A 72,089-nucleotide genomic window follows, 5' to 3' on the forward strand; every position below is an offset into this window, starting at 1 on the left:
ACCCGAACCCTCTAAGCCGAACCCTCGTACCCTAACCCTAAAACCCTAACCCACTAATCCACTAACCCTAACCCCCAAACCCTAACCCAACCCTAAAACCCTAACCCTAATTCTCTAACCCTAACCCACTAACCATAACCCACCAACCCTAACCCCCCTAACCCTAACCCCTAATGCTACCCTAACCCTCTAACCCTAACCCCCCAAACCCTAACCCTACCCCTACCCTGACCATGACCCTGACCCCTAACCCTCTAACCTTAACCCCTAACCTACTCTATAACCCTAACCCTATCCTAACTGTAACCCTAACCCCTAACCCTCTAACCCTATCCTAACCGTAACCCTAACCCTCGTACCCTAACCCTAAAACCCTAACCCACTAATCCACTAACCCTAACCCCCTAACCCCCTAACCCTAAAACCCTAACCCACTAATCCACTAACCCTAACCCCCTAACCCTAAAACCCTAACCCACTAATCCACTAACCCTAACCCCCCTAACCCTAACCCTACCCTAAAACCCTAACCCACTAACCATAACCCTACCCCTACCGCGACCATGACCCTGACCCCTAACCCTACCCTAACCCACTAACCCTAACCCTAACACCCTAACCCTGTCGTTCAGTTTCAGCCTATGACGATGTCAGCTAATGCCAAAAGAAAAAAGAAAGATTGACTCAAAATTTAATAAGACATGGACTTCTACGTGTTTTTTCACTGAAGTCAGAGGTTAAGAAAAAAACAAAAAACAAAAAAAAACAAAAAAACAACTGAGATATACAAACAAAGCTGGATGCATTTATTGTTTTTCATGTAAAGTTAATGTGGAGCACATTCTGATTTTGTGAGTATTCATTAAATAGTTGTATTCTGTGCGTCACGTTTTCATTGTATCATTGTATTCTTTTATTTCCTGCTTTTATACAAAACATATCGAGCAGTCAAAGTTTCTCATGTGGCCTCATAAGAAAATCCCCCCCACCCCACCCCCATCTCTTTTAAATCCCATGATGCCACGAGTGAGTTAGATTTTACAATCTTTTATTAAATTTAAGCTAGTCTTAGCATTATATGTTCTAAGTTGGCCTCAGTCTCTGTATCGTTGAAGAAAGTTAAAAAAAAAAAAAAAAAGAAAAAATAATTCTGGCCTTTTCCTGATCTGCTGCATAATTTAAAGGGTTCATCCTTACCCACTGCCCTGTGCTTCAAACCAAATTCCATGAAAATTGCTCGGGTTACTACTTCGCAATCCTGCTGAGAGACAAACAAGCAGCAGAGACTACATAACCTTCCTGGCAGAGGTAATTATAAATAAGGGGAATGCTGGCACACTTAAAAAGGGAATTCAAGCGACAACATGCTGATGGTTCATGGATGAGAGACGCTGGAACTTTATTTATTTATTTATTTATTTATTTTTCATTAATCCAGCAAAGCAAAGCTCTTGTCAAAAGGTGACACGGGCGTCCTAAGACGACCTCAGGGCATAGTGGTAGATCGATTAACCGGTTGCTGAGTAAATTTACTGCCGTTTTGAAATATCTGGCATCAGATTACTATCGCAGCGTGAACTGTGATTACTTCACCCAGCTAAAAAATCAAAAACTGAATGCAACATTAAGTATGCATTTTATAACCGCCACTGATCAAACAGTGTAAAAGCCGCTATCGGAGTATACTAAAGTAGTGCTGTCGAAGTAGACGATAATTATATTTGTTAGCACTGACACATAGGGTAGTGTTATAGTGAAATTTACATCATATAAAGAATACATTCACAATCCACACTGTAAAAAATAAAAAAAAAACAGTATTATTTCAGCAGCACGGCTGTCGAAGAAATACTGTAAAATAACGGAAAATAACCATTTCATAAAAAATACAATAATTTTCGATAATTAAAACACAGTTTTTTGCCCCAACTTTACATAAAATTTTGCAGATTTTTTGATCTGCAGTGGGCCAAACCAGAAAAATAATAACAAAATAACCTATAAATAATGACAACTCCAAATTTGTATCTTTGTTTTAGTGTAAAAAAAAAACAACAAAACATTAAATTATGAAAATACTTACTTTTATAAACTATCAAAAAAAAAAACAAACAAACTGAAATTTAAATTTTAAAAAATGTAAGAAAATTTAGTGCAATTTTAACAATATTATTCCTCAACTTATAATTTCTACATGTGCATTATGGATCAGATCTGAAGACACTAAACACTGAGGAACAGGCAGAAAATTGTTAAAATTGTGCTGAATTTTCGTTTAGATATTTTAGGTTGTTCATATTTGTTCAGGTTATTCACATTTTATTGTTACAGGATAGTTTGTAAATGTAAATATTTTTATAATTTAATGTTTTTTTTTGCACTAAAATAAATACAAAAATTTGAAGTTGTCATTATTTATTATTATTATTATTATTATTATTATTATTTAGAGGCATAATGTAATATTTTTTCCACATCAAACTGAGAAGAAAATATGGAGTCATTATTTTTTGTAGGTTTTTCTGCTGTTATTAATTTACTGTAGATCATATTGGTTTGTATGTGGAACCTGAATTAAAATGAGTTCCACAACCTTGACTGTGGAATTTTTGTATTTCGTAAATTCATCCCACAGGCCGCATTGGAACCTTTGGCGGGCCGAATTTGGCCCCCGGGCCGTATGTTTGAGACCCCTGATCTACATGACCAGAAAATTAAATACAAGAAAATATTTGATTTTAACTGAAAATTTGCAAAATACAGAGGATAATATTACAATAAATGGTGATAAATTGCTTTAGAAAGGTTAAATACAGAGAAAAATTCATTTGGGACGTGACATAAAAGTCACACTGGGTCTTTATGGGTTAAATTGCAAATCACTGTCTTTGGCCACTATTATGCCTCAGATTATCATTTATATATGTGCATTACAACTTATAAAAACAAAACATTTAATAATAGGTAGAATATTGATAAAATTACACTTCTCTTTAGACATTTTATGTTCACATTTGTTTAGATTATTCACATTTTTGTGTGAAAGGATAGTTTGCAAATGTAGACATTTTCATGTAATTTTACTTTTTTTTTTTTTTTTTTACAGTAAAACAAACAAAAAATTGCAGTTGTCATTATTTATACAGGGTTCCCTTGGGATCTTAAAAAGTCTTAAGTCTTGAATTTCCAAATCTGTACGTAATACCTTAAAAAAAATCTTTATAAGGCATTAAATTTGATATGGTATGAGTATTTAGAGGTCATTATGATGTTATTTTACTGAGCTGACCCACTTTTAGATCAAATTGGGCTGAAAGTGGAACTTCAACTAAAATGATTTTTAAGTGTAAATTCATCCTAGGGGACGGATTAGACCTTTCGGCGGGTCGTTTTTTTGGCCCGCGGGATGTATATTCGACACCCGCGGATCTAAATCATTCACTTCGAGTTCACACAGTTCATTTAAAACCATGTAAAGGGACATTTTATGACTCCTACCCATCATGCATAGCGATCAGGGCAGCAAATCAGACCCACATGATATCTCCCATGGCAGTCATGTACAAGTGAATATTCATTTCATTATCAGATGTATCCGATTTCAATTACTCCTTATAACATAGTGTTGTATAAAAGGGCTACATGCGTTACAGTCATAGCGGTCTTATTTATTTTTACATGGTTATATACAGTCGACTGCTCCTGCGCCACTGATGCCAACTGATTTGATTGATTTGATGTATTTATTTCGAACATGAATGTCAAAACAGAAGAAAATAAATAAACAAAACACTTCAACATAATACGTATTCGAGAAGGAGAAGAAATATAACTTATAAACTCCAACCCCTTCTCCTTATATATAATAACAATAATAACCTTCATAATCTAATCGTATCTATACTATATACCATAATATGACTGATACTTATTATTATATTATTTGGTTTATATCTTTGTATTATTATGAACAAGTATAATATGATTTACATAAACACATAATACAATAACATATGTAAATACATGTCCATATATAGATCTATCTATCTATCTGGACTTTAACTTTTACAATCCATTTATTTTTTGTATGTATTTGTGTGACAAATGCATATTTGCATACATTTATATCCATTTACATTTATTTCAACACAGCTAAAGTATTACTGTATAATGCAATGATATTTTTTGTAATACAAAATTATTTTCCTTCCTGTCAAAATGAAGTTTTTCCTCACCACTATTAATAGTCACAAATGTTTGCTCCGAGAGGATTCGGTTGGGTTTCTGTCAATTGGATCTATCTATCTATCTATCTATCTACAGGGGTTGGACAAAATAATGGAAACACCTTCACCTCAAGATGATAATGCCCCAATCCATACAGCTAGAATTGTTAAAGAATGGCATGAGGAACATTCTAATGAAGTTGAGCATCTCGTATGGCCGGCACAGTCCCCAGACCTCAACATCATTGAGCATTTATGGTCAGTTTTAGAGATTCAAGTAAGACGTCGATTTCCACCGCCATTGTCTCTAAAAGAGTTGGAGGGTATTCTAACTGAAGAATGGCTCAAAATTCCTTTGGAAACAATTCACAAGTTGTATGAATCAATACCTCGGAGAATTGAGGCTATAATTGACGCAAAAGGTGGACCTACACCATATTAAATTATATTTTGTTGATTTTTTAAGGCGTTTCCATTATTTTGTCCAACCCCTGTATACGGATTTGGTTGAAATTTTCAGGAAATGTTGATACTGACACAAGGAAGAAATTATAAAATTTTGGTGGTGATCGGTGGGGGGGGTGCGTATTTGGAATTTGGGAGAAATTTAGAGAATAAAACAAAAATGTTCATTTTACTCAAAGTAAGTTAATAAGTAAGTACATTTTATTTATAGAGCACTTTTCACAGACAGAGTCACAAAGTGCTTTATCAAATCAAAATCAAATCAAATTTACAGAAACCCAACAGAATCCTCCAGCAGCAAAACACTTGTGACTGGTGACAGTGGTGAGGAAAAACTTCCATTTAACAGGTAAAAACCTGGAGCAGACCCAGACTCCTGAAGGATGGCCGTCTGCCTGGACCAGTTGGGGTTAAAAAGCGAGAGTAAAGGAGGAGAAAAGAGAGTGATAGAGATAGAGAGAGACTGGGGGAGAGGTAGGGGGTCACATGGAGTACATGTAACACTGTAAAGTAGCAACTTTGCATTGTGAAAAACAAATAAAATACAATTAGAATACTCGTAAAACACAATTAAATACCATTAAAAACAGTTTAAAAAATATGATGAATACATAAAGTGGTGGCCCTGAGTCAGCTGGGAAATTAAAAAGCCTGTTTGAACAGGAGTGTTTCGTTCAAACACATACCTATAAATGGTAAAATCAGAGAAAGTGATAATTTTGCAGTGGTTTCATTTTTTTTTTTTTTTTCCAGAGCTGTATGTATATGCTTAGTATACTTATTAACCCTCCGGTATCCCGTCTAGCAAGGCCCTTACTAAGCACCAAGTGTGTCTTTTTGGCACACTTGTGGAATAATGTCAAAAACATTTTTCATACAGTTTGTTTTTAATTCTTTTACACTTTTTTCTATTTCATCAACTTGAGCCGTAAATAAAAATACCAAATACTCAATAATTGTCACGTTTTTTAACCCTTTAAATGCCGTGTTTGTAATGTAAACAAACCATTTTTTTGGATGCAAAAAAAAAACACAAAACATTTTTTTTTTTTTTCAATATATTATGTAAAAAGTGGATCACATATTATTTGATTGTTTTTCATCCTGGCATATGTCTATGATTAACTCCAACATCGGTTAATTTGCATTATTAGTTTTGGCGCTAGGTCAAATATTCAAAAATACGAGCATCTGTCACCAAGTGTGCGTAAAATGCACACCTATAAATCAAACTATTAAATATTATATACTGATTTATTTTTCTGCTCTAATTTGATTTTATTTTTGAAAAATAAAGGTCAGCCCTAATCATACATATTAAATGGAAGAAATTGCGTTTTAGGCACACTTGGCAGACAGATGCTAGTCTTGTAATTTTCTTTTGTTTACAATGTGCAAATTTTAGTTGGTGGCCAGAATTTTAAAGATCATGCACAAATGAACAACTTTTGAATTCTAACCTTATTTAAATTGTGAAAAATAATATGAAGTTTTTTAACATGAAGTGCAAAGTGTGCGTAAAAGGCACACCCGGATACCGGAGGGTTAAGTCCCTGCACTTAACCCCCTGAGACCCAGGAAATGTCAGCAAAGTACAAGCTTTTTTGTTTTTTTTAAATAAGTGCCTACACTCAAAAAAATTATTCTTGGCTCTAATAAACATGAAGTAATATTTACCTCCGCCAAGGAGGTTATGTTTTTGCCAGGGTTTGTTTGTTTGTTTGTCTGTCCGTTAGTGTGCAACATAACTCCTAAAGTTATGGACAGATTTGGATGAAATTTTCAGGGTTTGTTGGAAATGGGATAAGGAAGAAATTATTAAATTTTGGTGGTGATCGGGGGTGGGGTCTTCGCTCTCCGAGTGCTTCTAGTTTAAAGTAAAATGTAACTGAAATATATGAAATTTAAAGTTTATTTATCCGAAAAAGTCAAACATAATGTGAATATGCTGAGTATAAAGTGAATCTAAACAAATAAAGTAAACTTTATTTACTAGATCACACTGAGCGTCACAGTCAAACACAGTTTATGTAAAAATTTGCATTAACTAAAGCAAATCGGACTGAAGGTATTTAATTTATTCATATTGACTCAATATGATAGAGAAAACATTGTATTAAATGCAACCCTTTACATTAAACTTAGGTCATAAAATTACATGGAAAATTTACATGTAATTGAAATACATAAAGTCAACATTTTTGGCTTAATTATTTTTTTGAGTGTATATTGGAAACATGATGCAACAGTTTTTTCAGATGCATTTTTTTTTTTTTTTAATTTTTATGGAACGTTCTTTGTGGTGGACAGTTTTCTTTTCTTTCTTTTTTTTGTATAAAGTTGTGAAACTCTTATAATTAATGTTCTAAGTCTGACCAATACAGGTATTAGTTGAATATCTATAGTTTTGACACACTTCTCCAGCTTCTTATCCAGATAGTGAATGGTACAAACAGCCGCTCCGATGTGCCCAAAGTATTTCCAGCCTCGTATTTAATATTTGTCAGCTGATTGTGTCCTCTGTTCCATCGAGCTCTGTCTGTGATGCATATTTTGTTTTGTCTGCTGAAAAAAAAAAAAAAAAAAAAGCACTTCAAACTGTTTTTTTTTTTTTTTTGTATCCAAACTCCTGTTTAGATCTCAACATCTCCATCTAGTTCACTGAATGCTTTTGTAGCTTTCCTGAATTCATTAGTCCTGTCAGCCTCCTCTCAAACAGTCCCCCCTGAACCTGTACAAAGCCTTTGTTGCTTGGCTCGTCATCCTCTTTTGTTTGGTGGAGATGTCCGACGACTACTGTGATGAAAGCCGTTTGATTTTTTTTTTTTTTTTTTTTTTTTACCGTGTTTGTGAATAGTTTTGTCTGGAAAACAAAAATGATGATCAGAAAAACAACATCACACCTTCATGAGTGGTTTTTATCAGTCAAATGTGATGTGTCGGCTATGATCCACCGCTGATTAATTTATTGCGATATTTGGGCAAAAGCTGTCCTGTGATATTTTATATTGGTCTGAATAAGTCAAAAATACTGTATATTTGCTTTAACCCAGAAAACCCAAACATCCACTGTTGATTCAATGCATCTACTGATGTAAAATGTTTAATACCTGTTGATCCATTAATCCTATCAATACATGTAAATAGTTGGTGAAAAATACAGTTTTTCATATTTTTTGTGGTCGTCACATATGACCCATTTGGACGTTCAGAGGCTCTGTAGTTACCATGGAAACACCGTCATTATCCGCAACATTGATTCACGAGTAAAGCCCATGGAGTTTGACAAATAACAGGTGTTATAAACATTTATTTTATATTTATTTAATGGTGTACTTTGCAAAAAAAAAAAAAAAAAAGAAGCTTTTGTTTGGTCCGGTTTTCTGTAGTTTGATATGTTAATCTTTGATTTTCTAAACTTTTATGAACATCTACATTTTCAGTTAATTAAATACAGGAAAATACCTGATTTCCACTGAAAAATGCAAAATTCAGGGGATAATGTTATAATAAAAGGTGATAAATCACTTAGAAAAAGCTCAAAAGTGGAGAAAATTTCATTCAAAAATCACCACAGAATTAGTTTTAGTTCTCACAGGATCAAACTTTTTCCATTCTTAGGCAATGGTATTTGTCATTTATGCATTTACAACAAAAAAACAAAACAAAAAAAAAAAAGAGATATTCATAGGCTAAACTATACAGATGTTGTCTGCTAATATCTACTTTCACTGTCATTTTCAAATGTTTTGTACAGATGTTGATGCAAAGGTATCCATGTTCTTAAATATATCTAAATTATAACCAAATATATAGTAACTTCTGGGAGTTTTGTCAATATGATATGACCCATGTGGACATTTAGAGGCTATTTTTGTCATTTCATTGATATTTGATATTTTCCTGTATCTTAAAAATACAGGAAAAATCTGTAAAATAAACAGTGAAAATTCAGTTAAATTATAGATTTTTTTTTTTTTTTTAAAAAATGTGTGTGTGTGGAATTTTTGCACTTTGCAAATTCATCCCACAGGCCGGATTAGAACCTTTGACCCCGGACCACATGTTTGAAACCCCCGTGTTAAATCTTCAGTCTCAAATCTTTATGTTTGTATATACTTATTAATGGCCGGGCTCCAAATGCACAGCTGAGCGACACTAGTACCTGTTTCCGCAGACAGTTTCACATCAGCTGACTCCATCCACAGCCTCCCTAACCCCCAGAACACACACAGTCTGCTGTGTCCCTGAGCGTCCGGGCGGTGGCTTTTGTTTGCAGCCGGTACAGTCTTTCTCTCTGTCCTTATGATGACAGATAACCGCCGTGACGCTGCCTCAGAGGGACGCACATGGACGCACATGCTAGATTTATCCGTCAGCTCTCCTCCAGTCATGTGATCTGTCAACGCATTTGTGTGTGTTTAACAGAAAAAATCTAAAAATGAAGGTTCTTACATCCGCCAGGAGGTATTGTGATCACTTTGCTTTGTGTGCATGTTTGTTTGTTTGTTAGCAAGATAACTCAAAGTTATGGATGGATTTTCATGAAATTTTCAGCAAGTGTTGATACTGGCACAAGGAAAAAATGATTAAATTTTGGTGGTGATTGGGAGGGGGGGGTTTGGTCCAATCAGAAGGAGGAGTGGACTCACATCATCAGAATGAACACAAATGAAGGAAATAATGAAAAAAATGCACAAACATGAAGAAAATACTGAAATTAAATGAACACAAATGAAGGAAAAAATGAGCAAAATGCACAAAAATGACAAAAATACAGAAATTAAATGAACACAAATGAAGGAAATAATGAACAAAATGCACAAAAATGATGAAAATACCGAAATTAAATGAACACAAATGAAGAAAATAATGAAGAAAATGCACAAAAATGATGAAAATACCGAAATTAAATGAACACAAATGAAGGAAAAAATGACCAAAATGCACAAAAATGACAAAAATACAGAATTAAATGAACACAAATGAAGAAAATAATGAACAAAATGCACAAAAATGAAGAAAATACCAAGATTAAATGAACACAAATGAAGGAAAAAATGAACAAAATGCACAAAAATGACAAAAATACAGAAATTAAATGAGCACAAATGAAGGAAATAATAAACAAAATGCACAAAAATGAAGAAAACATAAATATTGAACAAAATTAAGAAAAATGAATATAAAAACACAACAAAGAAAAATGAAGAAAACAATGAAGAAAATGAAGAAAAATCAAGAAAATATAAAAACAAAATGACCAAAAATGAAGAAAATATTGAACAAAATGAATAAAAATTAATATAAAACAAAATGAAGAAAAATGAAAGAAACCATGAACAAAATGAAGAAAATATAAAAACAAAATGAAGAAAAAATGAAGAAAAAAATGAACAAAATGAAGAAAAATGAAGAAAATATAAAAACAAAATGAAGAAAAACGAAGAAAATAATGAACAAAATGAAAAAATAAAATGAGGAAAATATAAAAACAAAGCGAAGAGAAATGAAGAAAATAATGAACAAAATGAGGGGGGGGGCGGGGGGCAAATCTCTCTTGCGGAGGTCTGCGCTCTCCAAGTGCTTTTCTTTTCTGTATTGACAACGTTTCCTTGGTTCAGTCACTCAAACAAATGCACAAAGATGTCTTCAGTCGAAGCCAAAAAGCCTGTGTTAGACTTAACACCTTTACTCGCTGTGCGGAAACCACTTTGCGTCTGCCGCTTCTGTCACCACGATTACCGTGAAAGCAAACGGCAGAGAAATGTGACGTGTGAGCGGGAGGCTTAAGCTGGGGGGGGGGGATCAGCTGGATGAAGATTTTCTACTTTTCTTTTAAACGGTTGATGTACAGGAAAGTTGAAACAATAGAATAAGAAAAAACAAAGAGGGTGGGTGTATGTTACATATTTCATCTTCCAGCTGGCATGGAAATGTGCGTGGATTCGCCTTCACATGTGTATTTATACACTTAAATCTGTTCGTACATTTAAAATACAGTGTGTTTGCTCTGGATCCAAATCAAAATTCCAGACTTTCTAAACTGCAAGACCTAGACCAGGGGTGTCAAACATACGGCCCGGAGGCCAAAACCGGCCCGCCAAAGGGTCCAATCCGGTCCGTGGGATGAATTAGTGAAATACAAAAATTACACTGACAAGGATGTTAAAATAAATTTAGTTCAATTCCATCTAAAGTGGGTCAGACCAGTAAAATACTATCATAATAAACTATAAATAACAAAAACCACACATTTTTTTCTTTGTTTTAGTGTAAAAAAAGGAAAATTACACCAAAATGCTAACATTTACAGACTAGCCTTTTACAAAAAAATGGGAAAAACCTAAACAAATATGAACAACCTGAAATGTCTTAAGAGATTTAAAAGTAATTTTACCAATATTCTGTCTGTTATTAAATGTTTTGTGTATTTGCAGATCCACTGTCATCTTTACCTTGTAATAAACATGGAAAAATGAGAAGCGGAGGCCAAATAATGGCAAAAATTGTTAAAATTGCACTTTTTTTCTTAATAAATTTTATTTTGGTCATGGTTGTTCATGTTTTTCCCACATTTTTAAAAAGATATAAACATTTTTGATAATATAATCTTACTTTTTTCAGACTAAAACTTAGAAATTAGACATACAAATTTTAGAATTGATATTATTTATATATTATTATGTTATTATTTTAATGATCCAGCCCACTGCAGGTCATATTGGGCTGTATGTGGCCCCTGAACTAACATGAGTTTGACACCCCTGTTCTAAACCATATATTAATGAGTATTTATGTCAGAAATATGCTTTATAAATGATGAATTCAGTATTTGTTAATGCTTAACTAATGTTCTTATTAATGATGAGTGACACATTTATAACAGTGTTTATAAACCATATATTAATGAGTATTTATGTCAGAAATATGCTTTATAAATGATGAATTCAGTATTTGTTAATGCTTAACTAATGTTCTTATTAATGATGAGTGACACATTTATAACTGTGTTTATAAACCATATATTAATGAGTATTTATGTCAGAAATTTGCTTTATAAATGATGAATACATTATTTGTTAATCCATAACTAATGTTGTTATTAATGATGAGTAAAACCATTATAACTGTGTTTATAAACCATATATTAATGAGTATTTATGTCAGAAATATGCTTTATAAATGATTAACTCAGTATTTGTTAATGCTTAACTAATGTTCTTATTAATGATGAGTGAAACATTTATAACTGTGTTTATAAACCATATATTAATGAGTATTTTTGTCAGAAATTTCCTTTATAAATGATGCATACAGTATTTGTTAATGCTTAACTAAGGTTCTTATTAATGATGTGTAAAACATTTATAACTGTGTTTATAAACCATATATTAATGAGTATTTATGTCAGAAATATGCTTTATAAATGATGAATACATTATTTGTTAATCCATAACTAATGTTCTTATTAATGATGAGTAAAACATTTATAACTGTGTTTATAAACCATATATTAATGAGTATTTGTCAGAAATTTGCTTTATAAATGATGAATACAGTATTTGTTAATCCATAACTAATGTTGTTATTAATGATGAGTAAAACCATTATAACTGTGTTTATAAACCATATATTAATGAGTATTTATGTCAGAAATATGCTTTATAAATGATTAACTCAGTATTTGTTAATGCTTTACTAATGTTCTTATTAATGATGACTAAAACATTTATAACTGTTTATAAACCATATATTAATGAGCATTTATGTCAGAATACAGTATTTGTTAATGCTTAACTAATGTTCTTATTAATGATGAGTAAAACCATTATAACTTTGTTTATAAACCATATATTAATGAGTATTTATGTCAGAAATTTGCTTTCTAAATGATGTATACAGTATTTGTTAATGCTTAACTAAGGTTCTTATTAATGATGTGTAAAACATTTATAACTGTGGTTATAAACCACATATTAATAAGTATTTATGTCAGAATTATACTTTATAAATGATGAATTCAGTATTTGTTAATCCATAACTAATGTTCTTATTGATGATGAGTAAAACCATTATAACTGTGTTTATAAACCATATATTAATGAGTATTTATGTCAGAAATATGCTTTCTAAATGATGAATTCAGTATTTGTTAATCCATAACTAATGTTCTTATTAATGATGAGTAAAACATTTATAACTGTTTATAAACCATATATTAATGAGTATTTATGTCAGAAATATGCTTTCTAAATGATGAATTCAGTATTTGTTAATGCTTAACTAATGTTCTTATTAATGATGAGTGAAACATTTATAATTGTGTTCATAAACCATATATTAATGAGTATTTATGTCAGAAATACACTTTATAAATTATTTTACTTTGATAAAAATGAGAGGAAACGAGAAAAAAAACAAAAAAAAAAAACAAAGAGCTGATCTTGTCTTTTGATTTTTTGTCAAAATGTTACAAAAGTCCAACTTTCTGTCCCGGTAGTGTAAAAGCGGCTTCATATTTTATGCCTTTCAGTGTCTCAGTACTGTTACTCCTCATATTTCAGATGAAGCGTGAGTGAAATATCATAGGGTAAGTGTTGTGATCTTCAGCAAAAAGAGCAGAAGAAGCAATAAGTGACTGTGTGTATGCAATGAAACTGGCGCTCTGATCTAACTTGACTAAATACGATCCATGAAAATATGTTGAAAAAAAGATTTATAGTGTAATTATACATTATTCACAGCCCACATATCTGCCCGCGAGTGCATCACCTCCACCTAGGCGTTGTATTTAGTTTTGTCTAAACAGATTTGCTTCGTGCACAGCGATGCAACAAGTTAACAGCCGAAGCACAAGGCAACTACCCTGACCCCAGAGTGATGAAGCAACCTGCTCAGCAGTGCAGCAATGTTTCAACAACAAAAGGCTAAAAGCACAAATGACCTCTGCCACCAAGGTTCACTAAACACATTTCATCAGAAACATACTCAACTGTGTGGATAATTGCACAAATAGCTGTGGGCTGTGGAAATATTCAGTTCTGATATAACAACATGTGAGGAATAATGCTACGTCTGACTGCCGCTTCAGAAGACGGTTGGATCTTCTGTGGTGTGTCCACAAAACAGTGGAGTTGGGTTAGTTTAGCTCAGGGGTGTTAAACATGAGGCTCGGGGGCCAAATGTGGCCCGCCAAAGGGTCCAGTTCGGCCCCTGGGATGTTTTTGCCAAGTGCAAAAATTCCACGGTCTTGAATTGAATTAAGTAAAAAAAAAAAATTGCTTGAATTAAGGAAAAAATCTTGAATTAAGCCAAAAAAAATATATCTTCAATTAAGTAAAAACAATATTGAATTAAGCCAAAAAAATCTTCAATTATGTTGAAAAAAAAAAAAAAAAAAAGTCTTCAATTAAGCCAAAAAAGAAATCTTCAATTAAGTAAAAGAAAATCTTGAATTATGCCAAAAAAATAAATAAATAAATAAATAAATAAATCTTCAATTAAGTAAAATAAATCTTCAATTAAGCCAAAAATAAAATCTTCAATTAAATAAAAAAAATCTTGAATTATGCCAAAAAAAAAAAATTCAATTAAGTAAAAAAAAAAAAATATTAAATTAATCCAAAAAAATAATTCAGTTAAGTTAAAAAAAAAATCTTGAATTACACAAAACAAAAAAAAATCTTCAATTAAGTAAAAAAAATCTTCAGTTAAGCCAAAAAAAAAAAAAAACCCAAAAAACATCAATTAAGTAAAAAAAAAAAATCTTGAATTAAGCCAAAAAAAATCTTCAAGTAAAAAAAAAAAATATCTTGAATTATGCCAAAAAAAAAAAAAAAAAAAAAATCTTCAATGAAGTTTAAAAAAAAATCTTGAATTAAGCCAAAAAAAAAAATCTAGAATTAATTAAATTATTTTTTTCTTTGTTTTAGTGCAAAAAATAACATTAAATTATGAAAATATTTACATTTACAAACTATCCTGTAACACTACAAAGTGAATAACCTGAACAAATACAAACAACGTGAAATGTCTAAAGAAAATTCAGCACAATTTTAACTATTTTCTGTCTGTTCCTCAGTGTTTAGTGTCTTTGTAGATCTGATCCATAATGCACATGGACAAATGAGAAGTGGAGGAATAATATTAAAATTGCACTAAATTTTCTTACGTTTTTTAATTTAAATTTCAGTTTTTTTCAGCTTTTTTTTTTTTTTTGGATAGTTTATAAAAGTAAGTATTTTCAGAATTTAATGGGTTTTTTTTTTTGCACTGAAACAAAGACAAAAATTTGGAGTTGTCATTATTCATAGGTTATTCTGTTATTAGTTGTCTGGTCCGGCTCATTTCAGATCAAATTTAGCTGAACATGGCCCCTGAACTAAAATGACTCTGACACCCCTGGTTCAGCTGTTCAGCCAAATTAACCCATAAATACTCAGATATACACCTGTGACCGAAACCATCGACTGTTTTAAACCCAGAGCGCAAACGGATGTTGAAACAATGTAAAATCAACATTGCATTGTCAGCGTTAGGTCGTTGAATCAATGCAACAATGTACTAGGGATGCACCGATTCCGATACCAGTAACGGGTTCGATACTCAGTGTGTGTACTTGTACTCATACTCATAAAAGTACTGGAAAAACAAGTTTGAACATACATGTGGTGTAATAAGAGAGAGAGGACCAAAAGTTAGCGTGTTGTTTCGGTCACCACTCATTTAATATTGAGCTGTGCATGAGCGGAACACATATCTGCAGTATCCCTCGTGAATCCACAATGGGATTACAGCGCCATCTATTGACGTATTACAGTACTGACCCAATGTCAAAACTGTAATTTGAGTTCGTAGTTAATAGAAATAAGATTGAGGGGGGGTGTCTGTATCAATAATAAAAAAAAAAGAAACATATGTACATGTCGCATTTGCCACCTACTACAGAAGCTTTGCAAGTTTTCCAAGTGGACCTGGTGTCGTCTTTTTAGACCGTTCCTGCCTCAACGCCATGTTGGTTACGTTCCGACCAAAACAACGCATCGTACACGTGGCGTCATCGCGCATGCGCAACGAAGGCGGAGTCGATAAGCAGAATCGTTAAGCAGGCAGGCAAGCGATTCCAAGGAATCGAGCTTCTGGGATCCGGTTCTCAAAAAGAACCGGTTCTCGATTCCGATCCCTAATTTGTTTTCATTAACCCTTTCATGCACGAATTATGAGAACCTTAATCAAAATTTTTTTCTTAAGTGTTTTTATTCCTCTTTAGGCATGAAAAAAACAGTGCAATTAAAAAAAATTTCTTCTGAAAAATAAATAAAAATTACTAAAAAAAAAAAAAAAATACATACAAAAAATAATGAAAAAAAATTATTATGAACCTATTTTTCATGATGTTGCAAAAATATCCACTCAGCTGGACACCACACATTTAATTTTTGACGCACAGAAACATGTATTTACTGATAAATTGTGTGAAAACTATGGAGGGGGCTTGTGATTCTGGGGGTTTATCCTCAGGAGAGATCTACATAATGTGGCCTATTCATGTCAGAAAAGATATGTAGTGTTTTAAAACTTTTAATAAAGATATGTGTAAAAAAAAAAAAAAAAAACAACGAAAAGAACAACAAAATCCATGAATATACAAGACAACAGCTGTAGAAGAGCTGTCCACTGGAGTGACCACTGTGCATGAAAGGGTTAATCTGCACTGTCCCTTTGGAAGTAAAATAAATTTGAAACCAAGTGTCATTTTAACAATATTATATCATTTACACATGAACTTTGCAACTTACAGATCCACAAATATACAAAATATTTAGTAAAAGACAGAATATTGGCAAAATTGCACTTATTTCTCTTAAGACATTTCACGTTGTTCATATTTTTTCAGGTTATTCGCATTTTTTCAAAGGATAGTTTGTAGAAGTAAAATAGAATTGAACTTTTTTTGCACAAAAACAAATAAAAATGGGTCATTATCTGTCAAAGATTTCATTATTTCTAGGTTATTATGATAGTATTTTATGGTCTGATGCACTTGAAATGTTATTCGTCTGAATGTCGAACCTGAGCTGAAGTGATTGTGTATGTATAACGTATTTTTCGCATTTCATAAATTCATCCCACAGGCCAGATTGGACCCTTTATTGGGCCGTATGTCTGACACCCCTGCTTTATAGGGTTCATGAAGTTCATTAGTGTGTTGCACCAAGGCTGCTTTATTGTTTATTTGATTGCATCACTGTTGTTTATTTCATTGCATCACCAGCTGCAGTTGCTCTTTGCAGCAGTATTTCTCATCATCTGGACCAGGCTTTTCTCTTCCACACTCTCTTCGATGTAGCTAATGTTTTATTTATATTGCGAGCCTTTGCCCACTGCCACAGTTTAACTTAAATGTTGGGGTTGTTTATAATTAGTATTTATGTTATTTATCTCGGTTTCCTGCTGAGCTCAAAAGGATTATTATTTCAGTTTAGATATTTTCTCTATTTTAACATTATATAATATGACAAACTATTTTACCATGTTACTAATGATGTAAATTAATGTTGGGATAAAGTTAATAATAAAACACAAGCTCCATTTTATAAGATGAATGCATGTGTGTACAACTCCAATCCAACTTTATTTGTAAAGCACTTTAAAATAACCACAGTGGACCAATGTGCTGTAAAGAAAACTAAATAAAAAACAAAGTAACAGAGTAAAATACAAGACTGGGTTAAAAGATAAATAAATAATATTAAAGAGGAATAGAAAAAATAGATTAAATAGATTGAAAGACATAGAAGTGTAAAAAAAAAAAAAAAATACAGATGAATAGAAAAATCCTAAATAAAAGACTAAAATACAAGAACAGATTAAAAGACATAAAACTATAAAAAAAAAATAAAAAAAATAAAAAATTGAAAACAAAAAACAAAAACAAACAAACAAAAAAAATAAAAATACAGTGGAATAGAAAAAAAACAAAACAAAATAAAACCCAAAAATAGATTAAAAGACAAAACAACTGTAAAAAAAAAAAAAATAAATAAAAATAAAAATTTAAATGAATAAATAAAAATACAGAGGAATAGATAAAACCTGAATAAAAGAATAAAATACAAGAAGAGATTAAAAGACATAGAACAATGGTAAAAATAAAATTAAGAAATGTAAAAAAATAAAACAAATTAAAAAGAACAGAGGAACAGGAAAACAAACAAACAAATAAAAAGATAGAACAACTTTAAAAATAAATAAATAAATAAATAAATAAATAAATAAATACATACATACATACATACATACATACAGAGGACTAGAAAAAAACCAAAACAATAAAATACAAGAATAGATTAAAAGACATAGAACTGTAAAAAAAAAAAAAAAAATCTAATAATAATAATAATAATAATAATAATAATAATAATAATAATAATAATAATACATACATACATACATACATACATACATACAGAGGACTAGAAAAAACCCAAAATAATGAAATACAAGAATAGATTAAAAGACATAGAACTACTGTAAATAAATAATAATAATAATAATAATAATAATAATAATAATAATAATAATAAATACATACATACATACATACATACATACATACATACATACATACAGAGGACTAGAAAAAACCCAAAATAATGAAATACAAGAATAGATTAAAAGACATAGAACTACTGTAAATAAATAATAATAATAATAATAATAATAATAATAATAATAATAATAATAATAATAATAATAATAATAATAATAATAATTAAATAAAAATAAATAAATAAATAAATAAATAAATAAATAAATAAATAAATAAATAAATAAAAATACAGAGGAATAGATAAAACCAAAATAACCAAATAAAATACAAGAATAGATTAAAAGACATAGAACTGTAAAAATTACATTTAAAAAATAAGTAAAAATACAGAGGAATAGAAAAAAAAAAAAAAAAAAAAAAAAAGAGTAAAATACAAGACTAGACTAAAACATAAAAAGCTGTACAATTAAGAGCAATAAACACAAATACAACTGAACCAAACCTAGAACCAGCTGTCTTTAAAACCAGGAGAACTGAACCCAACTCAGAGAGAAGAGTAAAAATGTAAACGGTAAATCAGCCGTAGGTTTACAATAACAGAAACCGGTCCAATCTTAATCCGATTCTGCTCGGATTCTCAGTTTCTCTTCACGTGCACTGTAAGACTGAACCGGTGTAACTCTGAGGAGGAAAATTAACCTTGTACTCAGAGCTCGACAGAGTAAAAAGACAACCTTGACCAAACATAATACATCCATGAGATGAAGTAGAGCTTCAGCACAGAGCCATGAAGGCAAATTTAATTACCATGGTAACAGACACGCTGTGTCTGTCACTGTGCTTGGGTAAAACAATAAATACCTCAATAGTAAAATGCTGTAATTTTACTATGTTGCAATAATAGTGTTTATATATAATTATAATTTATCCATAGTCATTCATTTTCTGAACCTTTTATTCTGGAGAGCGTCGTGGGGGGTGCCTGAGCCTGGTCCAGCTACCTGTGGTGAAATCTGCATAAGACGGAATTTATAGTGTTAGGAAAATAAAGTTATGCAGATATATGTATGTGTGTGTGCGATATTGTTAGCATAATTTAAATGTTTTAATTTTATAAGAAGCATTATTTTTATGTACTCTGCAGACTCAATTCCGCATCTTCTCAATCTTAGAATTGAGAAAATTTCCACTTCCAAATGCCCCCCCCATGCCATTGTCATATTATTATGACAATGCAGAATATATATAGCACAGTTGCCATAGGTTACTGTTGGAGGCCATTTAACCCTTAAAGTCCCAGTGCTACTTTTGTGGTAGTCCCCAAGTAAATGTTTCTCTCTATTTAGTCACTTTTTCTACCACTTTTTTCCAGACATACAAGTACAAGTAATTATATTTGAGTACTCGATCGATACTAGTACTTAATAATTCCATTCTAGTTCTTAGTTCCTTTTGTAAATGTGCTTTATTGTCGTTGTCATTAGTCTGACTGGAACAAAGTGCTGCTACTGACATTTAATGTGTTGGAATGATTGCTTCTCAATCAATCCACCAGGGGGCGCCGCTCTTAATTTAACATACTGGACAAATATCACCAAGAAAAGTTTTTTGAGAAGAAGAAAGTCAGTAATAACAAACATGGAGACAACAGAGGCAACGCTAATGTGGATACTAATGTTGATATTGATATTGAAAGGGAAGGGGTAGTTGTCATAAATGTGTCAGTAGTTTAACTCACACAGTCGCTCTTTGAACAGATTCTCTACCTCCGCAGTTTTCGGTGGTACTTACCGTCTGGGTATGTATCCGCGAGCTCCTGGAAAACGGATGGAATGTACGCAGAGGACGGACAGAACGCTCCATTCGTATCAATGGCAGCTGCTCGTCATTCATTGTCGGCTTACATGAAAAAAAAAAAAAAAAAAAAAAAAAAAAAGGCAAGTTATTTGAACATAAATTCGTCCCTCCGTTCCTTTTTAAGAAAATGGTCAGTGACCTTATCGTACCAAGTAAACAAGAAAACGTTAAAATTATGTTAAATTGAAACAAGGAAGTACAATGAGTGTGATTTATTTACAGCGCAAGAAATGAACAAGTAATTTCGTATTGGTTTCTCTCGCCATTTCATCAGTAGAATGTGTATTAAACTGAACTCTGTGAAGTGAAGGATTAGATCTGAAAATATCGATTCCCATCCCTAAACACAATATGAGCAAATACGCAAGGTTATCGCCAATGTAGTACTTATACTTTGTTACTTCCCACCTCAGCCCATAATATATGCCTCTGCTGAAGAGAAGGTTCCCCAGATAGCAAAATCATTATGGTTTAAATCTGGCCCAAAACTGGCAATGGCATTTTGGCAAAGTTCTGTGCAGATGTCCTAAATGGCCCAAAATAGGCAAGCCAAAATCAAACCAGAAAGAAGGCAAAATTCACCAAAAACTAAGTGCGGACTTCAAAAATATAACCATACTTGTCCCAGAAAAGCCCCAAATCCTCATAATCCATCCTGAAAGTAACCAAAACTGACCCAAAGAGAGGCCAGAAGGAGGCCAAAATTCACCCAAACTAATTGCGGACTTCCAAAATATAGCCTTAATTGTCCCAGAAAAGCCCCAAATCCCCATAATCCAGCCAAAAAATAACCATAACTGACCCAAAGAGAGGCAAGAAGGAAGCCAAAATTCACCCAAACTAATTGCAAACTTCCAAAATATAGCCTTAATTGTCCCAGAAAAGCCCCAAATCCCCATAATCCAGCCTAAAAGTAGCCTAAATTTACCCAAAGAGAGGCCAGAAGGAAGCCAAAATTCACCCTAAACTAATTGCGGACTTCCAAAATGTAGCCATACTTGTCCCAGAAAAGCCCCAAATCCCCATAATCCAGCCTAAAACTAGCCAAAACTGACCCAAAGAGAGGCCAGAGGGAAGCCAAAATTCACCCTAAACTTATTGCGGACTTCCAAAATATAACCATACTTGTCCCAGAAAAGCCCCAAATCTCCATAATCCAGCCAAAAAGTAACCAAAACTGACCCAAAGAGAGGCCAGAAGGAAGCCAAAATTCACCCAAAACTAATTGCGGACTTCCAAAATATAACCATAATTGTCCCAGAAAAGCCCCCAATCCCCATAATCCAACCAAAAAGTAACCATAACTGACCTAAAGAGAGGCCAGAAGGAAGCCAAAATTCACCCAAAACTAATTGCGGACTTCCAAAATATAGCCATACTTGTCCCAGAAAAGCCCCAAATCTCCATAATCCCGCCAAAAAGTAGCCAAAACTGACCCAAAGAGAGGCCAGACGGAAGCCAAAATTCACCCAAAACTAATTGCGGACTTCCAAAATATAGCCATAATTGTCCCAGAAAAGCCCCAAATCCCCATAATCTAGCCAAAAAGTAGCCAAAACTGACCCAAAGAGAGGCCAAAAGTAGGCCGAAATTCACCCAAAATTTGTGTTGAAGTTTGGTTTTCTTCTGGATAGAAATTCCCGCTCTTTTCACAGTGTTTTGGCTTTACAGAAATATGCCAAAACACAACCAAAAAAAAATATCCACATATGGAATAAGATGTCGCTGCTCTTTAGTCAATCTTCTGTCTTGCCATAAACATACCATACTATCCCTATCCTTGATCCTGCTCTTTGCCCAGTCTTTTGGCTCACCACACATATGCCATAACTCAGCCATATATTCCTAGTGCCTCCATATCAATATCACTGGGTTACAAAAAAAATGTTTTTTTGCAAGTTGTCTAGGTTTTTTCAACTGAATTAGGACCATTTTGCACCGCTAAATCCAAAACTGACATCTGTTTTTCTCAATCAGGTCAGGTTTGTTTGTTAATTTGATTTTGAAAAATTTGATCTTCTCACAAAATTGATTACATTTTTGTGACTTTATCAGTTGATTTTTTTATATAGTTCTCACCCAAAATAGGTTTTAAGAGAAAAAAAAAATCATTTGATCACTTGATTCCTTTTAGGTACAATGGTGTATTCTCCGCAGATGTAGCAGAATACGTCAGGCTTATTTTTGCAAGATCTTCTAGTCGAGGCCATTTCATTCACCTGTAATATTAAAAAAAACATTAATCATAAATTGGCAAAATTAAAATCTTCAGAACTCGTTTATTGCAAGAAATATGAAAGAATTTTGTATCATATGATGTGAAAATGCCCATAAATGTAAGCAAAAATGTTAAAAAGCCAATATATTATATAGCCATAGTTCAGAAAGTTGACCTGATTGAGCAAAATTAATGTGATTTTTGGATTCAGCACACCAAAATTATCCTAAATCAGCTCAAAAAACTTAAACAATAAATTTGTTCTTGACCAGTGTTATAGATAACCTTAATCATACTATAGTTAAGCCTAAAGGTTTTCATAATGCCAAAAGAAAGCCAAAAATGTCAAATGTATGCCATAATACCGCCAAAATATTTGCTATCTGGGTCTGGTCCGGCCCACTTGAGGTCATATTGGTCCGTTTGTGGCCCCTGAACTCAAATGAGTTCGACACCCAGACTATAAAGGAACAGGTTGGACCCGGACACACAGATCAGGACACAAAGTAGAAGATGCGACAAAGGCTCACAGATGGCATTCAGAATATTATGCTTAAGGCCAGTGAGCGAGACCTCTGTACGCTCGATTCAAAGAATGTCATTTGCCTAGTTGCCCAACAGAGCACAGCAGTAGCAGAACATGCCGCAGAGCGTGTACGGACCTTTGACCACCCTTGATATTTTCTTCCGTGTCACTCTAAAGCCTGGCAAAGGCAAAAGTCCTTGACCTACAATCCCTCTCCTACATCCTCCAGTACATTCTCTGCGCACTCAAACATTTGGTCGTAAAGGCTCTTATATATATCAGATACGCTCTGATTGTTGCACTTTTTCCCTTTGAACTCCAAAGAGGACGTAATGGGAACTTTGCCTTCGAGCGTCCGTCTGTTGCTCCGGACGCCAAATGTAAGTGTTCCGCGACGCCGAAGCATCAAACAGCAGTTTTTCAACAGCTCATTTATTCCCTCCTAATCGACGTGAAGCCGCTACTTCATCCTGCCAAAGTAATAAGCTAATGCTCCCTGGCAATGGCTGTTCCCTGGATGCTATTGATAGTCCCCAACTCTATGATGGTTGCTCATCGGGGAAATGAATCAAACAAACAAACAAACAAACAAAAAAACAAGCGACTAAAGAAAGAAATGTATACGTGTCATTTACACCAGTCAGTATCTCTGTGTGTATTTGGACTTCTAGAACAAACCATATAAACACTGTTGAGATGCATTCACTTTGGAACTACAGGGTGGGGAAGCAAAATTTACAATGAACATTTAGTTGTTTTTTCTCAGCAGGCACTACGTCAATTGTTTTGAAACCAAACATATATCGATGTCATAATCATACCCAACACTATTATCCATACCTTTTCAGAAACTTTTGCCCATATGAGTAATCAGGAAAGCAAACGTCAAAGAGTGTGTGATTTGCTGAATGTACTCGTCACACCAAAGGAGATTTCAAAAATAGTTGGAGTGTCCATAAAGACTGTTTATAATGGAATGAAGAGAATGACTATGAGCAAAACTATTACGAGAAAGTCTGGAAGATACTGTTAAAGAAGAATGGGAGAAGTTGTCACCTGAATATCTGAGGAACACTTGCGCAAGTTTCAGGAAGCGTGTGAAGGCAGTTATTGAGAAAGAAGGAGGACACATAGAATAAAAACATTTTCTATTATGTCAATTTTCTTGTGGCAAATAAATTCTCATGACTTTCAATAAACTAATTGGTCATACACTGTCTTTCAATCCCTGCCTCAAAATATTGTAAATTTTGCTTCCCCACTCTGAATATTCTTATCATCTGTGAAGTTTTTGTCTTCTTGCTTCAAAATGATGTCCAGAGTGTGAGAAACTTCCATAACAATACCATTGTTTAAAAAAAAAAAAACAAAAAAAAAAACAAAAAAACAAAAATGAGCTACACAAGAATAAAGCAACATATTTCAATTCAATTTCAAATCAATTTCATCAATTCAATGGATTTTCATGAAATTTTCAGGAAATGTTGATACTGGCACAAGGAAGAAATTATTAAATTTTGGTGGTGATCAGGGGTGGGGGGGTCCACGGGGGGGCCCCACCGATCGGCCTTGGTGGAAGTCCGCGCTCTCCGAGTGCTTTTCTAGAAAAGACAGTGCAGACCTCCGCCAAGGCCGATCAGTAGGCCCCCGTGCCCCTCCCCCTAAAATTTAATCATTTCTTCCTTGTGTCAGTATCAACATTTCCTGAAAATTTCATGAAAATCCGTCCTTAATTTTTTGAGTTGTCTTGCTAACAAACAAACAAACACGCACACAAAGCAAAGCGATCACAATTTTTACCTCCACCAGGTAGTAAAAATATCACACCCTGAACATTGTTTTCAATGAGTATTGTTGTGTGTACTGGATCCTCTGTAGTGTTTGCATAGAGTTGTGATACAGTACAGTAGTGTACAGGGTGACCCAAAAAAACGGGAATTTTTGAAGTGCGTATCGGCAGACATGAGCAAGTGGAGGCACTGCGAGACAGTGACCTTGAGCAAGTAAACACACCCCCATTTTAGTAACCATGGATTAGTGGTATGGGCAACAGCGTGCGTTAGCCATAGAAATGTTTTATAAAACGGTGATAGTTTGACAGCTGCGCAGAGGGAGTTCCGACGTTTTTATAACTTAGGACGTCACGGTGCTGTTCCATCAAAACACGCAATAAAATGTTGGAAAGGGATCTGCCCTTTAGAAGAAATCAACAGGACGACCAAGAAGTGCTCGTACTCCTGGCCCCCTAGATCGCCAGATTTGTCTGTTTGTGATTTTTTCTTGCGGGGCTATCTCAAGAGTAAAGTGTACACGACTTGACCAAGAACTCTGGATGAGTTAAAACAGAGAATTCAGGATGAAATTCACAGTATCCCAGCTGAGATGTTGCAGCGGTCAATGAGGAATCTCAACAGCAGATTTCAAGAATGCATTTGTACAGGAGGACGCCATCTACAGAAAGTCATTTTTAAAAAATGAAAATTCCATCATTGTTTCTTAAATGGCATGTTTTAAGGTTTCAATTACTATGAATAAAATATTTTTCTTCCATCACTCTTGGTTTTATTGGATTGTTAAAAAGTTCCTGTTTTTTTGTGTCACCCTGTATTTGATGGGTACACCTCCAGATTGTATTGGAGGCCCCGAATCGGAATGGTTCGGTCCAAACGAGTGCGCCATCACACCCCTAGTTAACACCTATGGCAGGGGTGTCACATTCATTTTAGTTCAGGGGCCACATTCACCCCAATTTGATCTAAAGTGGGCCGGACCAGTAAAATAATAACAGTGAAAAAAAGTAAAATTATATTATGATCAGGTTTACATCTACAAAGTTTCCATAAAAATCTAAATAACATGAACAACTTGACTTGTCATAAGAAAAACAAGTGTAATTTTAACATTTTAACAATTTTCTGCCTCGTTTTATCAGTTTATCATTTACACGTGTGTATTACAATCACACAAATGATTTAGTCACGGGCAGAATATTGGTAAAATTGCATTTACTTTTCTTAAGACATTTCCGTTTGCTCATATTTGTTCAAGCTATTCACATTTTTTTGTAAAAGTATAGTTTGGTAATGTGAATATTTTCATGTAATTTTACATTTCTACAACAAAAAAAAAAAAAAAAGAAAATTTGGGGTTGTCATTATTTATAGGTTTTTATAATCGTATTTTACTGGTCTGACCCACTTGAAATCTAATGGGACTGTATGTGTCGGTATGTGGAACCTGAATTAAAAGGATTTTGACACCATTGATTGTTGATATCTTCAGTGTAATTTTTGCATTTCAGAAATTCATCCTGGACATTGATTGGACCCTTTGGTGGGCCGGATTTGGCCCCCGGGCCACATGTTTGACACCTGTGACCTATGGCAACATACATAACATAACCCCACATATGTTACAATACATGTCTATCTGTTTTTCCCACAAATTCCAACAGCACAGATCAATATTAGATACATTTAACCCATCAATGTCAATTTGTAGCAATCATCCAAATGCATTTACTGATTTAAAAAAAAAAAAAAAAACTTACTTTCAGAGACAGCCTGATCACAATCAAGGTGTACAAGTATATCTGCATCAGTTATTAATAAGTACTGCAAAAAGATACCCCCCGAAACCATTCCCAAAATGTTTCTTCGGCCATTTTATTACTAGATCTTGCATTCCTCTAAATTTGAAGAAAATCGGATAAAAATTGACAAAATGGCGACCCAGTGAGCGTGAAAACGTGCACAATTTGAGTATTATAAGAGAGCAAAATTATTGTACATAATGTTTTGTAACGCAATAAATAATTACTACTCAACTCCTGTGTCCTTTTTATTACAAAATACACACATCACATTGCTTTTCATTTATTGATCATTTTTGTTAATTATCAATTCTTATTTTCAGTAGTAAGACAATCAACCATTTTGTTCTGAAAACCCTTCTTTTACAGCCCTTTAATTGTAATAATAATAATAATAATAATAATAATAATAATAATATGGGAACCTGTTATTTAAGTATTATTATGACTAAATATGCACAACTAGACAGATTTTGGTATACAGAAAATTTGGTAACATTGCGTCAAACGGATGTTTACGTCGAACCGCATGTTTTCAATGGCGCGTTGTTCACCAAAATTCATGTAGTGTCCATTCATCAATATACTTCCATCAATAATATGGCGTACATGCCTTATAGATATATCGTTATAACTTGTTCACAAATGTTTATTTCCTCCTGTACCAGGAAGACTTAGTTCCAGATCTAACACAGATGCGACCATGTGGTAAGCCAGATTTCTATTCCAATCTTGTAGAGTCCGTACACCATATCAAAATATGTGGGTCTAATTTTATCGTTTCTGTCAATATATGGCAGGGGTGTCAAACTCATTTTCTTCCGGGGGCCACATTCAGCCCAATTTCATCTGAAGTGGGCTGGGCTCATAAAATAATAGCATGATAGACAATAAATAATGACAACTCCAAATAGTGTTAGTGCAAAAAATAACATTCAATTATGCCAATATTTACATTTATAAACTATCCAAACAAAAAGGATGTGAATAACCTGAAAAAAATGAAATTTGCTAAGAAACTTAAGTATAATTTTACCAAAATTCTGCCTTGACTTATCATTTATACATGTGCATTACAGATCAGATCTACAAAGGCACAAAACATTTAGTCACAGGTAGAATATTGTTAAAATTGCACTTAATTTACTTCAGACATTTTAGGTTATTTACATTTTATTGTTAAAGGATAGTTTTGTTAATGTAAACATTTTTAGAATTTAATGTTTTTTGCACTAAATCAAAGAGAAAAAAAATGGTGTTATTATTTATAGGTTATTATGATATTATTTTTGAGTTTGACGCCCTAACTTGCACTTTGCAAATTCATCCAGTGGGCCAGTTTTGGCCCCCGAGCCGCATGTTTGACACCTGTGATATATGATTTGGACACGACATCTATGCAATAAACAATACATGATTATCCTGAGAGCTGAAATATTTGTATATCTTTGTAGGCATTAAATATGGAAGCTATTAGGGTGTAATGTCCGTACACCCAATAATTTCTGATTTGACAGGGGTACAAGCCTGTGAAATTTTTAGTAAACACCATAATACAAAAATATTTTGGACTTTAAAAGAGAAATATCAGACAAAAAAAATGGCCTGTCTGATTTTTTTGATAGAATATTATTATTTTTTATCTATATGTGCACCCTTTCTGGTACCCTTGATTGCGATCAGGCGGAGAATTTAATGCAGTACATGAATAAAATCATAGAAGTGCCTCCTAACAATGAGGGGAAAACGTTCAAAGGCCAATTATTCAGTGCTATATGAAAGAAGTACTCAGAAGAATGATGTTATTTTGTTACTTCAGAGAGTTATTTAAATCATTCCATATCATGATGCTTGACTTAAATGGGGCTCTTCAGTCATTACGTCTTTGAACTGCGCCGCTGAAGTACTGTAGAACATTCTACATTTTCTGTTTTTTTTTTTTTTTTTTTTTTTTGATGATGGCTTTGCTGTTTTACACAGATCTGTCTCATGCTTTTTTTTTTTTTTTTCATAACGGCTTACATCACGGAGCTACTCGGAGAGCCGTAAATAGCTTATGAAACCGTTCGTATGCCAGTATTCACTCATTACTTATTTCAAACATTGGTGCTTAACCCTTTCATGCATGAATTATAAGAGCCTCAATCAAGATTTTTTTTTTTTTTTCCTGAGTGTTTTTATTCCTCTAGGCATTTAAACAATAATGCAATTGAAATAGTTTTTATAAACCCATTTTTCATGGAGTTGCAAAAATGTCCACTCAGCTGGACGCCAAGCATTTAATTTCTGAAGCGAAGAAACGTATTTACTAGGCCTGCAACGGTACACGTACCGAACCGTTTCGGTACACACCTGTTCGGTTTGGTACACAGCTGTACCGAAACAGCACAGTATGTTGAGAAAAAGAAAAAGAAACGAAAGACGTAGTTTGATGCGGAACTTTTAATCCGCGCAAGTTCCACACGGACATATTAAAGGACGCGCACATTGACCCGAAATAACAAATAGCAGCTGATGTAAAGTAAAAAAACAAACAAACAAAAAAAAAACATAAAATATGATATGAACCTGGAAGGAAGAGACTGAAGACCCTCCACCATCATTACAATCAAGTTCAGGTTCAGGTGAAAGACAACAACAAGGAAAGAGACGTTAATGAGACGGACGTTGTTTGGCCCCTAGGAACTACGGTAGTTCTACAACACTTACACTAGCGCTCTCTCTCTCGCTCTCACACACACACACACACGCTGTATAACAGAGGAATAGAACCCGGAGTTGGACGTTGACAGAATATAAAGTTTCACTTTCGTTTCACGCCAGCGTTAGTTACTTTAGGAATGGACCTCCCCCCCGGCTCCAAAAAAAAAAAAAAAAAAATCCCCCCGACAAATCACACCCTGCACGCGCACGTACACAAAGTGTCCTAAACAGTTTATCTGTCCTAAAATAAATAATTTGGTTAATTTTTTGTTGTCAAAGTTGCTCTTCATTTTGTTTAAACAGAATACCAGTTTGTCCTCTTGTTAATGTTGCATGTCATGTAGAATTTTTTTGTTATTTTTCTGCAGAATGTGAACTGACAGAACTGTGATTAGATTTTTGTTGTTTGTTCAAAACTACCTGTCAGGAAAAGTGCAATACTAATGTATAAAATACATTTAGTAAAATTAATAATTCATTTTATTTTCTATTTGATTCATGGCAGCAGAATTATATTATTCCTGTTTTTTCTATATTCTATTGTGTCCAAAAATTGGGGAAAAATTTTTCAAAAATTCATAAATGTATTAAAGACATTTCGAGGGGTTTTCTTTCTTCCCGTACCGAACCGAAAAAAAACGAACCATGGCTTTCAAAACCGAAAACATACCGAACCGAAAATTTTGTGTACCGTTACAGGCCTAGTATCTACTGACAAACTGTGTAAAAACTATGAAATAAAAACATTTTTAATGCAGCTAATCTGATGTTTTCTTACATTTTAACATACGCTAATACTAGTCATTACTCATTTAATTGAGAAAATATGCAAAAAAAAAAAAAAAAGTTAATTACAGTTTAATAACAATAACAAGCAACTGATTTACACTCAAACATGTTAGTGCAGATCAGGTTTATCAAGAACAGCAAATTTAGAGTAACGGTATCAATTCCAGTGTGTGGAATGGTGCATGCACTGCAAAAATCTAAATCTCACCAAGTGTATTTTTCTCATTTCTAGTCAAAAAATCTCATCACACTTAAAATGAGACAAAATCACCTAAAGCAGGGGTGTCAAACTCATTTAAGTTCAGAGGACACATTCAGCCTAATATGACCTAAAGTGAGCCGGACCAGTAAAATAGTATAAATAATAGGATAAGAATTTATAAATAATGTCAACTCCAAAGTTTTCTCTATGTTTTTGAGTGAAAAAAGAAAAATTCCGTAATGAAATTGTTTACATCTACGAAATGTACTTGAACAGAACATGATCAAATATGAACAACCTGAAAATTCTTAAGAAGAATAAGTGCAATTTTAACAATTTTATGCCTCATTTTATGATTTATACATGTGAATCACAACTTTCAGATCACAGTGGATCTACAAATACACAAAATATTTGGTAACAGGCAGAATATTGGTAAAATTCTGCAAACGTCTCTTAAGACATTTCATATTTGTTCAGGTTATTCATATTTGTTTTGTAAAAGGATAGTCTGTAAATATAAACATTTTTGTTTAATTTTACTTTTTTACACTAAAACAAAGACAAAAATTTGCATTTTTCATTATTTACAGCTTGTTATGGTAGTATTTTACTGGTCTGACCCACTTTAGATCGAATGACCTAAAATGATTTTCACATCCTTGATTATTAATATTTTTATTATAATATTTGCATTTTACAAATTCATCTGAGGGGCCGGATTGGACCCTTTGGAGGGCCCGTTTTGGCCCCCGGGCCTTATGTTTGATACCTGTGACCTAAAGAGTAAAAATGTTTTGCTTAATTCAAGCAAAAAAAAAAATCTGCCAATGGAACAAGTGGAAATTATCTTAGTCAGATTGGTTGAAATCAGATTTTGCAGAAAAAAATGACTTCTTATATCTCACTGAAAAGTTCCTCTGTAGGTGATTCTGTCTTATTTTAAGTGTGATGAGATATTTGGACTAGAAATGACAAAAATACACTTGGTGAGATTTAGATTTTTGCAGTGTGAGTGTCCGCTGTGTTGGCTGATATGGAACTAAAACAATAAAATCCATGAATATACAAGAAAACAGCTGGAGAATAACTGTCTACTGTGCATGAAAGGGTTAATTTCAACAGCGCTAACAGCCTCCTGAAAAACAAAGAAATAAAACAAGTAATTAACTAAATCTGACACTCCATCTTCTCCTCCCTCTTTGCATCTTTGTGTGTATTTAAGCTCGAGTAGCCATTAACTCTGGTCCACAGATCTTTATGGAATACGCCCGAAGCTGTGGACAGGCCTGTGGTTGTCAGGTCAGCAGGAAAAAATTAAGCAGTTCAGGTTTTGTGGCAGTGTACGTCCCTTTATGAGAGCATACAATGTGTGTCCATGTCTCTGATTGTTGATACGAGACCTATTCATCGGGTTTTTTTATTGCTGAATAGTGTATATTAAGTCAATAATGAACCAAGCTTGTCCCACAAAATTGTTTCAATGCAAAACATTTGCTTCGTGAAGTGTGTTTTCTATTCGCAGACCGGGAAGGAGGATGCTCATTTACTGCATACATTTCATATGGACATGCCGTCTAACATCATGAATTGATTTTCTTGGTTTTAACAAAAACAGTCTTCCTCTTACCTAAGCCAGTTTGTCTGGAATAAAAAGTTAAACCAGCGTAATAGGACGCCAATATTGGTTTACAGAGGTGGGTGGTTTTTTTTTTTTTCATTCTGCTGAGAATATGATGTTTGGGCGATAATCAATCCTTGTAAGATATGGGAGGAAAAGAGTCAAAGCTGCATTTCTTTTGTACAGTCAGTAGTCGCTTTTCCATTGACCCTCAAATTGCGTAACTATAACTTGCGCATAAAAACTTACCAAATGAAAAAAATGAATATTTCGCCCTTGAAATTAGATGAGAACACGTTGAGTTCATTTGCCTTCCTACACTGAAGTAGGCAAATAGAGACATTTTTTGCTTCAATTTTTTGCTTAGGATTAGTTTTGCCGATACCGACTTTTTACAAAGAAATTTTGATTTAAATTTGGAGTCATTATTTATAGGTTATGCTATTTTACTTGAGATCATAATTGAGCTGAATGGGGAACCTGAAAGAAAACAACTATAGTCAACCTTCAAATTGTGCAAAAATTGCGAAAACAACTATAGTCGGCCCCCAAATTGCACAAATATAACATCCGCATAAAAATTTACCTAACAGAAAAATGACAACTCTGCCCTTGAAATTAGATGAGAACACGTTGAGCACATTTGCCTTCCTACACTGAAGTAGGCAAATAGAGACATTTTTTGCTTCAGTTTTTTGCTAGGATTAGTTTTGCCGATCCCGACTTTTTACAAAGAAATTTTGACTTAAATTTGGAGTCATTATTTATAGGTTATGCTATTATTATACTTGAGATCATAATTGAGCTGAATGGGGAACCTGAACGAAAACAACTATAGTCAACCTTCAAATTGTGCAAAAATTGCGAAAACAACTATAGTCGGCCCCCAAATTGCACAAATATAACTTCCGCATAAAAATTTACCTAACAGAAAAATGACAACTTTGCCCTTGAAATTAGATGAGAACACGTTGAGCACATTTGCCTTCCTACACTGAAGTAGGCAAATAGAGACATTTTTTGCTTCAGTTTTTTGCTAGGATTAGTTTTGCCGATCCCGACTTTTTACAAAGAAATTTTGACTTAAATTTGGAGTCATTATTTATAGGTTATGCTATTATTTTACTTGAGATCATAATTGAGCTGAATGTGGAACCTGAATGGAAACAACTATAGTTGCTTTTCCATTGACCCTCAAATTGCGCAAATATAACTTGCGCATAAAAATTTACCTAATGAAAAAAATGACAATTTCGCCCTTGAAATTAGATGAGAACACGTCGAGTTCATTTGCCTTCCTACACTGAAGTAGGCAAATAGAGACATTTTTTGCTTCAATTTTTTGCTTAGGATTAGTTTTGCCGATACCGACTTTTTACAAAGAAATTTTGACTTAAATTTGGAGTCATTATTTATAGGTTATGCTATTTTACTTGAGATCATAATTGAGCTGAATGGGGAACCTGAACGAAAACAACTATAGTCAACCTTCAAATTGTGCAAAAATTGCGAAAACAACTATAGTCGGCCCCCAAATTGCACAAATATAACTTCCGCATAAAAATTTACCTAACAGAAAAATGACAACTTTGCCCTTGAAATTAGATGAGAACACGTTGAGCACATTTGCCTTCCTACACTGAAGTAGGCAAATAGAGACATTTTTTGCTTCAGTTTTTTGCTAGGATTAGTTTTGCCGATCCCGACTTTTTACAAAGAAATTTTGACTTAAATTTGGAGTCATTATTTATAGGTTATGCTATTATTTTACTTGAGATCATAATTGAGCTGAATGTGGAACCTGAATGAAAACAACTATAGTCGCTTTTCCATTGACCCTCAAATTGTGCAAATGTAACTTGCGCATAAAAATTTACCTAATGTAAAAATGGCAATTTCGCCCTTGAAATTAGATGAGAACACGTTGAGTTCATTTGCCTTCCTACATTGAAGTCGGCAAACGGAGGCTTTTTTTCCTTCAATTTTTTGCTTAGGATGAGTTTTGCCGATCCCGACTTTTTACAAAGAAATTTTGACTTAAATTTGGAGTCATTATTTATAGGTTATGCTACTATTTTACTTGAGATCACAAATGAGCTGAATGTGGAACCTGAACGAAAACAACTATAGTTGCTTTTCCATTGACCCTCAAATTGTGCAAATATAACTTGCGCATAAAAATTTACCTAATGGAAAAATGACAATTTCACCAAAAGTCTCATTTTTCAATTAAAAGTTTTTGCGCTGGCGAGAGGTGGTTTTTCGGGTGTAGCGCAAATGCTATATCACGCAAAAGTGCAATGGAAAGACCTTTTTTTGCAACTAGAGTCAGGTGAATTAAAAAAAAATGATGTTGACGTATGTTACAACAAGCGAAGGAGAAGAGTTTTAAAAGAAACATGTGTAGACACACCAGGAAACCCAATCATTTTTTTTAAATTTAGTACGAGATAGAAGGGTAATTTATAATAATAATGAATATATCTGTAAATCAACAGCATATTTACGTTTGTCGCCATGTTTATGGAATGACTTCTCGTGTCATCTCGCGATAATAAATAAGCAAATCGTCGCATTCGTGGTTTAATGGAAAAACTGACATTACTCACTTCTGTTTTTTCAACATTTAGTAAATATCAGTAAAGTTTTGCGCAGATGTCCAATGGAAAGCGACTTGTGCTGGAACGGCTAAACCAGTGTTTTTCAACCTTGGGGTCACCTGAAATTTCTAGTAATTGTTAAAAAAAATATATATAAAAAAATATATATATATATGGTGAGTTGAGAGAGACAATCCCAATCCATAAAAGACATGACAAACTCTGAAGCTGAAATGGAAGCGCTGTGGTTCTGTTTATCTGTCACATGTTCATTGTGGTCAGTTTCAGATGCTGCAGCTCTTTCATAATTCATAGTTTAAGTTCTTGTTTGTTCAGTATGAATTTGCAGCAATTCTCACTTTGTGCAGTAATCTACACCTGGCTTTTCTGCCTCTGTCCATAATAATATACGTTATATAGGGTGTATCAGAAAAATAAACTATACATTTTGAAAAATTCCCCCCAGTTCTGCATTTGATAATTTTTGGAATTTTCTTTTATGGACGTCGGTAGGTAGGGGATGGGTGGATATTTGTCCAAATTTACAGACCCAGGTTTTCATGCATGAGTGAGCAGGAGCAAACTGCGCAATCCAAGTTAAAACTGGTTTGCGCGAAGTAGGAAGTAGGTGGGATTTAAATCCAATCAAAGGTCATGGGAGGGGACAATGGGCATCCATCTTGAATGAAATTGACATGGTGGCCAAAGCGTTAATGCTGTAACCTGGCAATTTTGTGGAAAACAAGATGGATGCCCATTGTCCCCTTGTTGAGCCGCATTATGTAATAAATTCCCATTATGTAATAAAAGTTCAAAATGTAATAAGAATGTCACGTCATCTTGTAATAAAGCTGCATTATGTAATAAACTGACGCATTTTGTAATAAACTACCTCAATGCATAATGTAGTAAATTTTTTCGCATTATATAGTAAATTATTACAATTTGAGAAATTTATTACAAAATGCACTTGACACATTTTTATTTTCATCTTTAAACTTTGTGGTTAAAATTCTGATTCCATTACCCGTAGCTCCTGTTACTAATTTCTTCTAAATTGCTCTGAAATTATATTAATTTGGATTGTTATTACATCATGAACCATGTTATTACATTTTTTTTTTAATATAAATGTGTCAAGTGTATTTTGTAATAAATTTCTCACGTTGTAATAACTTACTACATAATGTGAAAAAATTTACTATATAATGCGTTGACATAGTTTATTACAAAATGCGTCCGTTTATTACATAATGTGGCTTTATTACAAGATGACGTGACATTCTTATTACATTTTGAACTTTTATTACATAATGGGAATTTATTACATAATGCGGCTCAACACCCCTCCCATGACCTTTGATTGGATTTAAATCCCACCTGCTTCCTACTTCGCACAAACCAGTTTTAACTTTACCCCTGCTCACTCATGCATGAAAACCTGGGTCTGTAAATTTGGACAAGTATCCACCTAACCCCTTCATACCGACGTCCGTAACAGGAAATTCCAAAAATTATCAAATGCAGAACTGGAGGTAATTTTTCAAAATGTATAGTTTTTTTTCTTTGTTGTTTTTAACCCTTTCATGCATAATGGTCACTACAGTGGACAGCTATTCTACAGCTGTTCTCTTGTATATTCATGGATTTTTTTTTTTTTTTTTTAACACATATCTTTATTAAAGTTTTAAGACCCAACATATCTTTTCTGACATGAATTGGTAACATTATGTAGATCTCTCCTGAGCATAAACCCCCTCCCCATAGTTTTCACACAATTTATCAGTAAATACATGTTTCTGTGCATCAAAATTAAATGCATGGTGTCCGGTTGAGTGGGCATTTTTGCAACTTCATGAAAAATAGGTTCATAAATTTTTTTTTTTTTTTTTTTTTTTCCACTATAATTTTTTTCATGTATTTTTTTTTTTTGTTATTTTCATTTTATTATTATTATTATTTTTTTTTTTTTTCAGAAGAAAATTTTCAATCGCATTGGTTTTTTTTTCATGCCTAAAGAGGAATAAAAACACTCAGGAAAAATTTTTGATTAACCCTTTCATGCATACTGGCCACTACAGTGGACAGCTATTCTACAGCTGTTCTCTTGTATATTCGTGGATTTTGTTCTTTTCGTTTCTTTTTTTTTTTTTTTTTTTTTAAACACATATCTTTATTAAAGTTTTAAGACACTACATATCTTTTCTGACATGAATCGGTAACATTATGTCGATCTCTCCTGAGCATAAACCCCCAGAATCACAAGCCCTCCCCATAGTTTTTACACAATTTATCAGTAAATTCATGTTTCTGTGCATCAAAAATTAAATGTGTGGTGTCCAGCTGAGTGGACATTTTTGTAGCTTCATGAAAAATAGGTTCATAAGAATTTTTTTTTCATTATTATTATTATTATTATTATTATTATTATTATTATTATTATTATTTATTTATTTATTTATTTATTTATTTTATTCTTTTTTATTTATTTTTCAGAAGAAAATTTTCAATCGCATTGTTTTTTTCATGCCTAAAGAGGAATAAAAACACTCCGTAAAAAAATTTGATTAAGGTTCTCATAATTCGTGCATGAAAGGGTTAATACACCCTGTATAGCCTAAATGTCGTCTAAAATTAACGTTTATTTGCAACATAGTATAGCCAACTATTACATCATCAAAAACAAGTTAATTTTCGAAAAAAAATTGATCCGTTTTGAATGTCTGAGGTCGCCAGAAATTTGTGATGATGGGGTCAAGAGCCAAAAAAGATTGGGAACCACTGGGCTAAACCCTGGTCAGTCCCTATCCTGTCCTCTGGCCCACTCATGCAACTGCAATGCATCAATGCACGTGACAACTGTGCAAGGAATCTTTATACTCGCCAAAGCTTCTGGCGTCTTGTGCAGCACGCCGTGGAACAAGTAGCGAGAGAGAGAGAGAGAGAGAGAGAGAGAGATAGGACGCAGTCGACCAAAAACAAGTGGATGGCCTCAAACTGACCTGTCCAATCCGCATGACATGGCAGTGTTGGCTAACTGGAGGCTAAAGTAGTGGGAAGCTTGTCCGTCTAAGGATCTGCCGTGGATTACTGGATGTTAGCGATCCCTTTAGTTCAGGGGTGTCCAACTCATTTTCTTTCAGGGGCCACATTCAGCCCAATTTGATCTCCAGTGGGCCGGACCAGTAAAATAATAGCATAATAACATATAAATAATGACAATTCCAATTTCTTTTTTTTTTTTTTATGCAAAAAATAACAATTAATTGTGAAAACATTTACATTTTACAAACTATCCAAACAAAAAAGATGTGAATAACCTGAAAAAACAAATTTCTTCAGCAAAATGAGAAGAAAAAATAAGAAAAATTTTATCGATATTCTGCCTCAACTCATGATTTCTACATGTGCGTTACAGATCAGATCTACCAAAGACACAAAACAGGCAGAATATTGTTAAAATTGCACTTATTTTTCTTTAGACATTTCAGGTTGGTCATGTAACAATCAAATAACAGCATAATAACCTATAAATAATGACAACTCTAAATTTTTTTGTGCAAAAAATAACATTAGATGATGAAACTATTTCTATCCAAAAACAAAAAAAGATGTGAATAACTGAAAAAAAAAAAAAGAAATTTCTGAAGAAAAACAAGTATAATTTTATCAATATTTTGCCTCAATTTATGATTTCTACATGTGCATTACAGATCAGATCTACCAAGACACAAAACAGGCAGAATATTGTTAAAATTGCACTTATTTTTCTTTAGACATTCCAGGTTGTTCTTATTTGTTCAGGTTATTGACGTTTTATTATTACATGATATCAGAATTTGATGTTCTTTGCAGTAAATCAAAGAGAAAAAGTTGGTGTTGCCATTATTTTTAGGCATAATGTCATTACTTTTCTCACATTAAACCAAGAAGAAAATTTGGAGTTATTATTTCTCGGTTATTTTGCTATTATTTTCGAGTTTGACGCCCTTGACTGTTCAAATCTTCTGCATTTTGCAAAGCCATCCCGTGGGCCGGATTGGAATCTTTTGCGGGCTGGTTTTGGCCCCCGGGCCTTATGTTTGACACCTGTGCTTTAGTTCCTCTGTAAAACATTTTTTTTTTAGTTCAAAGTGTTTTTATTACATATCGAGTCATCCAGAAAAGCACAATACAGTCATTGTTTTTTTGTTTTTTTCTTATACCCAAACCCATGAACATTCCCACCCTGTTGCACCATAAAAAAAAGATAATTGACAATAATAAATAAATAAATAAATAAATAAATAAGGAATGCCGATATTAGTCTCAGACTCGTGTTTAGAAGACTACTGTGGAATAAGTGGGGGATCTACCTCTTTTATGTGATTCAAAACACATCCTCTGGCACATCCTCTTATAGAATATAATTTTTTTTCCAATGTTAAATGATGTAAAACGTCCAGAAACAATATTGCCAAAGTGTCAATTTAACTGTAACTTCATTTTAATGCTGATATTTTTGTAATACCAGGTGATTTCATGTATAGAACGTGTTTGAACCACAAGAATGTCATTAATTCAAAAGATAATTGACAATAACAATAAATTGTTGTTAATAATAAATAAATAAAACATTTAAAAAGCTAAATTCACTGAATCTGAACGTACTTGCCTGTGATTTTCCTGGGTGAGCACTTTAGATATGGATAATTCTGCAAATCATATTATATTTGTTCATAATATTATAAAGCCAGAATCCAAATTATTTACTAATAAGCATCAGTTATATTATAATATATAGTATAGATATGCTTAGACTAGGAAGGTTATTATGGTTATTAATTATATAAGGAGAAGGGGTGGAATTTTTTAAGTTATACGTCTTCTCACTCCTTTTTGAATATGTATTATATGTCTAATATCTTATGTTTAAGTGTTTTGTTTATTTATTTTCTTCTATTTTGACGTTCATATTTGAAATAAATACATCAATCAATCGTGTTTCTGCTCTATGTCAATAAACGCTTAGAAATATATTTTCCATTGAATAAAATGTTCCAATCACTAAAGCGCTAATAATAAAATAAGATAAATTAAGATAAGTCTTTATTACTCTCGCGAGGGGAAATTCAAGGTTTACAGGAGCAAAGTACAAAAGCTGACAAGAGCCAAAGAAGTGCAAAATCAAAAATAAAGACAAATCAAAAATCTAAAAAGCTATATACAATTTATAACAGAGAGAGAAAAGATATGATTTTATGTCAAATATTTTAAGTATAGTTTTATTTTATGACAATTTTCATTTTATATACCTAATATTTGGAACCAATATTTACTTTTAAAGTCCTCCAAAAGGTTCGTTAATCATATTTGTGTTATTTATGCAATAAATTATATACATTTCTCAAATCGGATTTTATATTTTTTGTTTGTTTTTTGTCCTTTTGTGTTGATATAGTAGGTAAAAGTGAAAAAAAAAAAATAATAATAATAATAGGCAGATGAGATAGATGAAGTTGTGCTAAAAAAAAAGATACCAAACATGGGTATAGTAAACATTTCTTTATATAGCGTATAAAGGCAAAATCAAAAGTACTCAAAAAAGGGCAAAATAGGCTCAGACCCCTCACCTTACATGTGTTTTTGTTGTGTTTTTTTGTATATAGTATATACTTACCACTTACAGGCAAAGACCCAAATATGGTAACTTCACTGACTTTTATTTTCTACATGACAATTAAAAAAAAAAGGAAAAATCTCACAGAAGTAACAAGAAAAGCACTCTGAGAGCGCAGCCCCCCCCCCTTTCATTATGTTAATTATTTTCTTTATTTTTCTTCTTTTTTTTTTTCCTTTTTTGTTCATTTTGTTCATTATTTTGTTCATTTTTGTACATTTTGTTTTTATATTTTCTTCTTTTTTGTTTATTTTGTTCATTGTTTTCTTCATTTTTCTTCATTTGGTTTTATACTCATTTTTGTTCATTTTGTTCAATATTTTCTTCATTTTTGGTCATTTTGTTTTTATATTTTCTTCATTTTTCTTTATTTTCTTCATTATTTTCTTAATTTTTCTTCATTGTGTTTTTATATTCGTTTTTCTTAATTTTGTTCAATATTTATGTTTTCTTCATTTTTGTGCATTTTATTCATTTGTTCCTCATTTGTGTTCATTTAATTTTTATATTTTCTTCATTTTTTTGCATTTTTGTTCATTATTTTCTTCATTTGTGTTCATTTAATTTTAGTATTTTCATCATTTTTGTGCATTTTGTTCATTATTTAATTCATTTGTAGTCATTTAATTTCTGTATTTTCATCACTTGTGCATTTTATTCATTTTTTCTTCATTTGTGTTCTTTTAATTTTGCATTTTCATCATTTTTGTGCATTTTGTTCATTATTTCCTTCATTTGTGTTCATTTAATTTTATATTTTCTTCACTTTTGTGCATTTTGTTCATTATTTTATTCATTTGTGTTCATTTAATGTTTGCATTTTCATCATTTTTGTGCATTTTGTTCATTATTTCCTTCATTTGTGTTCATTTAATTTCTGTATTTTTTATTATCATTTTTGTGCATTTTAGTCATTTTTTCTTCATTTGTGTTCATTTAATTTTTATATTTTCTTCATTTTTGTGCATTTTGTTCATTATTTTCTTCATTTGTGTTCATTTAATTTTTATATCTTCATTTTTGTGCATTTTGTTCATTATTTCCTTCATTTATATTCATTTACTTTCTGTATTTTCATCATTTTTGTGCATTTTGTCCATTTTTTTCCTTCATTTGTGTTCATTCTGATGATGTGAGTCCACTCCTCCTTCTGATTGGACCAACCCCCCCCCCCCCCCCCCCCCCCGATCACCACCAAAATTTAATCATTTCTTCCTTGTTCCAGTATCAACATTTCCTGAAAATTTCATAAAACTCCATCCGTACATTTTTGAGTTATCTTGCTAACAAACAAACAAACAAACAAACAAACAAACAAACAAAGTGATCCCAATACCTCCTGGCGAAGGTAATAAAGTCTTTTTACATCCTCCAATAACACACTATGGTTGATATTTGAATTACAGAGTCTTTCTAGAGTTTTGTTTCAATCATGCAAAACATTTCCCAGCTGCCAACTGTTCGGTTTCATATTCTTCAGTCGAGGCCAGGTGAGCAGAGCCTTCAGACGAAGAACGAATCACAGACGAGCGCCGCGCAGTTAACGACAGAACGGCTGGCATCAGCGATCGCTGGCAGATTCACAGCTGCCCGTGTTCTTTCGCGATTCTGTTTTTTTTTTTTTTTTTTATTTGCGGCGCCTCGTGTAAAGTGACAGATCTTGCGAAATCGTCTTTTGCTGTTTATCTCGCCGCGACGCTCGATTTATGCGGCCGTAAATAAATGATTCACGAACGTGCGCGTTGTTGCAGTCATTACAGATTTGCTGCATCATTCCCGCGCCGCTTGAAGAAACAGCCTTCGAAAAAAAAAAAAAAAAAAAAAAAAACCGAGTCTCGCCGACTTGACAACGAGCTGATCTGTTACACAATCGGCTACACTGTGCTGTGATTCCTGTCTAGTTCTGTCTGTGTGTGTGTGTGTGTGTGTGTGTGTGTGTGTGTGTGTGTGTATCCGTTTGCACGTGTGGTTCCCGGTCTCGCCTCTTCCCTCGTTCTTTTATCGTTACATCATTCTCCCAGAGGTTGTTGTCACCTAGCTGAACATCACTCGGTGGTCTGTACCGTCTGCGTACATGAGGCTGACAAGCTGTTAGCGCTCAGATATCCGCTCATCGAAAGTCAGAACACACACACACACACACACACAGGCTGTGCTTTGCTGAGGGAAGTCAGGTACTCAACCAGACTCAAACTTGCACAAACACACAGAGCGACATGCTCAATAACCCACCGCCTGCGAGTGGCAATATCATCCTCCTGTGCTGTAATTAACTGCACTGCATTAGAAGAAGACAGACGAGGCAGAGGCAAAGGCTACAGTACGTTCACACTGCAGGCTAATGTGGCTCAAAATACCTTTTTTTTTTGCCTATATCCGACCTGAATCCGATCTATTAACCCAGGGGTGTCAAACTCATTTTAGTTCAGGGGCCACATTCAGCTAAATTTGAGCTGAAGACGGCCGGACAAGTAAATTAATTAGATAATAATATGTAAATAATGTCAACTCCAAATTTTTTTTTCTGTTTTAGAGCGAAAAAAGCAAATTTATATTATGAAAAAGGTTTACATCTACAAATTATCCTTTCAAAAGGTGTGAATAAAATGAACAAACTGAAAAAATAAATTACTTAAGAAAGGTTAGATGTAGAGAAAATATCATTTGGGAACTGACATAAAAGTAGCGCTGGGTCTTTATGGGTTCATTTTTAGCTTTCATACCTAATATGCACAATTATAACAAAGTAAAACAACAAAATTCATGAATATACAATAAAACAGCTGTAGAATAACTGTCCACTGGAGTGACCACTACACATGAAAGGGTTAATGAGGAAGGAGGAACAACTTTGGCAATTTTGAAAAGGAATTACCAATTTGTTAGACATGTTTGTGTTATATGATGTTTTTGTTTGTTCAAAAATAATCATATTTGAGCATTGAGACCTGGTGTATCAAATATGATACAAAATCGAAACTCATACATGGAAACTGATATTTGAAAATAATATTTTTGTTTTTTTAGAAGGACCAATAAAGGCTCCAGTTTCAAAGAACTGGAATTTTCTGTTAATGACTTAATGGGTCAGGCTTTACAACAAGGGTGTCAAACTCATTTTAGTTCAGGGGCCACATTCAGCTAAATTTGAGCTGAAGACGGCCGGACAAGTAAATTAATTAGATAATAATATGTAAATAATGTCAACTCCAAATTTTTTTTTCTGTTTTAGAGCGAAAAAAGCAAATTTATATTATGAAAAAGGTTTACATCTACAAATTATCCTTTCAAAAGGTGTGAATAACATGAACAAACTGAAAAAATAAGTGTAATTTTAACAATATTCAACCTCAGTTTATCATTTACACATATACATTATTTATAACTTACAGATCACAGTGGATCTACAAACACACAAAACATTTAATAACAAACAGAATATTGTTAAAATTGTACTTACTTTTCTGAAGAAATTTCAGGTTTGTTCATATTTGTTCAGGTTATTCACATTTTTTGCAAAATTATACTTTGTTTTAGTGTAAATACATGAAAATATTTGCATTTACAAAGAGAAAAAATTGGATTTCTATGTTATTATGATAATCCCGCTCACTTGAGATTGAATTAGTCTGAATGTGGAACCTGAACTAAAAGGATTGTTAATATCTTATTGTAATTTTTGCATTTCACAAATTCATCCCAAGGGCCGGACTGGACTCTTTGGTGGGCCGGATTTGGCCCCCGGGCCACATGTTTGACACCTGTGTATTAACCCTTTCATGCATGAATTATGAGAACCTCCGGTATCCCGTCTAGCGAGGCCCTTACTAAGCACCAAATGTGCCTTTTTCACACACTTGTGGAATAATGTCAAAAAAATTTCATACATTTTGTTTTTAATTCTTTTACACTTTTTTTCTATTTCATCAAAAAAAAAAAAAAAAAAAAATCATAGTTTGTTTTTAATTCTTTTACACTTCTTTCTATTTCATCAACTTGAGCTGTAAATAAAAATACCAAATACTCAATAATTGTCACATTTTTTTAACCATTTAAATGCCGTGTTTGTAATGTAAACAAACCAATTTTTTGGATGCAAAAAACACACAAAAAAGATTTTTTTTCAATATACTACATAAAAAGTGGATTAAATTTTATCAGATTTTTGCAGCCTGGCATATGTCAATGATTAACTCCAACATCGGTTAATTTGCATTATTATTTTTGGGGCTAGGTCAAATGTTCAAAAATACTAGCATCTGTCGCCAAGTGTGCCAAAAATGCACACCTATAAATCAAACTATTAAATATTATATATTGATGTTTTTTTTTTTTTGTTTTTTTTTTGTAAATCAAGGTCAGCCTTAATCATCATACATATCAAACAATCATTCATTTTAGATTTTTTTAACCTTTTAAATGATCTCTTTTCATCATGATGTCACTACATTTTTTGATGCAAAAAAACACAAAATATGTTTTGTTTTGTTTTTTTTTTTCAATATACTATATAAAAAGTGGATCACATATTATTTGATTTTTTCATCCTGGCATATGTCAATGATTAACAGCAACATTGGTTAATTTACATTATTATTTTTGGTGCTAGATCAAATGTTCAAAAATACTAGCATCTGTCACCAAGTGTGCCAAAAAGGCACACCTATAAATCAAACTATTAAATATTATATATTGATTTACTCTTCTGCTCTAATTTGATTTTGTTCTTGTAAATCAAGTTCAGCCCTAATCATACATATCAAATAATCATTCATTTTCGATTTTTTTTAACCCTTTAAATGGTCTTTTTTTTTTTTTTAAATCATGATGTCACTACATTTTTTGATGCAAAAAACGTAAAATATGATTTTTTTTTTCAAAATATTACATAAAAATTGGATTACATATTATTTGATTTTTGCAGCCTGGCATATGCCAATGATTAACTCCAACATTAACAACGTTAATAAATTAATTTTGACCCTCACCTCTCAAATGAAGCCCAGATATCAGTAAAAGCAGGATTTATGCCTTAATGGCTTTCGGATCAAAAACAGTGGTTATAATGGAAGAAATAGTGCGTTTTAGGCACACTTGGCAGACAGATGCTAGTCTTGTAATTTTCTTTTGTTTACAATGTGAAAATTTTAGTTGGTGGCCAGAATTTTAAAGATCATGCAAAAATGAACAACTTTTGAATTCTAACCTTATTTAAATTATGAAAAATAATATGAAGTTTTTTAACACAAAGTGTGCCTTAAAGTGCACCTGGATACCAGAGGGATAATCAAGATTTTTTTTCCTGAGTGTTTTTATTTATCTTTAGGCATCAAAAAAAAAAAAAAAAAAAAAAAAAATTGACAGAATTTTTTATGAACCTATATTTCATGGAGTTACAAAAATATCCACTCAGCAGGACACCATGCATTTCATTTTAGAAGCAAAGAAACATGTATTTACCGATACACAGTGGGAAAACTATGAAATAAAAACACTTTTAATGCTGCTAATCTGACGTTTTCTCAGATTTTAACCCTTTCATGCATACTGGTCACTACAGTGGACATCTATTCTACAGCTGTTCTCTTGTACATTCATGGATTTTTTTTTTTACACATATCTTTATTAAACTTTTAAGACACTAGATATCTTTTCTGACATGAATTGGTAACGTGTGGTGTCCAGCTGAGTGGACATTTTTGCAACTTGATGAAAAATAGGTTCATATATTTATTTATTTATTCATTTATTATTATTATTGTTTTTTTATGTATTGTTATTTTTTTGTATTATTTTAATTAATTTATTTATTTCTTTATTTATTTTTCAGAAGAAAATTTTCAATCACATTGTTTTTTTCATGCCAAGAGAGGAATAAAAACACTCAAAACATTTTGATTAAGGTTCTCATAATTTGTGTATGAAAGGGTTAACATACCTACATGGAGATAATATGAAAAAAAAAAAAAAAAAAAAAAAAATTGTTTAAAAAAAAAAAAAAAAAAACAGAAAACAAAACTGTTAATTACAGTCTAATAACAATCGCCATTTTTCTTTCTTTTTTTTTTTTTACACTGAATTTCAGTGCATGGGATGATTCGTAAGCGTCCACTGTGTTAACTGATATGGAACAAAAACTAATCCATGAATATATAAGAGAACAGCTGGAGAAGAACTGTCCACTGTAGTGACCACTGTGCATGAAAGGGTTAAAGACGAGGTTTTTTTTTTTTTTTTTTTTTTTTTTTTTTTTTTTTTTATCGTGGTATCGAGAATCATGTATTTTTAGTTGCATCGGTATCCAGAATTTTTGGTATTGGGACAGTAGGGAGCAAGGTTTTTATCGTTTACGAAAACTAACGAAATGACAAAAACTCGAATTGTAAAACTGTTTTTGTTAACTGAAATAAATTTAAACTATAATTAATATAAAAAAAAACAAAAAAAAAACGATAACTAACTGAAACTATCGTGTGCACACAAAACTAACTAAAACCTATAAAAAATGTGAATAAAATTCCTTTAGTTTTCGGCTTTGTCAATGTCGGATTAATATGAAATCGATTTATTTCCCTCAATTAATTTTAGCTAGCGGCACCATAGGATATTTAATGGTCCGTCACTTGTCGTTTAGTCATCTTCTGGTCCCCACTCTACCTGGAAACATGGGAGAAAACAGCAGAGTCCTGTCTGAAGAAGATAAAAGATATAAAAAAAAATTAAACTAAAACTTAGCATTTAGAAAATAACGAAAACTAATATTTGTATCGATGCTTGAATTTTCGGTATCGTGACCTCCCTATCCCACAGGATTAGCTTAAGTTTATGGGTTCTCATGTTTTGTTTTTCTTTTTTTTGTTTTTTTACCGTGGTATCGAGAATCATGTACTTTTAGTTGCATCGGTATCCAGAATTTTTGGCATCGTGACAGTAGGGAGCAAGGTTTTTATCGTTAACGAAAACTAACGAAATGACAAAAACTCGAATTGTAAAACCGTTTTTGTTAACTGAAATAAATTTAAACTATAATTAATATAAAAAAAAAAACGATAACTGAAACTGTATCGTGTGCACACAAAACTAACTAAAACCTATAAAAATTGTGGATAAAATTCCCTTAGTTTTCGTCTTTGTCAATGTCGGATTGATATGAAATCGATTTATTTCCCTCAATTAATTTTAGCTAGCGGCACCATATGATATTTAATGGTCCGTCACTTGTCGTTTAGTCGTCTTCTGGTCCCCACTCTACCTGGAAACATGGGAGAAAACAGCAGAGTCCTGTCTGAAGAAGATAAAAGATATAAAAAAAAAAATTAAACTAAAACTTAGCATTTAGAAAATAACGAAAACTAATATTTGTATCGATGCTTGAATTTTCGGTATCGTGACCTCCCTATCCCACAGGATTAGCTTAAGTTTATGGGTTCTCATGTTTTGTTTTGTTTTTTTACCGTGGTATCGAGAATCATGTACTTTTAGTTGCATCGGTATCCAGAATTTTTGGCATCGTGACAGTAGGGAGCAAGGTTTTTATCGTTAACGAAAACTAACGAAATGACAAAAACTCGAATTGTAAAACCGTTTTTGTTAACTGAAATAAATTTAAACTATAATTAATATAAAAAAAAAACGATAACTGAAACTGTATCGTGTGCACACAAAACTAACTAAAACCTATAAAAATTGTGGATAAAATTCCCTTAGTTTTCGTCTTTGTCAATGTCGGATTGATATGAAATCGATTTATTTCCCTCAATTAATTTTAGCTAGCGGCACCATATGATATTTAATGGTCCGTCACTTGTCGTTTAGTCGTCTTCTGGTCCCCACTCTACCTGGAAACATGGGAGAAAACAGCAGAGTCCTGTCTGAAGAAGATAAAAGATATAAAAAAAATTAAACTAAAACTAAGCATTTAGAAAATAACGAAAACTAATATTTGTATCGATGCTTGAATTTTCGGTATCGTGACCTCCCTATCCCACAGGATTAGCTTAAGTTTATGGGTTCTCATGTTTTGTTTTGTTTTTTTACCGTGGTATCGAGAATCATGTACTTTTAGTTGCATCAGTATCCAGAATTTTTGGCATCGTGACAGTAGGGAGCAAGGTTTTTATCGTTAACGAAAACTAACGAAATGACAAAAACTCGAATTGTAAAACCGTTTTTGTTAACTGAAATAAATTTAAACTATAATTAATATAAAAAAAAAACGATAACTGAAACTGTATTGTGTGCACACAAAACTAACTAAAACCTATAAAAATTGTGGATAAAATTCCCTTAGTTTTCGTCTTTGTCAATGTCGGATTGATATGAAATCGATTTATTTCCCTCAATTAATTTTAGCTAGCGGCACCATAGGATATTTAATGGTCCGTCACTCGTCGTTTAGTCGTCTTCTGGTCCCCACTCTACCTGGAAACATGGGAGAAAACAGCAGAGTCCTGTCTGAAGAAGATTAAATATATATAAAAAAAAAACTAAACTAAAACTTAGCATTTACAAAATAACGAAAATGAATAAAAGCTAGCAAATCTGCTCTAAAAAGTAATCAAAACAAACTGATTTAGAGAAAAAAAGTCAAACACTATCATGAAAAATCCAAAACTATTATAACCTTGGTATTTCGCTCTAGGCCGCAGCCCCTGGGAAGAGCTTTTGCGCAGATATATTCCTTTTTCTAATTGCGCATGAACAAGGCCACTTTTTCTGTGAGGTCTGAGGTATTTGTTGTAATTTCCTGTAATCTCTTCTCCAAGGATGTTGTTGTGACTAAAAACACGTCTGACCCAGAAACTAGCGGGGTAATAATGGATGTAATTAACGCAGCGGGGGAAAACTCATATGCCGTTTATACCACGTTCGCCCTCCTTTTTTTTTTGCTGCAGCCCCTCTCATCGCCAATTCCTCAAAATACTCCCCTCACCGGCGTTTTTTTCCCTTCTCCTTTTCCTTCTTCAGCTCCTTCTGTACATCCTTCAGCCTTCCCCTCTATCTCTGCATTTCACACACACACACAAACACACACTGTACCGCCTCTTCTCCAGTTCAACAGCGCCACCCGGTGTCTGAACTCCAAAATGACATCTTTTACATAACCATTGTTGATGAGGTTTTCATTTTGAACATCTGCTCATATCTCATTTTTTCCCCTCACTCATTAAGGCCGTTGGATTTTTATTGATGTCAGCTTTGCCTGCGCATTAATGATTTATTAGCTTGCCCGCCGTAATAAGTTTGATTAATTGAACAAGACTTCCGTGTTTGAGGGTTCTAAGAGCAAATGCGGTACAAGTTTCTTTATTTTATTACAGTAAGAATTAAGTGGGAAAAAAAGAATATTTCAGTAAGAGTGACAACTTGTTTTGGATCCGTAAAAAAGCTGAGAGTAAACAGACTATTGTGCGATAAAAATCTGTTTAATCGCGAACAATGTGGGTTGTTGTGAGAGGTCTGAGCCGAAGCTAACTCCTAAATTACTTTATTACGTCCGCCAGGAGGTATTGTGATGGCTTTGCTTTGTGTGCGTGTTTGTTTGTTTGTTTGTTTGTTTTGTTTTTTGTTTGCAAGATAACTCAAAAAGTTATGGAGGGATTTTCATGATATTTTCAGGAAATGTTGATACTGGCACGAGGAAGAAATTATTAAATTTTGGAGGTGATTGGGGTGGGGGGGTTTGGTCCAATCAGAAGGAGGAGTGGACTCACATCATCAGAATGAACACAAATGAAGGAAAAAATGAACAAAATGCACAAAAATGATGAAAATACAGAAATTAAATGAACACAAATGAAGGAACAAATGAACAAAATGCACAAAAATGATGAAAATATAAAAATTAAATGATCATAAATGAAGGACAAAATGAACAGAATGCACAAAAGCGAAGAAAATATAAAAATTAAATGAGCATAAATGAAGGAAATAATAAACAAAATGCACAAAAATGAAGAAAATAATGAACAAATTGCACAAAAATGAAGAAAACATAAATATTGAACACAATGAAGAAAAATGAATATAAAAACACAATGAAGAAAAATGAAGAAAATAGTGAAGAAAATATGAAAACAAAATGACCAAAAATGAAGAAAATATTGAACAAAATGAACAAAAATGAATATAAAAAAAGAAGAAAAATGAGAAAAAAAAAAAAAAAACATAATGAAGAAAAATTAAGACAATATAAAAACAAAATGAACAAAAATGAAGAAAATATAAAAATTAAATCAACACAAATGAAGAAAATGTACAAAAATGAAGAAAACATAAATACTGAACGAAATTTTTTAAAAATGAATATAAAAAAACCATGAAGAAAAATTAAGAAAATAATGAAGGAAATATAAAAACAAAATGACGAAAAATGAAGAAAATATTGAACAAAATAAACACAAATGAATATAAAACAAAATGAAGAAAAATGTGGAAAACAATCAACAAAATGAAGAAAATTAAGAAAATATATAAAACAAAATTAAGAAAATGAAAAAATATAAAAACAAAATGACCAAAAATAAAGAAAATATTGAACAAAATGAACAAAAAGGAATATAAAACAAAACGAAGAAAACTAATGAACAAAATTAACAAAAATGAAGAAAATATAAAAACACAATGAAGAAAAATGAAGAAAATAATGAAGAAAATGAAGAAAAATGAAGAAAATATAAAAAGAAAATGAAGAAAACAATGAATGAAATAAAGAAAAATGAAGAAAATATAAAAACAAAATGACCAAAAATGAAGAAAATTATGAACAAAATGAAGGGGGGGGGGGCAGATTTCTGTTGATGGAGGTCTGCGCTCTCCGACTGCTTTTCTTGTTAACTTTGGTTCCGTTTTAATGTCGCTGCAGTGTTTGCTGTCAGATCTCTCCGACAAACACACGGCTGTATTTTCTTTTGGATTTATAATGATTAAAACTGAGAAGGTTTGTATTTTTTACAAATTAGGGTTCTCCGAGTCCACCTGCGAACGCCAGATAAAACCATTTCAATCTAAAATGGCGAGGAAAGCTCTGGAACGGTGAGCTCTGTGTGTTTTTTTTTTTTTTTTTTTTTCCTCCTCGTCTTTGTTGTATTAGGACTGAACTAGAAATTGAAATATTATCAAAAACACTGTACAATATAGCCAAGGGCAGTATCCACAGGAGGAACTACAATTTTCTGATAAAGGTAAAAGGTGTCACAACATACCATTACAAATTACATGCATTGGGGTGCAACGGCGACATCCCAGCATTCATATCAGACTCTCAGATGTAAGAAAACAAGCTTTGTTTGGTACAGACTGAAATAATTACATCTTATTTGGATCATTTTAAGTGAAAAAACGGCATGTAAAAATCACTGCCTTATGATTTAAGCCCTATTCTGTATGTTCAGAATATTATTATTATTTTTTTTTTAATAATTTTTTTCTTCATAATATATTGATTTAATTTAAATGTAATTTAAATAATAAAAAAAATAAATAAAAAAACAAAAAAATAAAATCATAAAGCAAACAAATACATAGATACATTTTTTAAAAAAGGAATATCATTTTCTACCATACTTTTATATTGTTACTATTGTAACTTTGTACATATATCATTGTGTTTTGCATATTTCAGTTGGTATTTGTAAGTATTTAACCCATAAAGACCCAAACATCTACTGATCTAAACTGTTTAACACCTAATACATCCACTAATTCTATCAATACATTCGATCCAACTTTATTTGTAAAGCACTTTAAGCACTTTACTTTTCATCTACAGTCCCTAGGCAGGTGACAGAAACAAGACATAAAACAGCCAACATTAATACATAACACGTTCACTATAAATTAAAAAAAAAATAAAATTAAATTTAAAAAAAAAAAAAAAATGCTTGTCGCAAAAGAAAAAAAAACAATAAACAAAAAACCCTTGTCACTACGAGAATAAAGTTGTTATATTTCGAGAATAAAGTCAGTTTAAAAAAAAAAAAAAATCATTATTTAACAAGAATAAAGTCATATTTTGAGAATAAAGTCATTATTTAATGAAAATAAAGTCATTATTTAATAAGAATAAAGTCATACCCACTCATTGAATACTGTAGAACTTGGAACATTTTGTGCAGTTCTACTTTTATTTGGGGTTCACACAAAAAGGCCAAATACTGAGTCTGTCCTCCATCAACACATTGCTGCTTCACTTGTTGCATTCGCTGTGAAACCGTAAACTCTGTCGAATTTTCAAAATATCACAACTTTAATCTCATAAAAGTACGACTTTATTCTCGTTAAATGATGAGTGTTTTTAAAACTGCGATTTTATTCTCATTATATTATGACTTTATTCTCGAAATAAAACGACTTTATTCTTGTTAAATAATGAGTTTATTCTCAAAATATCACAGCTTTATTCTCGTTAAATTACGAGTTTTTTTTTTTTTAAACTACGACTTTGTTCTCATTATATTATGACTTTATTCTTGAAATATAGCGACTTTATTCTCGTTAAATATTGACTTTTTTTTTAAGTACGACTGTATTTTTATTAAATAATGACTTTATTTTCGAAATATAAAAACTTTATTCTCATTAAATAATGACTTTATTCTAAAAATATCAAATTTATTCTCATTAAATGAGTTTTTTAAAACTACGACTTTATTATCAGTAAATAATAACTTTATTCTCGAAATATAATGACTTTATTTTCATTAAATGAGTTTTTTTTTTAAACAACTTCATTTTCATTAAATAATGACTTTATTCCTGAAATATAGCGACTTTATTCTCATTAAATTAGTTTTTTTTTTAAACTACGACTTCATTTTCATTAAATAATGACTTTATTCCTGAAATATACCGACTTTATTCTCGTTGAATAGAGTTTTTTTAAACTATGACTTTGTTCTCATTAAATAATGACTTTATTCTCGATTTATAATGACTTTATTCTCATTAAATAATGAGTTTTTTAAAACTACGACTTTATTCTCATTAAATAATGACTTTATTCCTGGAATATAGCGACTTTATTCTCATTAAAGGTTTTTTTTTTTTAAACTACAACTTCATTTTCATTAAATAATGACTTTATTCTCGATTTATAATGACTTTATTCTCGTTAAATAATGAGGGTTTTTTTTAAAACTACGACTTTATTCTCATTAAATAATGACTTTATGCTTGAAATGTAACGACTTTATTCTTGTAGAGACGAGCATTTGTTTGTTTTTTTCTTATGTGGCCCTAATACGCCATCGTACATAGGCATCATCAAAACAAACAAAAAAAAACAAATAGACAAATGAAAAAAAAAGATAACAAAAAACAAATAGAGCGTATTATGCATTATGATGTCAGGAGTCATGCTGTAGAAAACAAGTCAAATATTTTTAAAATAAGCATTTATTATACATCACAGTAATAAGCTAATAACAAATAAGCGCAGACAGAATAAGAGAAAGTCTAATTTTAGCCCCAGTCTGTTTTTTTTACTATATTATTTCCTACCCTGCTTTAATATCATTACTATAATTCCATTTGTTGTCGCTCCCAAAATAACTTTTCGTACATCCGCCTGAATGACTGTGTAAGTCTGTCTGTGCTCACATTCAATCTGTTGCAGTGTTTGATGAACTAGCTCGTCGGCTGGCAGCGCAGAAATGCCACAAATGATACAAGGTGCAAAGCTATTGTTGCGTTGACCTTGTGATAATGTTATGGTGAGCAAAGACTATTTGTCTGTTTAGGGAAAGATAATGGGTTTTTTGGGGCTAAAATAAGCATTTCATTAGAGGACCTTTAAGCTGTGTCATTATGGTTCGGATAATAAACATGACGGGATGGTTATGAAAAGGTCATGTTAGTTAAAAAAAGAAAAAAAAAAACAAAACAGTTGTATCTGTAAGCTGTGATTATACAGACATATTTTAACAGTTTAAGTTCGAGATCAACGTCTTTAAACTACAACACATAAATACAAGGTTGTACTACTTATTAACATTTTGTTCTATTGTTGATTTATTTCAAATATGGAAATGATACAAGCTTCCTGACTGCTACTGATTAACTTCTTTGCACAACATAATATAGAAATGAAAATTCAAGGATGCAAAAAATAATAATACACCAAAAAAAATTAAAAAATTCATTAAAAAATGAGTGACCCCTTTCCTCTCGCCCCTTTGTCTAAACCAGGGGTGTCAAACTCATTTTAGTTCAGGGGCCATATTCAGCTAAATTTGATCTGAAGTGGGCCGGACCAGAAAAATAATAACATAATAACCTACATTTTTGTCTTTGTTTTAGTGTAAAAAAAACAAAACAAAACAAAACAAAAAAACATTAAATTCTGAAAATACTTGCTTTTATAAACTATCAAAAAAATAAATTAATTAATTTTTAAAAAAAAATTAAATTAAAAAACATAAGAAAATTTAGTGCAATTTTAACACTATTATTCCTCAACTTCTCATTTCTACATGTGCATTATGGATCAGATCTACAAAGACACTAAACACTGAGGAACAGGAAGAAAAATAATTAAAATTGTGCTGAATTTTCTTTAGACATTTCAGGTTGTTCATATTTGTTCAGATTATTCACATTTTAGTGTTACAGGATAGTTTGTAAATGGAAATATTTTCATAATTTAATGTTATTTTTTGCACTATAACAAAGAGAAAAATTGAAGTTGTTAATTCTAGATTTTTTTTTTTTTTTTTACTTAATTCAAATTTTTTTTTAGTTAATTGAAGATTTTTTTTTGGCTTAATTCAAGATTTTTTCCTTAATTCAAGCAATTTTTTTTTTTTTTTTTTTTTTTGCTTAATTCAATTCAAGACTGTGGAATTTTTGCACTTGGCAAAAATATCCCAGGGGCCGAAATGGACCCTTTGGCGGGCCGCATTTAGCCCCCGGGCCGCATGTTTAACACCCCGTGTCTAAACTACCAACATACATACATGTTCACATGCACACATATATACATATACACATCCACATATACCATCATATACATATATACATACACATACATATACATATATACACATACACACATATATATACCCATGCACATACACATATACATGTACATATACATGCTCTAATGAAATGCTAATTTTAGCCCCGTTTTTTTTTTTTTTTTTTTTTTTTTTTGTTTATACAGAATAGACACGGTTTATTCCAAGCATCACAGGTTTTGGAGAATTCCCTAGTGTACTGGTAGTGTAAGCTAAAAACGCTATTTTTTTAAAAACAGAATATTATTATTATTATTATTATTATTATTATTATTATTATTATTATTATTATAAAAATACAAAATAAGATTGTTTAATATCCAAGTCATTCACGTTTTAAAGAAACAATAAATGACCCCAAAATACAGTGAGGTGCATGTATCTGACCAAATAATAATAATAATAATAATAAAGCATATACTACTACTACTACTACTACTACTACTACTACATATATCTAAATACAATATGATGATCCTTTCATATAGTACTGGCAGTGTTTCTTGTTTAAAGCAGCAAAAGCTCCCTTTTCATGTAATAATATTAATAATAATACAAATATCACGAGGTGTTGATTAATTTTAGGACTTAAGTGGTGTATTTCTCAGACCATCAGTGCTGGAGAATATTACACCAAGTGTGTGTGTGTGTGTGTGTGTGTGTGTGTGTGTACATCCGAGTCGGGGTCAATGCACTCTTAATCCACCTAATTCAAAACGCAAATTGAAACCGCTCTTCTCATAATGATTAGAGCCCTCATTTGGAATATTTTATTTATATCCTGCTAATAAGAATCATTTATGTGCAAAGATTTCTCATTTCACCAATTAGGAAGAAAGAGTGCCGCATGAATTGACGGAAATCATTTGAAATTAGTGATCCTAACTCTGCACTGTTGCTCACAGCTACCATTTTCCACACCAAACATATGGCGCTCATTGGCATTTGGCTATTAAGCACTTTCCATTTAGAGCTAAATTAGAAGACTAATTGGTATTCCTATGTAATACATTAGGTGTACATTCATAATTAAGTTCTGGTGGCCTCTGGTATCTTAACTCATCCAAATCAGGGGGTTTTATAAAGCATTACACTGGATTCAATTAAACATTTTACACTTTTAGAGTGTCTTAAAATAAATTTCCTACCAGTACAGCTTCCTGTGAGCATGTCTACATGAACCCAGAAAGACCCAAAACATCTGATCTAAACTGTTTTATACCTGTTGATCCACTAATCCTATCAATACATGTAGTTTTTTTTTTTTTTTTTTTTTTTTAAGTTTATTTCGAATATGCAACAAAACAAAATAATCTTACTAAGTCCTTAGAAATAAAGTCATGGGGAAAAAAAAAAAAAAAAAAAAAAAATCTGTAATTTAACAGAATTTTCACTGTTTATTTTATAGCTTTTTCCGTTATTTTTGAGATACGGGAAAATATCAACAAAATGACAAAAATAGACTTTGATTTTACATGTCAAATGTAAAATAACACGAAAAAACTGTAACTGTGAATAACCAAAAAAATTCAATTTAAAAAATTTTTTTTTTTCTTTTTTCACTGAAAAATACAGTTAAAATATATTTGCAAACATACCATAATTTCACAATTATTTATTTTCTATTTATGTGATTAAACTGTTAATTTAAAGTTTAATACTGTAAAAAAATAATAAATAAATAAAACGAGATAAAATTACTGACAATTAACCATAAAAGAAGTATTTGTTCTGTAAGTTTAACAAGACTTGTTTGTTAATTGACAAATATCTTGCTTAATTACGGGAGGTTTCACAACAAAAATGTTGAATAAATGTATTTTTGTGAATGTATATGGATTTAACATTGGATGTCAGTGATATTTACATGTTTAACCCTATAATGCCAAACGTATCATATTTGATACATGACTTTTGAAGCTGTCTGCATGGTCAGGTTTTTTTTGTTTTGTTTTTTTGTTTTTTTGAAAAACCTGATGTATACAATTAGATACGTGTAATACACAGGTAATCCACCAGGGGGGAGCAATTCATTCACCAGAGGCCTTTCCAGTGACACTACAAGACTGTCATTAACCCTTTCATGCATGAATTATGATTACCGAAATAAAGATTTTTTTCCTGAATGTTTTTATTCCTCTTTAGGCATGAAAAAAACAATGTGATTGAAATTTCTTTATGAAACTATTTTTCATGGAGTTACAAAAATATCCCCTCAGCTGGACACCATGCATTTAATTTTTGAAGCAAAAAACATGTATTTAATGACATACTGTGTGAAAACTATGAAATAAAATAATTTTTAATGCTGTGAATCTGATGTTTCCTCACATTTTAACATACTATAATAATAGTTATAACTCAATCAGATAATATGCAAAAAAAACCAAAAAAACAAAATAACAAAAAAAAACTTTTTGTTTTAAAATAAATTTAAATTACAGCCTAATAACAATTAGCAATTGATTTAGACTCAAATATGTTACTGCAGGTCAGGTTTAGCAAGAACAGGATCAGTAATGGTATGAATTGTAATGTATGGGGTGTTGCATAAGTGTCCACTGTGTTGGTTGATGTGCAAGTAAAACAACAAAATCCATGAATATACAATAAAACAGCTGTAGAATAACTGTCCAACTGTAGAGACCACTATGCATGAAAGGGTTAATGAGGAAGGAGGAAGAACTTTGGCAATTTTGAAAAGGAATTACTAATTTGTTACACATGTTTGTGTTATATGTTTTTGTTTGTTCAAAAATAATCATATTTGAGCATTGAGACCCAATGTCTCAAATACGATACAAAATTGAAACTCATACATGAAAACTGATATTCAAAAATAATATTTTTGGTTCTTATAAAGGCTCCAGTTTCAAAGAACTGGAATTTTCTGTTAATGATTTAATCGTTGAGGTTTTACAGGGTTAAATATACTGATAAAATATAAGTATAATACTAGAAGCACTCGGAGAGCGCAGACCTTCGCCAAGGCTGATCAGTGGCCCCCCCGTGGGCCCCCCCACCCCCGATCACCACCAAAATTTAATAATTTCTTCCTTATCCCATTTCCAACAAACCCTGAAAATTTCATCAAAATCTGTCCATGACTTTTTGAGTTATGTTGCACACTAACGGACAGACAAACAAACAGACAAACAAACCCTGGCAAAAACATAACCTCCTTGGCGGAGGTAATTATAAATAAACTGATTAATCACTTAAGAAAAGTTAGATGTAGAGAAAATCTCATTTGGGAACTGACATAAAAGTAGCGCTGGGTCTTTATGGCTTCATTTTTAGCTTTCATACCTAATATGCACAATTGTAACAAAGTAAAACAACAAAATTCATGAATATACAATAAAACAGCTGTAGAATAACTGTCCAACTGTAGAGACCACTATGCATGAAAGGGTTAATGTGGAAGGAGGAACAACTTTGGCAATTTTGAAAAGGAATTACTAATTTGTTAGACATGTTTGTGTTACATGTTTTTGTTTGTTCAAAAATAATCATATTTGAGCACTGAGACCCAATGTATCAAATATGATACAAAATTGAAACTCATACATGGAAAGTGATATTTGAAAACACATTTTTTTGGTTGTTTAGAAGGACCAATAAAGGTTCCAATTTCAAAGAACTGGAATTTTCTGTTAATGACTTAATGGGTCAGGCTTTACAACTAGGGTGTCAAACTCATTTTAGTTCAGGGGCCACATTCAGCTAAATTTGAGCTGAAGACGGCCGGACAAGTAAATTAATAAGATAATAATATGTAAATAATGTCAACTCCAAATTTTTTTTTCTGTTTTAGAGCGAAAAAAGCAAATTTAGATTATGAAAAAAGTTTACATCTACAAATTATCCTTTCAAAAGGTGTGAATAACATGAACAAACTGAAAAAAAAAGTGTAATTTTAACAATATTCTGCCTTAGTTTATCATTTACACATGTACATTATAACTTACAGATCAGAGTGGATCTACAAACACACAAAACATTTAATAACAAACAGAATATTGTTAAAATTGTACTTACTTTTCTGAAGAAATTTCAGGTTTGTTCATATTTGTTCAGGTTATTCACATTTTTTGCAAAATTATACTTTGTTTTAGAGTAAATACATGAAAATATTTGCATTTACAAAGAGAAAAATTTGGATTTCTATGTTATTATGATAATATTTTACTGGTCCCGCTCACTTGAGATTGAATTAGTCTGAATGTGGAATCTGAACTAAAAGGATTGTTAATATCTTATTGTAATTTTTGCATTTTACAAATTCATCCCAAGGGCCGGACTGGACTCTTTGGCGGGCCGGATTTGGCCCCCGGGCCGCATGTTTGACACCTGTCCTTTACAGGGTTAAATATACTGATAAAACACAAAACACAGCGGATAATATTATAAATACATGTCGATAAATTACTTAAGAAAGGTGAGATATAGAGAAAATCTCATTTGGGAACTGACATAAAAGTAGCGCTGGGTCTTTATGGGTTCATTTTTAGCTTTCATACCTAATATGCACAATTATAACAAAGTAAAACAACAAAATCCATGAATATACAATAAAACAGCTGTAGAATAACTGTCCACTGGAGTGACCACTATGCATGAAAGGGTTAATGAGTAAGGAGGAACAACTTTGGCAATTTTGAAAAGGAATTACCAATTTGTTAGACATGTTTGTGTTATATGATGTTTTTGTTTGTTCAAAAATAATCATATTTGAGCATTGAGACCTGGTGTATCAAATATGATACAAAATCGAAACTCATACATGGAAACTGATATTTGAAAATAATATTTTTGGTTCTTATAAAGGCTCCAGTTTCAAAGAACTGGAATTTTCTGTTAAATATATAATGGTTGAGGTTTTACAGGGTTAAATATACTGATAAAATACAAGGATAATATTAGTAATAAACCGATAAATCACTTAAGAAAGGTGAGATATAGAGAAAATCTCATTTGGGAACTGACAAAAGTAGCGCTGGGTCTTTATGGGTTAATTTTTAGCTTTCATACCTAATATGCACAATTAGGGATGCACAAAAACCCCTGCTGCTTGTTTTTTTTTTCCCCTTCTGTATTATCATTACGAATACATACTTCAACTTAAGTTGTGGAAAAAATGCCATATTTATTTATTTATTTTCTCGCCCTCCTTCCATAAGTCTATTACAGTGTGGCAACTCTACTGCACAATTTTGAAAACTGCACATTTCTTTCAGCTACAAACAATGCTTCATTTACGCGTTGGTAAATGCTGGCGAAATCAAGGCATTATTTTATCGGTTTTAATGATAGGCAAAAAACCCGATACCGATATTCACAGATATGTTTTTATGCCAATATCGGGCAGATATTATCGGTGGGCCGATATTATCGGACATCCCTAATAATAATGAATATATCTGTAAATCAACACCATATTTATGTTCGTTGCCATGTTTATGGACTGACTTCTCGTGTCATCTCGCGATACTAAAACAAATCATCGTATTTGTGTTTTTTTGACATTTAGTAAATATTGGTAAAGTTTTGCGTGGATGTCCAATGGAAAAGCAACTATTGTTTTTTTCAATGTCATGTGAGAAATAAAGATTCTATTCTATCTATTCTTTTTTCTACCAAACATGACATGCCAGTTTTGACATTTTATTTCTGACCAGTCACACACTTGACTTCAGGTCTTTTTTTCAAGATTCAAGATTTGTACTGTTGTCAATTTAAAAAAGTAAAAAGCCGAAACATACTTAAAAGTACTTAAAAGCAATGCAGTAAAAGAAAAAATATAATTTTATATATATATATATATATATATATATATATATATATATATATATATATAAAATTGCATCACATTTGTGATTTAATGGAAAAACCGACATTACGCACTTCTGTTTTCATGTTGTCAACATTTAGTAAATACATATTCTATTCTATTCTATTTTCTACCAAATATGACAGTTTTGAGATTTTATTTCTGACCAGTCACAAACTTGATTTTTGGTCTTTTTTCAAGATTCAAAATTTTTATTTAATTTTGTTTTTACAATAATTTCAGTGTCAAATTCCAGAAAACTTAAAGGTAGCAAACATCATTACCTACCAAAATAACTGCTACAAGGAACTGACATAAAAGTAGCGCTGGGTCTTTACGGGTTAATTTTTAGCTTTCATACCCAATATGCACAATTAGGGATGCACAAAAACCCCTGCTGCTTGTTTTTTTTCCCTTCTGTATTATCATTACTAAGTGTAATAACAGCAGCTGTGCTATGCAATATTACAGCAGAAGCTCTGGGTACTTTATGAGAACACACTGCAATACACTGACCCATGAACGAAAAGTCAACTGCTGCATTCCTCCACAGTAATACACAGTATACATCATCAGCGGGTCCCTGGGGGTATTTTGTGATGAGGTGCTGTAATACAGTTTGTGTTGCACCCATTTCCTCTCAACCTGCCTCATCTACTTGTAATCTCCGTTTGTGATTTTCCCCTGTAGGATTTTTTTTTTCCCCCGAGAGACTGTAGATGGCGAGATGTGTTTATGAAAGAAAGACCTTATATCAAAACACAACATAGGCGGATGGGTGGGTGGGTTGGGGGTGGGGTGGGGGGGGGTTGTCACTATTGGCATGCATTAGGAGTCGTTTGCTTATTACGAAGGACCACATAGTAAACATGTGGACGTGGCTGAACTTGATGTAGGTGTTACTTCGCATCAGTATCGACAAAGATAGGATGATGAAAAGGATTCACGCAAACTGGAGGGCATGTATGAATAAATCATCAGGAGATACAGGGGAAAGACTTGTATGAAATGGAAATGACTACTGACTGAAACACACATTTACCAGTGGCCTCTACGGAGCATCAAAACACTTAAGGTGCACAATTATACACCAGAAATAAACACAACCATGGGTGTATTTGAAGCCTAAAGGCAGTTTTTAGGCCTGAAACGCAAATAAATCCTACTCATGTGGATCTGTGGAGGCTCATTTGTATCATTTACATAAAAAAAGACCCCAAAAAGGATGCGTCTTATTGATACAAAAGCGCAAAATACAACCAAAGCAGCGCATAATGTTAAGTAAACAAGTGGTGATAGGCGCAATAAACCCCGCCCCTCGCACGTATTGTAGCTTATTTTGGTCTCGATCCAGCTGATGACATCATGTCTATGTTTGAGCTGATTGAGACAAATGAATAAAAAAATAAATAAATTGTGATACAGTAAAAGTTTTAGCTTTGATTGGGCAATGTATATATATATGTATAAAAATCATATTTTGTGTTTTTTGCATTAAAAAAGGTAGTGATATCATGATGAAAAGAGATCATTTAAAGGGTTAAAAAAATGTAAAATGAAGAATTATTTGATGACCTTGATTTCCAAAAATAAAATCAAATTAGAGCAGAAAAATAAATCAATATATAATATTTAATAGTTTGATTTATAGGTGTGCATTTTATGCACACTTGGTGACAGATGCTAGTATTTTTGAACATTTGACCTAGCGCCAAAAATAATAATGCAAATTAACCAGTGTTGGAGTTAATCACTGACATATGCCAGGATGAAAAAATCAAATAATACATGATCCACTTTTTATGTAGTATTTTGAAAAAAAATCATATTTTGTGTTTTTTGCATCAAAAAATGCAGTGACATCATGGTAAAAAAAAAAGAAAGAAAGACCGTTTAAAGGGTTAAAAAAAATTGAAAATGAATGATTAGTTGATCTGTATGATTAGGGCTGACCTTGATTTACAAAAATAAAATCAAATTAAAACCGCAAGCGGTGTTAAGGCCCTCGCCCTCCCATGCGACCGCCTCCCCACGCAACCGCTGAGGCCACCGACAGCGAGAGGACACTGTATCTTGGGCTTTATCCGGCATTCTGCGAGATAAGCACAGTTTTATACTTCTGACAATGACCGCTCGAGCTCATCACAGCCACGCCCAACATTGGATCAAAAATGTAGGTGATAACTTTTGATCTCACATGTGTGTAGGTGATTTTCACCCCGTTTGGTCCAAATTGGATGTAAACCCTAGGAGGAGATGATGAAAGTATGAGGGGTGGGATTCTGACAAAACCCCATTCATTTCTATGGCACAGTTTTGGTGTTGTTATGGCAACACAATTGTAAATAGGGGTGTGTCCTCTTTGGCTTTTTGGTTCAGTTTGGCATGAGGGATGTGTGTGCCAAATTTCTTTTACCGACATCAAAAAAAAATTTTCACTTCCATTCAAAAACGGTATGGGGGCGCCAGAGAGCCATGTTACCATCCAATTTAATGACTTCAATATCATTGTGTTCAGGTTGTCATTCCGCACAAATGTTACATTGGGTCCAACTCAATCTGATACTCTCTGTGTGAGATATATAGATTTTTATACCTCTAAAAATGGCCGCTTCATTGTGAGGTCATCAAAACTACGCCCAAAAGTTGATCAAAAAGTTAGGTGATAACTTTTGATCACACATGTGTGCAGGTGATTTCTGCCAAGTTTGGTCCAAGTTGGATGTAAACCCTAGGAGGAGATGATGAAAGTATGAGGGGTGGGATTTTGACAAAAACCCCAATTGTTTCTATGGCACAGTTTTGGTGTTGTCATGGTAACATGATTGTAAATAGGGGTGTGTCCTCATTGGCTTTTTGGTTCACTTTGGTATGAGAGATGTGTGTGCCAAATATCTTTTACCTATGTCAAAAAAAATTTTTCACTTCCATTCAAAAACTGTAGGGAACACCAGAGAGCTATTTTACGATCCAACTATACAAGTTCCATATCATTGTGTTCAGATTTTCATTCCGCACAAATGTTACATTGGGTCCAACTCAATCTGATACTCTGTGTGTGAGATATAGACACTTTCATACTTCTAAAAATGGCCGCTTTGTTGTGAGGTCATCACAGCCACGCCCAACATTTGATCAAAAATGTAAATGGTAACTTTTTATCACACATGTGTGTAGGTGATTTTCACCAAGTTTGGTCCAAATTGGATGCAAACCCTAGGAGGAGATGATGAAAGGATGAGGGGTGGGATTTAAGAGGTCCACACTTCCACCCAATATGGCCGACTTCCTGTTGGGTTTAGGGTTGGGCCATAATGTAATTTTTTACTTGTCCTACCATGGGCTATGTCTGGACCAAGTTTCATACTTCTATGTTGAAATTTTTTTTGGGTGGGTTCCCATTCACGCAATGTATTTTCATATTTTGAGGGGGCGTGGCCAAGTCATTTTTCAATATTTCTAAAATTCTTCTCGCTGAAAAATTCTACTTTTCCACAGTGTAATTTTCAGTCTGTGTACCATTAGTGGAACACAAAGAGTTTTTCAGCAATTACATCCCTGGGACAAAACCCCATTCATTTGAATGGTACAGTTTTGGTGTCGTCATGGCAACACAATTTTAAATAGGGGTGTGTCCTCATTGGCTTTTTGGTTCAGTTTGATATGACAGATGTGTGTGTCAATTTTTTTTTTGCCTATGTCCAAAAATTTTTTTCACTCCCATTCAAAAACTGTAGGGGGCGTGAGAGAGCCATTTTACGATCCAACCATAAGAGTAACATATCATCGTGTTCAGGTTGTCATTCCGCACAAATGTTACTTTGGGTCCAACTCAATCTGATACTCTGTGTGTGAGATATACAGATTTTTATACCTCTAAAAATGGCCGCTTCATTGTGAGGTCATCAAAGCCACGCCCAACATTTGATCAAAAATGTAAATGGTAACTTTTGATCACACATGTGTGTAGGTGATTTTCACCCAGTTTGGTCCAAATTGGATGTAAACCCTAGGAGGAGATGATGAAAGGATGAGGGGTGGGATTTTAGAGGTCCACACTTCCACCCAATATGGCCGACTTCCTGTTGGGTTTAGGGTGGGGCCATAATGTAATTTTTTACTTGTCCTACCATGGGCTATGTCTGTACCAAGTTTCGAGTTTGTACGATGAAAAAAATTTGGGGAGGGCTCCCATCCGCGTAATGTATTTTGATTTTTGAGGGGGCGCTACCGAGTCATTTTGCGAAATTTTTTCTTGGCGACTTCAGATAAAAAAATTTTTCACCGGGCTTGAATTTTTGGTCAAATAAAATGGACTTTTTGTGAATGCTGAATGGGTGAAATTTGGGATCAAAGCGGCATAGAATAATAATAATAATAATAACGGAACCATGCGGTTTTAATAGGCCCTCGCCGACATGTATGTCTGGGCTCGGGCCTAATTAGAGCAGAAAAATAAATCAATACATACTATTTAGTAGTTTGATTTATAGGTATGCATTTTACGCACACTTGGTGACAGATGCTAGTATTTTTGAACATTTGACCTAGCGCCAAAAATAATAATGCAAATTAAGTGATGTTGGAGTTAATAATTGACATATGCCAGGATAAAAAAAATCTAATAATATGTAATCCAATTTTTATGTAGTATTTTGAAAAAAAAAAAAATCATATTTTCTGTTTTTTGCATCAAAAAATGTAGCGACATCATGATCAAAAAGGTCGTTTAAAGGGTTTTTAAAAAAAAAAAGTAAAATGAATGATTATTTGATCTGTATGATTAGGGCTGAGCTTGAGTTACAACATAAAATCCAATTAGAGCAGAAAAATAAATCAATATATAATATTTAATAGTTTGATTTATAGGTGTGCATTTTACGCACAGTTGATGACATGCTAGTATTTTTCAACATTTGACCTAGCGCCAGAAATAATAATGCAAATTAACCAATGTTAGAGTTAATCTTTGACATATGCCAGGATGAAAAAATCAAATAATATGTGATCCACTTTTTATGTAGTATATTGAAAAAAATAATTTTTTTGCATCTAAAAAAATGGTTTGTTTACATTACAAACCTGGCATTTAAAGGGTTAAAAAATGTGGCAATTATTGAGTATTTGGTATTTTTATTTATGGCTCAAGTTGATGAAATAGAAAAAAAAGGGTAAAAGAATTAAAAAAAAAAAAAGGCACATTTGGTGCTTAATGGACGTGATATCGGAGGGTTAAAACATACATACCATCATCTCCTCCACCGTGTGTGCATGTGTGAGCTCCGTTCTAAGTCCTTTGCGGTCCCAGATGGCTTCAGTGCCACACAATGGTAGTGCCAATCCAACATCCAACCTCCAGTCAGGACTAAGCTATCTGTGTCTGCGTCCGCCTGTGTGGCAGTCAGTCAGACAGCCCTGTAGTGACGAAAAGAAGAACGTGAGTAGAGTCCTAAGTCGTCCGGAGTCCCACAATGCTTCAGCGCCTCACAAAGGTGCTGTCAGTCCACATGGTGTCGGTCAGCAGGAGCGGTCCTGTACAAACAGCTGCACACACAACAGCTTCACCACATAGTTTGGGTCCTCTCCATCCCATCATGTCCTCTTTTTTCCTCTCTTTACTGCCTCTTCTATTACAAATTGTTGTCATGTCACTTAATCTCCCGGTAGGAGTGTCTTTAGAACCTTTTCCTCCAAGTGTAGAATAGAAAATATGGTAACACTTTACAATAAGTACACACTGAATTCATCATTTATAAAGCATATTTCTGACATGAATACTCAGTAATATATGGTTTATTATTATCGTCATTATTATTATTTATTTATTTATTTTTTCATTATTGCCAGATATATGCACCTCACTGTGTTTTTGAGGTCATTTATTGTTTCTGTAAAACGTGAATGTCTCGGATATTTATTAAACAATCTCATTTTGTATTTTAAAAAATATTATTATTATTATTATTATTATTATTACCTAAATACTTATATTAATTATTACTTATATATTGTTACTATTATTAAATTATATATGTTATATTCATATTGCGCATATTATAATTTTATAACATGATTAATGTACATTAATTTAATGTAAGTTATTATTACTATGGCGTAAACACTTATGCTACTAATTAATTATATGTTGTTGTTATAACTACTATTACTATTACTTATCCTGTGATTATTAAACTACACATATGAAATTATATTTGTATTGTGCATATTATAATATGATAACATAATTAGCGATTTAATATAAGTTATCATTACTACTACTATGACTTAAATGCTTATTTCCTAAATATTTAAATTAATTATTATTATATTAATATATTATTATACATCATCATTGTTACAGCTACTATTACTGTTATCACTTTATATAACTTATCATGTGATTATTAAACTATATATGTGGAATTATATTCATATTGTGCATATTATAATATTATAGCATCATTAGCTATTTGATATAATTTATTATTATTATTATTATTATTATTATTATTATTATTATTACTTAAATGCTTCTACTATTTATTAATCATATATTGTTATGGGTACTATTTCTGTTATCACTTTATTATTACTTATCCTGTGATTATTAAACTATATATGTGTAAATATATTCACATTATGCGTATTATATCGTAGTATAATAAGCTATTTAATATAATGACTTATTACTATCACTTGCATACTTATACTACTTATTAAGTGTATATCATTGTTATGACTACTATTACTACTATTATTATTACTATTATCATTTTATATTACTTACTATAACTTATCCTGTGATTATTTAATATATTATAAAATTATAAAATAATTTGCTATTATTAGCTATTAGCTACTAGCAGTTTCAACTGTCCAATTGTATTACTATTTTCTTGTGGTATTTCTTGCGTATATTCAGTGTTTATGCTGTTATTGGAACTTCCATATCCTAAAGCTTTGCCCAAAGAATCAACAAAGTTCTTTTTAATCTAATCTAATACTTATATTCAGAAAAGACAAAACATCTCCTCTTAATTGTGCTCTAATTGATGTTCTAACTTTTCCCCTCGTTCTTTTTTTTTGCGTTTTTCGTTAGATGTACATTAGGTTGCTGCGAGCCAAACTTGTCTACAATGCAATTTCATGCTAATTCGATGCAGACTCTTATAGTTTCTTGCTCTACGTATCAACCCTAAAGCTTCCTCATTAAGAGACGCTAAATGCATTTCAGATAAGTGTAACTTCGATGGTAGATGCTGCTGTAGTTGTGCCTCAAAGCAACATCTTAAAAGAGGAAAGAACTCAATCCTCATTTTCAGTACAATTTTTCATTTATAAACAACTTTTTTTTTTTTCTTTCCAGGTATTTGAGGCACATCAATGAAGTAGTCTTCCTTAGACAGTAGAGACAATTCAGGATTAATTGAGATGCATTAAGAAACTTAATGAAAATATATCAGTTTCACGGCCTGTGGCTTTGCAAAAATGTTCAATTAATCACACTGAAGAACGTCACAGTGAGTTCACCTGACGTACATCTGCAAACTGTAGGTCCTCATCGGATGCAAAAACACCTTCTATCACTAATCGCTTTTCCATTGAGTCTCAAATTGCGCGAATATAACTTGCATGGAAAAATCTACCTAATGGAAAAATGACAATTTTGCCAAAACTCTTATTTGCACTGGCAAGAGGTAGTTTTTCAGGCGTAGTGCAATTGGTATATCACACAAAACTGCAATGGAAAGACCTTTTCCCGCAACTAGAGTTATGTGAATTAAAAAAAAAAAAAAAAAAAAAAAGATGTTGACGGGCGTTACAACCAAAGAAGAAGAGTTTTAAAAGAAATATGGCGCGGTATGTGTGGACACATCAGGAAACCAAATAATTTTTTTAAAATGTAGTATGGGATAGAGGGGTAATATATTATAATAATAATAATAATAATAATAATAATAATAATAATAATAATAACAACAATAATGAATATATCTGTAAATTAACATGATATTTACGTTCATCACCATGTTTATGGAACAACTTCTTGTGTCACCTCGCCATAATAAATAAAGAAATCATCGCATTTGTGATTTAATGGAAAAAACAACATTATGCACTTCTGTTTTTGTGACATTTAGTGAATATCTGTAAAGTTTTGTGCAGATGTCCAATGGAAAAGTGACTATCATCTGTGTCAATGTCATGTGAGAAATAAAGATAGTATTCTATTCTATTCTATTCTATTCTATTCTATTCTCTACCAAATATGACCGTTTTGAGATTTTGTTTCTGACCGGTCATACATTTAATTTTTGGTCTTTTTTTTCAAGATTCAAGATTTTTAATTGCCATTTGTTGCAGACGCAGTCAATGAAAAAAAGTAAAAAGCCACAAAAAAAAAAAAAAAAAAACTTAATAAAAAGTACTTTCCAATGGAAAAACTAATTTTGTTCATACAATAATTTCAGCTTCAAATTCCAGAAATCTAAAAGGTAACAAACATCATAACCTACCAAACTAACTGCTACAAGCTGAGGTCTCCACAGATTTCTCCTAGCTTTACACACCGAACATGTGCTGGAGTTGATGTTAGAGTTGGAAAAGTTCACACATTCTTTCCTAAAACAGAAGTACAGGCGTGAAAAGCGGAGACTGGTGATAAAAGAACTGATTCGGCTTCATGTAAAAGTGACAAAATACATTTCCAAAATCGGTTTTTCCATGAGAAACTTCACCCACCTTATCTAAAGCATTATATAATACCATTTTTTATCAATTTTTTTGGTGTATTGTGGAACGTTGGACCCTTCTCACCTACAATTATCGTCGTCTTGGAGACAAAACAGAAAAGACTGGACCGAAAATGACAACAGAGGAGGCTGTGCAAACACCAATCTGTACAAAATCGTGGTTATAAAAATGTTTTAATACAAATCAAGGCATATAGAAAGTTATTTTTATATGCAGACATTCTGGCTGGCAGTAATATTCTGCTGATTTACTGTTATACAGCAGCAAGAATGTTGCATCAAACCATGGCTTGGTTGAAGATAACGCTACTTTGTCAAAATGTGGGCAATCTGCAAGTAAATACAATATATATATATATAGAGTAGTGCATGTTACTATACTAACAGAAACTCATGTTTTGTGCCACAGTCAAGGCCTCGATTGCAGCTCAATGCATCCTCAGTGAATGGAGAGCAATTCTTCTTCAAATAAAAGTGTGTAGATACTTTTTTGTATCACTGAACCACCTCGAAGTATATTGGAATGCAAGGGATCTGAAAGGAAATGAGTCGGAACCACATCTGTAAAGTGGAGCTGTCGTAAAATCCAATGTTCATGTTTACCCGTTTTTACTTCCGCCAAGAGGTATTGTGATCGCTTTGCTTTGTGTGTGTGTTTGTTTGTTTGTTAGCAAGATAACTCAAAAAAGTTATGGACGGATTTTCATGGAATTTTCAGGAAATGTTGATACTGGCACAAGGAAGAAATGATTAAATTTTGGTGGTGATGGGGGGAGGGGTTGGTCCAATCAGAAGGAGGAGTGGACTCACATCAGAATGGACAAAAATGAAGGAAGAAATGAACAAAATGTGCAAAATGATGAAAATACAAAAATTAAATAAGCACAAATGAAGGGAAAAATGAACAAAATGCACAAAAATGATGAAAATACTGAAATTAAATGAACACAAATGAAGGAAAAAATGAACAAAATGCACAAAAATGATGAAAATACTGAAATTAAATGAACACAAATGAAGGAAATAATGAACAAAATGCACAAAAATACTGAAATTAAATGAACACAAATGAAGGACAAAAATGAACAAAAAGCACAAAAATGATGAAAATACTGAAATTAAATGAACACAAATGAAGGAAATAATGAACAAAATGCACAAAAATGATGAAAATACTGAAATTAAATGAACACAAATGAAGAAAATAATGAACAAAATGCACAAAAATGAAGAAAATATAAATACTGACCAAAATTAAGAAAAATGGATATAAAAACACAATAAAGAAAAAATTAAGAAAATAATGAAGAAAATGAAGAGAAATGAAGAAAATATAAGAACAAAATGACCAGAAATGAATATAAAACAAAATGAAAAAAAAAAAAAAAAAAAAAATTAAGAAAACAATGAACAGAATGAAGAAAAATGAAGAAAATATCAAAACAAAATGAATAATGAACAAAATGAACAAAAATGAAGAAAATATAGAAACAAAATGAAGAAAAATGAAGAAAATAATGAAAAAAATATAAAAACAAAATGTAGAAAAATAAAGAAAACAATGAACAAAGTTAACAAGAATGAAGAAAATATAAAAACAAAATGTAGAAAAATGAAGAAAATAATGAACAAAATGAAGAAAAATGAAGAAAATATAGAAACAAAATGAAGAAAAATGAAGAAAATAATGAACAAAAATGAAGAAAATAATGAACAAAATGAAAAATGAAGAAAATAATGAACAAAATGAAGGGGGGGGGGGGGGGGGGGGGGCAGATCTCTCTTGGCGGAGGTCTGCGTTCTCCGAGTGCTTTTCTTGTTCATTTTAGAATCTGTCAGACTCCAAGGTTATGGGTCAGCTTATGTCGGACACAAAAATCACTAAGATATTGTTGGTTAGAAACATTTATTTCATCATTTTATCAGACTTGAGATCAGATCAGTATCTTCTTTTCAATAATACTGATGACTCTGTTTACGTCTTTATGCGCTGGGACCTGTTTTTCATGCATCTATTATTATTTTTCTGTATTTTTCAAGCACCTATTGTGTATTTATCAAGTGTTAAAGTAGAGAGTTGAGATCAAAATCAATAAATGGCATTACGGATTCTACACAGTACCGTAATGAAGGATCTGAGCTCAGTACTGGAGACAAAAAAAGTGTGAAATAACTGTTTGATCGTCTTTGTCTCAGACATGAACTTATCAAATTGATCTGAATTGATTTCTCTTTTTTCCTGCAGTCGCTTCAGTTTTGTTTTCATTGAAGTTTTTGTTCAATTTTTGCAAAAAAGCTTAAATATAACAACAGATACAACACAAAAAATAACATAAGCAGTTGTCTGGATTTCCTGCAGTACATTATGGTGCCATACAACAGTCTCAGTGTCACTTATATACATATTACAAACATATAAATAGTACATTTTCATCAGTTTTGGTTGAAAGTGTCCTCCTCTAACATATTATGTTAA

Source organism: Sphaeramia orbicularis, chromosome 2 (genome assembly GCF_902148855.1).
Source record: "Sphaeramia orbicularis chromosome 2, fSphaOr1.1, whole genome shotgun sequence".
In the NCBI taxonomy this organism is placed as follows: Eukaryota; Metazoa; Chordata; class Actinopteri; order Kurtiformes; family Apogonidae; genus Sphaeramia; species Sphaeramia orbicularis.